At 49.5% G+C, this 70,393-nt stretch overlaps 4 protein-coding genes and 1 long non-coding RNA gene across 14 annotated transcripts; 2 read left to right on the top strand and 3 right to left on the bottom strand.

Annotated features, from left to right (window-relative positions):
• Positions 1-24,945: 24,945 nt before the first annotated feature.
• On the bottom strand, positions 24,946-26,334 carry LOC120680501. The gene is made up of 2 exons (XR_005677690.1): positions 25,903-26,334; positions 24,946-25,229 (listed from the first exon to the last, which is right to left on the bottom strand). It is a non-coding gene; the product is annotated as an uncharacterized LOC120680501 (long non-coding RNA).
• Positions 26,335-32,783: 6,449 nt separating this feature from the next.
• Positions 32,784-35,504, top strand: LOC120683534 (phenylalanine ammonia-lyase-like). Its single transcript, XM_039965615.1, has 2 exons — positions 32,784-33,265; positions 33,470-35,504. The coding sequence occupies exons 1-2, from the start codon at positions 32,901-32,903 to the stop codon at positions 35,214-35,216; spliced, it is 2,112 nt and encodes a 703-aa protein (XP_039821549.1). The 5' UTR covers positions 32,784-32,900; the 3' UTR covers positions 35,217-35,504.
• Positions 35,505-39,216: 3,712 nt separating this feature from the next.
• On the bottom strand, positions 39,217-42,131 carry LOC120683265. Of its 10 annotated transcripts, none has more exons than XR_005678743.1 (5): positions 41,445-42,130; positions 41,207-41,280; positions 40,827-41,040; positions 39,653-39,853; positions 39,217-39,550 (listed from the first exon to the last, which is right to left on the bottom strand). XR_005678743.1 is itself a non-coding variant. In XM_039965321.1 (3 exons), exons 1-3 carry the CDS (start codon positions 41,659-41,661, stop codon positions 40,917-40,919), a joined length of 411 nt encoding a protein of 136 aa, XP_039821255.1. In that variant the 5' UTR covers positions 41,662-42,128; the 3' UTR covers positions 40,677-40,916. The 10 variants fall into 10 exon arrangements, 2 of the variants coding, with proteins under 2 accessions (XP_039821255.1, XP_039821254.1); XR_005678740.1 differs by having other exon boundaries at positions 41,207-41,285; positions 41,445-42,127; XR_005678739.1 differs by having other exon boundaries at positions 40,827-41,285; positions 41,445-42,128.
• A 6,021-nt stretch (positions 42,132-48,152) lies between these two features.
• Positions 48,153-53,509, top strand: LOC120683236 (adenosine kinase 2). Its single transcript, XM_039965290.1, has 13 exons — positions 48,153-48,396; positions 48,946-48,999; positions 49,340-49,386; positions 49,490-49,521; positions 49,637-49,738; positions 49,848-49,915; positions 51,514-51,590; positions 51,892-51,989; positions 52,059-52,129; positions 52,302-52,368; positions 52,443-52,565; positions 52,814-52,874; positions 53,091-53,509. Exons 1-13 carry the CDS (start codon positions 48,305-48,307, stop codon positions 53,231-53,233), a joined length of 1,035 nt encoding a protein of 344 aa, XP_039821224.1. The 5' UTR covers positions 48,153-48,304; the 3' UTR covers positions 53,234-53,509.
• A 314-nt stretch (positions 53,510-53,823) lies between these two features.
• LOC120681214 (auxin-responsive protein SAUR36-like) lies at positions 53,824-54,249 on the bottom strand. The gene has a single exon (XM_039962735.1). It carries the CDS (start codon positions 54,232-54,234, stop codon positions 53,824-53,826), a length of 411 nt encoding a protein of 136 aa, XP_039818669.1. The 5' UTR covers positions 54,235-54,249.
• Positions 54,250-70,393: the final 16,144 nt, after the last annotated feature.

Raw genomic sequence — 70,393 nt, 5'->3', positions numbered from 1 at the left:
AGGGTTGGGGGCGTCGCGGCGTGGTGGCAGCAGCGGGCGGTGTGGCATTGAAGGCCGGCCGCGGTGTGCGCCCTGGCGTGCGCGGTTGTCGCCACGGCGGCGTCGCGGAGCATCAGCGGAGCCGAGCAGAGGCGCAGCGAGCTCGGTCCGGGGTGTGCGCACTTGAGCGCGTGTTGATGGCGCGCCCTCGGCAAGGCAGCAGCACGGTGGCAGCAGGCGCAGCGAAGGGGCGGCAGCGGTGCAGCGAGCGCGCGCGTGCACGCTCGAGTGCCCAGCACGCTCCGGGAGGAACAGGGAGAGCGAGGGAGAGAGAGAGAGGGGAGAGAGAAAGAGAGTAGAGAGAGAAAGAGAGAGTCAACGTTTTGACTTGATCCAAACTCAAAATTTTCCATGGGAACTCGAAAAAGTTTGAACACGAAAGTTATTCAAAATTCAAATTCCTACAACTTTCCTTTCAGACAAAACTTCGTTTGAGCAACGATTTGAAAGTTTAAAATTTGAATTCAAGTTTAATGAACCCATTGTTTTTCGGGGTTATCTCCAAATTTAATGTTATAACTTGAAAAACTTTGAATACGAAAGTTGTTTATCTTGTCAAACTCTACAACTTTCATTTTGGGCAAAAGTTCATTTGAGCCAAGGTGTGAGGTTGACTTTTTGGTTCATTTAAACGGATTTCGGGCTTTTAAGTAACTGAAAATTTTGGGGGTTTAACGTGTCATTTTATGTTAATTGCATGTTTTAAATAGTGCTAAACACCGGAGGTGTTACAGTGGCTGGGGTGGCTGTGTTGCGCTGGCAGAGCACCTCCACGCAGTGGCATGGCCATCCAAGTTCCACCCTGTAGGGTCGAGATGGCGGACTAGAGGGGGGGTGAATAGTCCTTTCTAAAATTAATTACGCCGGCTAACCGAAACTTATGCGGAATTGAAACTATTCGCTTAGCCAAGACTTCACCCCTCTAACTATGACTCTAAGGCACCTCCAAAAAGGATCCTACACAAAGCAAATGGAGTGCCAAGCTAGTAAGAGCTCTCCTAACAATTCTAATGCCAAGTCACACAAGCTTAAGCACTAGTACTTCACAAACCGGGGGAGCTCCTAAACAAATCTAATGAGCAAAAGCACAAAGCGAAACCTAAGCTCACTAGATGCTCAAGGACAAGGATACACAATCCAAATCCAAGTGCTCAACTTGCTTAGCTACACAATCTAAGCAAGAGCAACTAATTAAGCTACACAAGCTAACTAGTTACACTAGGATCTCTACTTCTAGCTACACAAGCAAGAAGTTGATTAGCAAGCTACACAAGCTAACTAATCACTAGAGAGCAACTACACAAGCACAAGATATAGAAGAATGTAAATACAATGCTTGTGATTTGGAGAAAGCAAACCACCGAGAAGAGTAGACAAAGTTGACACGGTGATTTTTATCCCGAGGTTCACTTGGTTGCCACCAAGCTAATCCCCGTTGAGACAAGCTCCAAGGTTGCCGCCGATCCTCTTGCTAGTGGTGACTCTCAAGTCACACTCTCCCACGTGGAGTGCTCACACCGAGCTCTAGCACATGATCCGGCCGAACCACTTGTTGCTCTTCAAGTCTCGCTCAACTAGAGTTGCTCTTCGCGGCTCCCGCGGGGTGAGCACAATACCCCTCACAATCTCTTCTCCGGAGCACCGCACAATCTTCTTGCGGGCTTCAACGGAGCCTCTTGCCACCAAGCCGTCTAGGAGGTGGCAACCTCCAAGAGTAACAAGCACACCGGCTTGCAACACGATCACCTAGTGCCACTCGATGCAATCTCTCAAAGCAATCGCACTAGAATCGCTCTCTCACTCGATCGGATGATTACTATCAAGTTAGAGTGAGTAGAGGGCTCTCAAGCACTCTCACACATGGACACTAAGTCCCCAAGGTGCTAAGCCATCTCAAATGGCCGGCCACACCCTCTATTTATAGAGGGAGGCCCCAAACTAGCCGTTACACTCAAATCCCGTGAAAACTGAGTTTTCGCGGACTGTCCGCCTCACAAAAACCAGACCGTCCGCCATTTAAAACCAACGGCTAGAACTGCAATGATTATGTGTCAGAGTCGACCGTTAGAGCCCCGGGCGGACTGTCCGCGCCCCTGGGGCGGACTGTCCGCGGTTCAAAACTTCGAACCAACCGATTTGCAAACGTCTCTGACTAAATCTGGAAGTTACCGGCGGACTGTCCGCTCCCCAGGGGCGGACTGTCCGCAGTTCAAAACATGAGCACACACAGAAACCGCAGTGTTTCTGTCCTAGAAATTTCAGTAGGAGGCGGACCGTCCGCCCCCAAGGACCGGACGGTCCGCAGGTCATTTTGGGCACCCAAGACAGAACAACCAAGTTTCTGCGCCCGTTTCAGCTTTTAAAGGCGGACCGTCCGCCCCCATGGACCGGACGGTCCGCAGGTCATTTTGGACCACCCACAGAGCCAAAAACGGTTCTGTTTGAGCTCAACCGAGATAACGGCGGACCGTCCGCCACTCAAGGGCGGACCGTCCGCAGGTCTAGCGGACCGTCCGCAGGTCTATTTCCAGCAGAAATGTACCTCGGTAAAACGGCCATAACTCTTAGCTCCGAAGTCCAAATTAGGTGATCTTGGACTCTATGGAAAGCTAATTCAGAGGGCTACACAGCCCAACTGAATACTTGATCCAAAACACAATGGATCAAAGCAGTATTCCACTCCAAGGGACAACCTAATTTCCGGAGAAAACCGAAAAACCTTTCTTGCTTCCCAAAGTTGATCAACATCAACTCCAACTCTTTCTCCTTTGCACATGTGCCAACACCACCACGTGAACAACACCATGTGCATGTGTGTTAGCATTTCACAATCATTTTCAAAGGATTTTCACTTGATCTCACCACGCCACTCGATCCTAGCTACATTACAATGTTAGATCGCTCAAGTGGCACTAGATGACCGATATGCAAACAAGTTTGCCCCTCTTGATAGAACGGCCATCTATCCTAAATCCGGTCATGCACTTCTCTACACAACCTTTGACCGGTGAAATGAAATGCCCTACAAGTCATACCTTTGCCTTGCGCATTCCATTTCATCTTTCAAATATTGATGCCACACAAGCACCAAACTCCATCAAGCCTTTTGATCATCTTCATGAGTCAACACTTGGCTTGATCTTCCTTGAATGATATGATCCACTCCATATCATCACATGACCTCTTTGGTCCATCGATCTTGACCTTGCTCGCTCTTCACCGTTGCCTCGGTCCATTGGCGCCAAATCTTGCCCAAGCTTCACCGCCTCGCGGTCCATCGCTTCAAAGCCTTGACTTGCCCTTCTCCATTGCAACCGGTCCATCAAGCCAAGCATTGTCTTGATCTTCTCCACTTTGGTCACATGACTCCATGTCATGTCTCATATGCAATGAGCTCCTCGATCACACTATATGAGCATAGCATCAATCCCTTAGCCATTTCTCCACCATGGCACATGTTGCTCATACTAGTGTCTTTGTGTGGACTAATTTCCTGTGTATCTCAATCATAAACACTTATTAGTCCACCTAAATTGTCACTCAATTACCAAAACCAAACAAGGGCCTTTCAATCTCCCCCTTTTTGGTAATTGATGACAACTCTACAAAGATATGAAAATTAAACATATTCCAAGCTAGCACTTCACACATGTGTAAATAGCTAACTTGGTTTGGATTTTATGTTTCTTATCCACTATTGAGACCACTTGTAAAAGATTGGATAAGCACCATAAAAAAATCCAACTTGGTAGTGATAACTCCCCCTACATGTGTGCTCAAGAGATTTGGTTTTAAACTCACACACATGCATAAATATGAAATTTGTGGGATTGTTATCACTACTAAGTGATGCTAAGGTATATAGGATAAACCTTTGAAGCGTGATACCAACTTGATTTGCATCCTTGAAGTTCATTCCTTAGCATCAATGAGTAACTAGACATTCATCAAAAACTCAAGATGCTTCATGAGATCAACAATATTAGCAAGGCTCTTGATCCATTTGTAAAAAAAATGTCTAGCTACAATCTATGCATGCTAGTTATCAAATCATCAATTAAGTTCTATGACTAGCATACATCACACACAAGCAATGCATATAAAAATTTTAAAACTTATGCAAATGCAAGCAAGCACATGAATATGCACATATCAAATGCAAACAACTAAGTTCATGAGCTTGCTCCGCCTACTTGTGTGCTCCTCTTGTCCAAGAATATTGATCCTCCTCAATATTGCCCCTCTTGATCCATGTTCATGATCGCACTCTCATCTCATCTCTCCCTTTGTCATCCAAGGATAATTCATATCTTTGTTCATTTCTCTCCCCCTTTGTCATCAATGACCATAAAAAGGGCCGAAGCCACATGAAATTGGCCATGTGAAGATCAATGGCTACCACTTGAGGTTGTACCTCTTGTACTTATAGGGTTACCACTTGAATACCCCTTGTAGGCAATCATATGAAGCGTTTGTGGTTTGATACAAAGAGTTGAACTTGGGTAGATGGTTGAGTCTTGAATCTTCATTTTTGATGGACACTTTCAATTTGATTGGAATTGACACCACTTGTAACAACATGTGGAAGCATGAAGATCACCTTGAAATGCCACATGTAGGATACTAGTAGGATCCTTGACCTTGATACTTTGTAGTGGGGCTCCTCCCCCTATGTCAAAGAGTTTTGTCAATCTACTTGAATCTTGAGCTCTTCTTGATGAGGATAGCTTTCTTGATTTGAATTGATCACTTAAAGTTGAGGATCACTTGTGGAACCACCATTGTTGTACTAGATCTACTTGAATGAGTACCACTTGTATGACCATGTATATCACTTGTAGAGATACAATGATATACCTTTTGTTGAATCTAGTATCATTTGTAAAATTATGATGGATCACCTTGTGGAATTTGACATTGATAACCAATTCTTGAACTAGATTGTTTCCATGAGCTTCTTTCTTTTTGACTTGATCTAGACTACTTGCCCAAATAATTCAACTCGGTTTGAACCAATGACAAGCTTCTTCACACCTCATTCTAAGGGTTATCTTGACAATGTTGAGTTAAACACTTGAAAGCTCATTTTCTAGATCAACTACTTGGGTTTACTAGCTCATGAACATGTCATATGTTACCACTAGATCATATCAAGCATAGAAGCAATAGTGGCATCATAAAACATTTAAATTTATTTTATTTTTCATGAATGATCACTATATATGACTATATGCATTAATCATGTCCTTAGCATAGTATGAATGCATATGTCAAGCAATTTCACCTTGCTATGTTGGAGTAGAGGATAGTCATTAGATTCCAATTTAGCTCTCCAACTAGTATCATGAAGTCCAATTATAATAGCTTGGTGAAGACAATGAATGTCAATATGAAAACCATTCTTCACCCATATGAAATAAATATCCCTTATCATCAAATGCACTATCTTGTTGTGGTTGGCTTGCTTCATCTCTTTGATCCTTGCTTGCATGAGAGAATACCATTTGAATATCACTTGAATTTTCATGAATCTCTCTACTTTGGGTGTTGCTTGTTTTTTTTTTGATCAACTCATTTGATATTTTCAACTAAGAATCTCCAATGACTCTAGATCACCACTTCCATATTGGCCTTCCAAGCACCTTGCTTGTCAATCCCATTGTTGGGCGGCTTAGTCCCTCTCTAGGGAGAAGTGATCTATCCAAGAACCATTCTTGACACTCATTTGAGATGAATTTAGTTGATTGATCAGACAATGGACTTGTTATGATGAGTAATTTTGGAGTCTGCTCTAAGTCCTTTTCTTTCTACTTGAGGTTGGTCTTGATTCTCAACTTGAGTACTAAAAGTGTGCCAAAAATACTTCACAATCAAATGGCCTTGTACCCAATACTCGTCATGCTTCTAGATTATTTCAAAACCAAACCTAGGTTCCTCAACCACTTGTAAAGATGATCAACTTGAGGACCTTTCAATTTAAGTGACTCAAGATTAATCCAATATTTGTCACTTTTCTGGGCAGATTCAACTTGTCTCAGGCGGACCGTCCGCGGTATACTTGGCGGACCGTCCGCGCTTGCATAGTGGGCATATCATCGGTGTAACCGAAGCTTACCGGTGCATCTGGCGGACCGTCCGCGATTCATGGGCGGACTGTCTGCGCTTTAATTTTCTGCTGATCAGAGCCTCTGGTAAACAAGTCTCATTAACGGCGGACCGTCCGCCTCTTACCCGCGGACTGTCCGCACTACCAAATTTCAGACAGCCCAGAATTTTTCCAAATTTCACAATTTCAACTTTGAATTGGGATCATTGCTCAAATAAAATTCCAAAAATCTCAAAACTAGCATGAACACCATCCAAAGACTCATATGAGTGAGTAAGAACGAGAAATCAAAAATAAATCAAGTAAAATCAAGGAAACTCATAAATAGCCCATAAAAGCCTCAAAAATTCAGAATTTTGTACCAAGGAGTGCACAAAAGAACCAAATGTCATAAGAACTAGTTTTCAAGCCACATTTGAGAAGTAAATGACTTTTAACTCATTTTTCAATTTGCAAAAAGATTGTTCATCCAAAAGCAAGGTTTAACACAAATAAGTTAGCAAGCCAACAAATATTTCCAATGAATTTCTTACAACTAGAAAAAGAAACTTGTATGTTGTAGCACTTAGACTTCATTGTTTTGATTTGGCATTGGGTTGTATATATGCAAAGAAAATTTGAATTCCTTGATTCAATCATAAGATCAAGAATATGAATTTTATTTGAATCAAGCCTCCAATGCCTTTGGTACCTACACACATTCATCCACGTTTTGATGGTACCCAAACTAGGTTGGGTCCTCTCAAGTTAGGAGCAACATACTTTGGCAATGCCTTAGTATGAATAGCGGGATGTTTTGCAATAGTAACAAATGAGGTACCATTACCATCCTTTCTAAGCATAATATTTGCATCAATTGAAATAGGCTTAGAATTGTTACCTAAGGGACATGAATAAGCCATGTGTCCCCTTCCCCGGCATAAGTAGCATCTTCTCTTTTGTTGAGCCTTTTCTTCCTTACTCATTTGATACTTCTCATTGCCTTGCTTCTCATTGTTTGCTTGAGCCTTCTTCTCAAACTTGTTTGGGCAACCCGAAGCTAGGTGACCCAATATTGCACAACTATAGCACTTGATGTGAGCATGTGGATTCTTGTCTTGAATCTTGTTCTTGCTTAACATCTTGGCATCTTGAATATGAGTTGGATGCCTTGCTCTTGCCTTGCCACCCCTTCTTGTTCTCTTTTTCATCATCTTCAAGTCATCAACTTGATCATCATGGTTGATCTTGACTTGAGGTTGGGGTGCCTTCTCTTGCTCAACTTGTGGCTTTGGTTGAGGTTCTTGTTGCTTCACCAATTGCTTGGTTGGGCACATTGAGGTGAGGTGACCCCAAGTGCGGCACTTGAAGCATTTGACATGTTTAAGCTTCTCTTCTTCCTTCTTCAACTTGAGCTTTTCTTTGTTGGGGCAACCATTTGCAAAGTGTCCCATCTCATGGCATTGAAAGCACATGAAATGAGATAGCTTCATTTCTTCTTGCTTCTTCATCTTCCTATTATATTTATCCTTGCCCCATTTCTTGTCTTTGGCTTTGCTCTTGTTGGAACCAATGCCACTCATGTCACCGAAGCTTCTTTGATTTTTGATTATGCTTTCAAGGGTGACTTTTGATTTTGTCCATCTCTCTATTTTGTTGCTCAAATACTTCACTTGACTTTGGAGCTCTTTATTTTCTTCTACAAGGTTAGTCTCATATTGCATAGTAGAAGAAGAACAAGCATCTATATGTGAAGTACATGGCATAGACAATAAATCATCACATGAGGTGGATACATGTTTTTTGCCTACATCACAAGGGTTAGCAACATTTTGCAATTGATACTTTGACCCATGTGATGAGCTCTCACTAGTTTTAATTTCTTTATTAGAAAGCTTGCTAGTGAGTAAAGCATGATCTAATACCAAATTTTCATGAGCAACACTAAGCTCCTCATGAGTCAATTTTAACTCCTCATGTGAACAACTCATGACATAAAGTAGATGCTTTTGTTGTTCACGTGTGTCTTTGAGAAAAGAGTTTTCTTTTTCAAATTTGATTGTTTTGGCTAACACTTCCTCAAATAATTTGTTCATGCTAGCATATCTATTCAAGAGCTCATCATATGAATTAGGATCAACCACATTGCAATTTGATACCTTTGTGTCACCTTGTGACATGAAGCAATGTGATGATGGAGATGAGCTTGAAGTATAAATATCATCCATACATGAACCAACTTTATTAACAAGTGTGCTTGGAGTAGGATTATCATTTGCAACACTTGAATCATCACCATCAATTATGTCAAGTGAGCTTGTTGTAGATTGATCATCATCATCATCATCACTTGACCATGAGGTGGAGCAATCTTCCACAACTACCATGTCGTGGACATGCTCACCATCCTCATGTATTTCCTCTAGGGCCTTAAAATCATCATGATCATCGGAGGCCGCCCCATATTTCTTATTGAGATAACTCCAAATCTCGTGGGCGGTTTTCATATCCATGATCTCACCAAGTATACAATTATGCAAAGATCTAAATAAAATGTTAGTAGCTTGGATGTCTAGATCTAGGTATTTCTCTTGTGTTGGAGTTAGATTTCCTTCTTCTAACACATGAGAAAAACCTACATCCACCATCCACCACATTTGAGGGCAAATACATTTGAGTTTGCATTTTTCTGATTTTTTTACGATTTTTAAACAAATTTACAATTTCGCTGTTTTTGAAAACAAAAAGAAAAGGAAACAAGATCTTGCATCTAGGCCCCTGGAAAGATTTGGGGGCTCGCACATAAGCCCCTGGCCGGAGCTGGAATAGAGGAGGCGGCGGCAGTGGTGTATCCCGGTGGGGGAGCTCGCCGGCGGCGAGGGGAAATGGGGGAAAGGGGGAAATGGGGGAAAGGCAAGAGGGAGGCGAGCGCTACTCGGAGGTGGTCTCGTCGAGGTCGGGGGCGGCCGGGAGCGGGGTCGGCGGTGTAGCTGCACGGCCGGCGGTGGTGGCCAGCTGCGGCAGCGGCGCTCCGGCGTGAAAGGGAGGGCAAGGGCAGGCCGGGGAGCTTCACGGCGCCATGAGGAAGCTATTTTGGGGGTTTATTTGGGTCGAGGAGGGGCAGAGCAGGGGCCTCCGTGGCGAGCTCGAGCGGCGGGCGGCAATGGCGGGGCGGCGGCGCCATTCTGGCTCTGGGGCGGCGCGGCTCGGCTTGGTGAGGGAAGGGGAGTGGAGCGGGAGGGTGGAACGCCCCTTGGCGAAGCAAATAGGGAGGGGGAGCTCGGCAGGAAGGGGGGGGGCGTAGTTGAAGAGCGAGCTCGGCGCGTGCGCGGCGTGCGGTGGCGTGTTCGTCGAGCGGCAGCACTGACCGGCTCAGGGGCGCAGAGAGGAGGGTTGGGGGCGTCGCGGCGTGGTGGCAGCAGCGGGCGGTGTGGCATTGAAGGCCGGCCGCGGTGTGCGCCCTGGCGTGCGCGGTTGTCGCCACGGCGGCGTCGCGGAGCATCAGCGGAGCCGAGCAGAGGCGCAGCGAGCTCGGTCCGGGGTGTGCGCACTTGAGCGCGTGTTGATGGCGCGCCCTCGGCAAGGCAGCAGCGCGGTGGCAGCAGGCGCAGCGAAGGGGCGGCAGCGGTGCAGCGAGCGCGCGCGTGCACGCTCGAGTGCCCAGCACGCTCCGGGAGGAACAGGGAGAGCGAGGGAGAGAGAGAGAGGGGAGAGAGAAAGAGAGTAGAGAGAGAAAGAGAGAGTCAACGTTTTGACTTGATCCAAACTCAAAATTTTCCATGGGAACTCGAAAAAGTTTGAACACGAAAGTTATTCAAAATTCAAATTCCTACAACTTTCCTTTCAGACAAAACTTCGTTTGAGCAACGATTTGAAAGTTTAAAATTTGAATTCAAGTTTAATGAACCCACTGTTTTTCGGGGTTATCTCCAAATTTAATGTTATAACTTGAAAAACTTTGAATACGAAAGTTGTTTATCTTGTCAAACTCTACAACTTTCATTTTGGGCAAAAGTTCATTTGAGCCAAGGTGTGAGGTTGACTTTTTGGTTCATTTAAACGGATTTCGGGCTTTTAAGTAACTGAAAATTTTGGGGGTTTAACGTGTCATTTTATGTTAATTGCATGTTTTAAACAGTGCTAAACACCGGAGGTGTTACAGTGGCTGGGGTGGCTGTGTTGCGCTGGCAGAGCACCTCCACGCAGTGGCATGGCCATCCAAGTTCCACCCTGTAGGGTCGAGATGGCGGACTAGAGGGGGGTGAATAGTCCTTTCTAAAATTAATTACGCCGGCTAACCGAAACTTATGCGGAATTGAAACTATTCGCTTAGCCAAGACTTCACCCCTCTAACTATGACTCTAAGGCACCTCCAAAAAGGATCCTACACAAAGCAAATGGAGTGCCAAGCTAGTAAGAGCTCTCCTAACAATTCTAATGCCAAGTCACACAAGCTTAAGCACTAGTACTTCACAAACCGGGGGAGCTCCTAAACAAATCTAATGAGCAAAAGCACAAAGCGAAACCTAAGCTCACTAGATGCTCAAGGACAAGGATACACAATCCAAATCCAAGTGCTCAACTTGCTTAGCTACACAATCTAAGCAAGAGCAACTAATTAAGCTACACAAGCTAACTAGTTACACTAGGATCTCTACTTCTAGCTACACAAGCAAGAAGTTGATTAGCAAGCTACACAAGCTAACTAATCACTAGAGAGCAACTACACAAGCACAAGATATAGAAGAATGTAAATACAATGCTTGTGATTTGGAGAAAGCAAACCACCGAGAAGAGTAGACAAAGTTGACACGGTGATTTTTATCCCGAGGTTCACTTGGTTGCCACCAAGCTAATCCCCGTTGAGACAAGCTCCAAGGTTGCCGCCGATCCTCTTGCTAGTGGTGACTCTCAAGTCACACTCTCCCACGTGGAGTGCTCACACCGAGCTCTAGCACATGATCCGGCCGAACCACTTGTTGCTCTTCAAGTCTCGCTCAACTAGAGTTGCTCTTCGCGGCTCCCGCGGGGTGAGCACAATACCCCTCACAATCTCTTCTCCGGAGCACCGCACAATCTTCTTGCGGGCTTCAACGGAGCCTCTTGCCACCAAGCCGTCTAGGAGGTGGCAACCTCCAAGAGTAACAAGCACACCAGCTTGCAACACGATCACCTAGTGCCACTCGATGCAATCTCTCAAAGCAATCGCACTAGAATCGCTCTCTCACTCGATCGGATGATTACTATCAAGTTAGAGTGAGTAGAGGGCTCTCAAGCACTCTCACACATGGACACTAAGTCCCCAAGGTGCTAAGCCATCTCAAATGGCCGGCCACACCCTCTATTTATAGAGGGAGGCCCCAAACTAGCCGTTACACTCAAATCCCGTGAAAACTGAGTTTTCGCGGACTGTCCGCCTCACAAAAACCGGACCGTCCGCCATTTAAAACCAACGGCTAGAACTGCAATGATTATGTGTCAGAGTCGACCGTTAGAGCCCCGGGCGGACTGTCCGCGCCCCTGGGGCGGACTGTCCGCGGTTCAAAACTTCGAACCAACCGATTTGCAAACGTCTCTGACTAAATCTGGAAGTTACCGGCGGACTGTCCGCTCCCCAGGGGCGGACTGTCCGCTCCCCAGGGGCGGACTGTCCGCAGTTCAAAACATGAGCACACACAGAAACCGCAGTGTTTCTGTCCTAGAAATTTCAGTAGGAGGCGGACCGTCCGCCCCCAAGGACCGGACGGTCCGCAGGTCATTTTGGGCACCCAAGACAGAACAACCAAGTTTCTGCGCCCGTTTCAGCTTTTAAAGGCGGACCGTCCGCCCCCATGGACCGGACGGTCCGCAGGTCATTTTGGACCACCCACAGAGCCAAAAACGGTTCTGTTTGAGCTCAACCGAGATAACGGCGGACCGTCCGCCACTCAAGGGCGGACCGTCCGCAGGTCTAGCGGACCGTCCGCAGGTCTATTTCCAGCAGAAATGTACCTCGGTAAAACGGCCATAACTCTTAGCTCCGAAGTCCAAATTAGGTGATCTTGGACTCTATGGAAAGCTAATTCAGAGGGCTACACAACCCAACTGAATACTTGATCCAAAACACAATGGATCAAAGCAGTATTCCACTCCAAGGGACAACCTAATTTCCGGAGAAAACCGAAAAACCTTTCTTGCTTCCCAAAGTTGATCAACATCAACTCCAACTCTTTCTCCTTTGCACATGTGCCAACACCACCACGTGAACAACACCATGTGCATGTGTGTTAGCATTTCACAATCATTTTCAAAGGATTTTCACTTGATCTCACCACGCCACTCGATCCTAGCTACATTACAATGTTAGATCGCTCAAGTGGCACTAGATGACCGATATGCAAACAAGTTTGCCCCTCTTGATAGAACGGCCATCTATCCTAAATCCGGTCATGCACTTCTCTACACAACCTTTGACCGGTGAAATGAAATGCCCTACAAGTCATACCTTTGCCTTGCGCATTCCATTTCATCTTTCCAAATATTGATGCCACACAAGCACCAAACTCCATCAAGCCTTTTGATCATCTTCATGAGTCAACACTTGGCTTGATCTTCCTTGAATGATATGATCCACTCCATATCATCACATGACCTCTTTGGTCCATCGATCTTGACCTTGCTCGCTCTTCACCGTTGCCTCGGTCCATTGGCGCCAAATCTTGCCCAAGCTTCACCGCCTCGCGGTCCATCGCTTCAAAGCCTTGACTTGCCCTTCTCCATTGCAACCGGTCCATCAAGCCAAGCATTGTCTTGATCTTCTCCACTTTGGTCACATGACTCCATGTCATGTCTCATATGCAATGAGCTCCTCGATCACACTATATGAGCATAGCATCAATCCCTTAGCCATTTCTCCACCATGGCACATGTTGCTCATACTAGTGTCTTTGTGTGGACTAATTTCCTGTGTATCTCAATCATAAACACTTATTAGTCCACCTAAATTGTCACTCAATTACCAAAACCAAACAAGGGCCTTCACACCCGCACCTGCCGGAGAAGTACAACGGTACCACTAACTCGTCGGAATTCCTGCAGGTATACGTTACCGCCATCACAGCAGCTGGTGGTAACGACGCCGTTATGGTGAGCTACTTTCATGTAACCTTGACCAGGCGCCTGGACTTGGCTCATGAACCTCACTCCTGGGACGATTCAGTCCTAGGAGGAGCTCTGTGCATGGTTCACAGCGAACTTCGCCAGTGCATACCAGCAGTATGGTGTGGAGGCACACCTCCACGCCGTGAGGCAAAAACCCGGAGAGACACTCCGGGCATTCATCTCGCGCTTCACCAAGGTACGGGGTACCATTCCTCGTATCTCCGATGCCTCTATTATCACTGCTCTCCGTCAGGAGGTACGTGACGAGAAGATGCTCGAGAAGCTGACGACGCATGAGGTGGAAAGCGATACCACGCTTTTCTCCCTGGCAGACAAGTGTGTCAGGGCCGCTGAGAGCCGCGCATGGCACTCAGTCCCCCAAGATGGAGAGGCCAAAGCTGGTGGCTCCGGAGCTACCACTCAGGGCGGTGGCAAGAAGAAGAAGAAGAACAAGAACCAGAGTCGCGGGGAGCCGCAACCCGGCGGTCCAACCGTTGCAGCAGCGGCACCAGCAGCTGCGGCAGCGGCTGGGGGCCAGAACGCGCATGGCAAACGTCCGCGCCCGCAGGGTGGCAGCGGAGGTTCATGCCCAGTGCATCCCACCGCTCGCCACAGCACCGCTGACTGCCGCGAGATCCAGAAGCTCGTGAAGCGGGTCAGTGGGTGGCGTGAGCAGTCCTCCAAGAACGGCTCACCCCCTCCTCGATAGCGGCCTGGCAAGGAGAAGGCCTCCGACAGCGGGACCGCTGCCGGGGAGAAGGAGCTGGGGTACCAATCCCCCGCTCGGGAGCTGAAGGGCGTGTACCACGATGACAACTCCGACTCCGACAATGACGACCGCCGCAAGAAGCTATACGTAATGTACGGTGGAAGCTGGGAGCTTGTCTCCCGGCGGGACGTGAAGACCCTTCGCTGAGAGGTCCTTTCGGTGAAGCCAGGGGTCCCGAAGGCGGCGCCGCACCAAAGGTGGATGAACACCACCATCTCTTTCGGGCCATCCGACTGCCCGGAGAATATGGCTGGGGCTGGTGTACTACCTCTAGTCACCGCCCCTGTCATATCCAACGTCAGACTCTATCACGTGCTGATCGATGGTGGGGCCGCCCTCAACGTCATCAGCAATGCAACATTCAATCAGCTGCAGATCCCGGAGTCCAAGCTGACTCCATCTCGCCCATTCTCCGGAGTGGGCCCACATCCGGTGTTCCCTCTGGGGAGCATCACACTGCCGGTCACATTCGGGACCGAGGAGAACTTTCGCACAGAGAGCGTTCAGTTCGATGTTGTGGAGGTGAATCTCCCGTTCAACACCATTATTGGCCAGCCGGCTCTCTACCGCTTCATGGCCATTGGCCATTACGGGTATTTGGTCTTGAAGATGCCTTCCCCTGCCGGTGTCCTCACCGTGCGGGGTGACCACACCGCTGCCGTCGCTGCAGTTGAGAAACTGCATGCTCTGGCGGCAGAGGCTGCAAGTTCCGAGGAGGACCCATCCACCTCGCAACCCAGGGCGCCTGCAAAGGCACCTAAGGTTCAGCCGTCTGATCCGGACGATGTTCCCATGAAGACGGTGCAGATCGGAGCGAACTCCTCCAGAACCACACGCATCGCGGGAAACATGGAGGAGAAATAGGAAGACGCGCTCATCGCTTTCCTCCGGGCAAATGTGGACGTGTTCGCCTGGGAACCGTCACAGATGCTCGGGATCCCCAGGAAAGTGATCGAGCACAATCTGAGGATCTACCCTGACGCCACGCCGGTGCGCCAGAAGCCTCAGAAGCAGTCCGTGGAGTGGCAGAACTTCATCCGTGAAGAAGTCCGCAAGTTCCTACACGCTGGCTTCATCGAGGAGGTCCACCACCCCGAGTGGTTGTCCAATCCGGTTGTCGTCCGAAAGGCCAACGGGAAGCTTCGGATGTGCATCGACTACACCAGCCTCAACAAGGCATGTCCTAGAGACCCCTATCCTCTTCCACGTATCGATCAGATCGTGGACTCCACCTCCGGGTGCGACCTTTTGTCTTTCCTAGATGCATACTCTGGCTTCCACCAGATTCAGATGTCTAGAGAGGATAGGAAGCATATTGCTTTTGTAACGGTAGATGGGATTTATTGCTATATTGTCATGGCACATGGTCTGAGGAATGCCTTACCCACGTTTGTATGAGCTATGAACAAAACCTTCTGTAATCTAATTAGAGATATTGTTGAGGTGTATGTTGATGATATTTTGGTCAAGACTAAGGTAGGGTCAACACTAGTTGAGGACCTGTCCCTCGTCTTCGACCAACTGCGCGCCACGCGTATGAAGCTGAATCCCGAGAAGTGCATCTTCGGTATCTCGGCAGGGAAGCTACTGGGTTTCCTGGTCTCACATCGAGGCATTGAGGCAAACCCAGCCAAAATCAAGGCGATCGAAGCGATGAGGCCTCCTGGCCGCACCAAGGACGTCCAGAAGCTTACTGAATCTCTCGCCGCTCTTAGCCGCTTCATATCCAGGCTGGCTGAGAGGGCCCTCCCCTTCTTCAAGCTATTGAGGAGGTCCGGTCCATTCTCTTGGACCAAAGAGGCTGAGCAAGCCTTCCAGGAGCTGAAGCAACATCTCACCACACTGCCAGTATTGGTGGCTCCAGAGCCCGGTGAGACATTGTTTCTGTATCTTACTGCGTCTGCAGAGGCTGTCAGCATGGTGCTGGTCGCCGAGAGGACGGAGCAAGCTTGCCAGGGGGACACCAGGGTCTCCCCGCCCAAAGATGGTGAGCCGGACCCCAGACATGGGGGCCCGTTAGCCTCACCTCTGTCTAAAAGTCCGAACCCCAGACAAGGGGGTCCGGAGGAGCCTCGTCCCAGTGGGAACCCAGAACCGTTGGGGGCCCAAGGACCTGATGTGGTGGATAAGGGCGAGCCGGACCCGGTCACCATGGTCCGGATCATCCAAAAGCCAGTCTACTACATCAGCGAAGTCCTCCACGAGGCAAAGGCTAGGTATCTTGAGACGCATAAACTTATCTATGCCATACTTATTGCGTCCAAGAAACTGCGCCACTACTTTCAGGCACACCGAGTTGTCGTAGTGACCTCTTACCCGCTAAGAGCGATCCTGCACAACTCCAACGTCACGGGCAACATCGCCAAGTGGGCAGCAGATTTGGCTGAGTTCCAACTGGACTTACAGCCTCGCCATGCAGTCAAGAGCCAGATCCTGGTCGATTTTATAGCGGAATGGACTACTTCCCCAAGCAATTCTGGGGGTCCGGACTTCAACGCCGGACCGCCGGAGCCGGAAATCAGGACACCAGTCTTCATCGAGCCCCACTGGACACTCTTCTTTGACGAGTCCGTCCGCAAGAAGTGGGCTGGAGCTGGTGTGGTCCTCATCGGCCCAAACGGAGATCAGCTGAAGTATATGGTGCACCTTGAGTTCAAGGCTACCAACAACATGGTGGAGTACGAAGCTCTGATCTTTGGCCTGGCCCAAGCCATGTCTCTGGGAGTCTGGCAGCTTCTGGTGAAGGGGGACTCTCAGCTAATCATCAAGCAGGTCCGAGGGGATTGCAGTTGTAACAATCCCCAGCTCGCGGCATACCTCATCCACGTGAGGAAGCTCGAGAAGGACTTCGACGCCTTGGAACTGCAACATGTTCCCCGCGAACTCAACTCAGCAGCAGATGATCTCTCCACGAGAGCATCTACCTGGGCATCCGTGCCCGAGGGCGTCTTCAAAAGACGGTTGCTGAGACCTACCGCCCAGCCTCCCGCGCTGGGTGAAGGGGATCAAACTAGCACCTCGAAGCTAGCGGTCCCGGCGGCATTCCACCTGTGGTGCCCGCCCTGGGTTGTGAGCTCTGTTGAGGATCCTAGAGACCTCATAGAGCCACCCCCACCTGCTCATGGAGCTCCCGATGCATGGATCTTCGAGATCCGGGACTACCTGAAAGACAATATCCTTCCTGATGACAATGTGTCCGCTGACCGCATAGTACGATTGGCTAAACGCTACGCGGTGGTAGAAGGGGATCTCTACTGCCGTGGCGCCAATGGTATCCTCATGCGGTGCATTTCCCAGGGAGAGGGCCGCGAGTTGCTCGCAGAGATCCATGGAGGCGAGTGTGGAATACTTCCTCATCTCGCACGCTTGTTGGCAAGGCCTTTCGGCATGGCTTCTACTGGCCGACAGCACTCCAGGATGCGGCTGAGCTGGTAAAGTCCTACAAAGCGTGCCAGTTCCATGCAAAGCAAATACACACACCGGCTCAAGCTCTACAAATAATCCCACCCTCATGGCCATTCGCTGTGTGGGGCGTGGATATCCTGGGGCCATTCCCCCGGGCCGTCGTCTGGTACCGGTTCCTCTACGTCGCCATCAACAAGTTCACAAAGTGGCCGGAGGTTACCCCTGTGGTGAATATCACTAAGAAATCAGCAGTCGCATTCCTCAAGTCCATAGTGTGCAGATTTGGCGTCCCAAACCGCAACATCGCGGACAACGGGACCCAATTCAAAAGCAGACTCTTCTAAGAGTACTGCGAGGACATCGGCATCCAGCTATGCTTTGCGTCCGTGGCACATCCCCGCAGCAATGGACAGATTGAGAGGGCGAATGCAGAGATCCTCAGGGGACTCAAGACCCGCACCTACAACTGCTTGAAGAAGCACGGTGCCAAATGGGTTGATGAGCTTCCGTGCGTACTATGGGGGAACCGGACTACACCCAGCCGAGCCACCAGAGAGACTCCTTTCTTCCTGGTCTATGGGGCTGAAGCATGCCTTCCCCCAGAAATTCACCTGGGCTCACCACGGGTCCAGACCTTTGACGAATCCATGCAGGAACAACTGCGGCGCGACGATGTGGACTTCGTTGACGAACGAAGGTGGCGAGTAGCAATCCGAAATACATGCTACAACCAGGCGCTCAGGCGCTATCATCAACGGTTCGTGCACAGTAGGGAGCTCCGGACTGTCGACCTCATCCTGAGGCGGATCCTGAACCGAGCAGGGCTCCACAAACTCCCCCCCAGCTGGGAGGGGCCCTTCAAGGTTACAGAAGTATGCCGGCCCGAATGCGTTCGCCTTGCCACAGAAGATGGAGTGCCGCTGCCCAACCCATGGAACATAGACCATCTGCGTAAGTTTTACACTTAGGCAGAGCAGGGAAATGAATTTTTCCTTTGTAATAAGATAGAATTAGCGTGCGCCCAGAGCGGTTGGGGTCCGCCCTTGTAAACCCGACCTCTGGCATCCATCGCACCGTCGGCTAGCATTAACGCGCGGCCCAGAGCGGTAGAGGTCCGCCCTCGTAAACCCGGCCTCTGGCATCCATCGCGCAAGCCATGTACATCAAGTTACAAAGGAAATATTTGCCCAGTTCTGTCTTTCTGTCAAAATTTTATATCGCATTTCGATTCTCAAAATTTTGCCTTTCTAACCCCCACGCGGACTTCCACCCTTGTTGCTACAGCTAAGATCTGTATTGAGTTGCTGGACTGCTGTACAGGTCTGGACCCTCTTGCTGCTGGGAGAGGGGTCCGGACCCCTAGGGACCTGCTCTGGAGAGGGGGTGCTTGTTTCCTGGGGTGATCCGGAATCCTGTGTAGCCGCTTAGCCGGTTCCGTAACCAAAGCCTACACACTCCACCACCCTGTCACGAGTGCTCTAGTACCTGGAGCTGGGAAATTAGGGGTCCGGACCCCGTTCCAGCTCAAGGGTTGGCTTCCTAAGTCCTACACAGCATGTCCAGCTCCATATCTCAAAGGATCAAGTATGACAGAATGACCTCACCCTCTGCTAAGAAGGGTCTAGAGCGTCGGAGCCAGGTCCGGTAAAGTCGTGTTGTCTCCTGGAGTGGTCCGGAGCCCTGTGTAGCGCCTTAGCCTGGTTCCGCACCCTAAGGCTACACACTCCACCACTCTGTGACAAGCATTGAACTATCTGGACCTGTGCATCCGGAGCTCCGGACCTCGTACTAGCCTGGGGGACGGTCCAGAATAGGTCCCGCGGGCCTGCTACTAAGCTGTAACTTTGAGTGGTATACAGGTGAAGCCTTGACTGGTGGTAGCTAGTCTCAAATCATTGAGCCTACCTACCAGGGGGTCCCAGCATCTGCTTTAAGGCTTTATGCAGATCGAGGTCCAGTCTCTATGGTAGACAGGCTCAAAACAGCTGAGCCTATCTCCCAGGGGGCCCGGGGCGTTTGCTTTGAGCCAGACACCAAGGATCGATCCTGCATGCGTCAAACAGCTAAGTTATAATATCATTACTGCCATACAAGTGAGTTGATTCTCCTCTCTGTAGTTCTTTCTACTACACAGGGAATAAGACCCTCGCTCGGCTTGCAATCTATGCTACACCTACGCCCAAGAACGCTTGCTCAACCTCTTACGGGGGTCCGGAGTGTCTTCTGCGGCTCCGATGGCAGATAGGTCCTCACAACTGAACCTATCTGCCAGGGGGCCAGGGCGCCAGGGTGCTGCATACCGCAACCACAGTAACTGACAAACAGCTAAGTTGAAATTTTCCTTTATTAAAATTTCAACTAGTACAATGTTTGTTACAAAACGCAAAAAAAAGGCGTAATGTCCAGCTCAGGAGTCTGCAGGATCCCGCTTGAAGTAGGCGGCTACGAAGTCGACGACCTTCCGCACACTGTCCCGAGCGGCGGCCTCCGTCTCCACCACTGGACCATTGACCACGGGGGCTAACGAGATGGCCGGGTCGTGGCTCCGAAGGCAGGTCAGGATGTGCTCCGCCACCATCTGGATCAGCTCGCGGCCCTCGGCTTCCAGCTGGCCAGCAAGAGCCGGCTCCAGACGCCGGAGCCTATCCGAAGCGGAGTTCAACACTGGGAGGGCGTCAGCAATCGAAGCTGGCGGCTCCGCCACTTGGATTGGGCTCATTCCAAGTGGCACCAGTGCTAAGCTCGCTTCGGTCGTCCAGTCAGCGATTCGCTGGGCCCCCACGCGCTGGACCTCGTGCAGCTTCTGGACCGCCTCCTGGACCGCCTCCTGCACCCGGGTGTCCATTGCTGCCTTGGCCACCTCCACCTCGCGGGACCTCTCCTCGAGCTGGGCCGCCTTCTACGCCGCCCACTCCTTTAGCTTCTTGAGGGAGTCGCGCTGACGCTCAAGCTGCTTCTCCGTGTTGGCGGCGTGGGATTCCCACCTATCGAAGGACTTCCTATCCCCCTCCAGCTCTGACTCGGCAGCAGCCAGCTTGCTGGCCCTCTCCTGCAGCTGCTCGCGCCATCCTTGCAGAGTGGCAGAGAGATTGTCGAGCTCCTACTTCCGGACCTCGAGACCCTGGCTGCGAGTCTCAAGCCCTGGCCCGCGAGGGCCGCGTCCTCAGTGGTCCTCTGACACTTCGCGGCGGACTCTGTGACTGGGGTCTCGTCGCCCCTGTGTAACCTGCGCCGGCCTGCTTCTCCCGACGACGCGCCGGAGCTGCTCCGGGCCTGGCTGGGACCGCTCGTGGCGGCGCTGCCGGCCACAGCCTGCTTGCCCTTGGCAGTGGGGCCGGACCCTACGGCGCTCAGCATGGTTTCTTCCCCGGACGCACCAGGGATCCGGAGCCCACGGTCCGGGTCACCTCCAGTCTGGCGCGCTGCCAGCCCACCGTTGTCGAGGGTCGGCTGGGTAGCCAGCACCGCGGTCCTCAGGCGTGAGTCCTCGCAGAGGGGGACGACACCATGAGGGAGGATCAGGTGCTCCGGGATGAAGATTTCCCCCGTCACCGCCCGTACTAGGACCTCCAGGGCTTCCTGGGTCAGGTCGCTCCCCTCTTCGCGGTGGGTCCTGCTGTAGTCATTGAGGCCGGTGAAGCTACAAGCAGGGCGCGGCCGCTGCTTCAGGGGAGCGATCCGGCGCTTCAAGAAGTCCCCGAGCACGTGCAGCGAGGTGAGGCCGCTCTCCTGCAGCGACTGCATCTTACCCAGCACGGGGTCGAAATCTGGCGGTAGGGACGGCTTGGCCCTCCAGGACAGGTGGTCGGAGGCGGGCCCCCCGGTCGGCATGACCAGGCGCTCGTTGGCTTCGGTGGTGGCGATCACCCACTCCCTACGCCACTCCACCCACTTCCCGCCGACGAGTCCGGGGATGTACGGCGTCCGCAGGTCGCTTTTCGACTAGAAGTAGTACGCCCCCACTTCGTCTTTGCCCTTCCTGGACTTCACTAGGACGAAGAAGTGGCGGAAGAGGATGACGCAGGGCCGTACCCCCACGAATATCTCGCACAGGTGCACGAAGATGGCCGTCAGGAGGATGGAGTGCGGCGTGAGGTGTTGAAGCTGGAGGCCGAAGTCTTCCAGCAGCAGCAGGAAGAATGAGGAGATCGGCAGCCCCAAGCCAGTGGAGATGTGCGAGATGAACAGCACAAACTCCCCGGCGCGCAGGTTGCCGAGGGGAAGCGAGCCTGCTCGAATCCCCCAAGCAGTCTCATGTGCACTCCACCCAAGCAGGCGGCGCACAGTGTTCAGCTCCTCCTCAGTCTGGAAACGGCGGGGACGACCAAGGGATGCCATTTCGCTACGGAGGCAGGGAGCAATCTACGCAGGAAAGCAAGGTGTGAGGAGGCTCGAAGGCAAAGGGGCGCAAAGGTTGGGAGGAAGAAGGCGAATGCGGGAAAGTAACTGCGGTATATGGTTCGTCCCTTTATGAAGCCTAACCCAACCGGCGCGCCCCGGAATCGTCGCTGGAACCCAAGTGACGCCCGCACCTGGTGTTAACCGCCCAGTCCATGACAAGGGGGCCCAGGCCCGCCTGTCAGGGAGGGCGGGTAACAAGCAAAGGTGCGAAAAGGCGGGATCTGAACCGTCGCCCGCGCGCGAAGCGAGGCGGAAGCTGAGCTGACGTGCGCGCATTAAGCGCTGGCATGACCAAGCTTTTCGGGAACTACGCCGGTGGTAAATATCCTGTTAACTCCGGCCGCAACAATGCCGAGCATCGCGCGCGTGACTAGGTGAACCACTGTGCGTGGGGGCCATGAGTCAGTAAGCCATTGCGATGTGATGAGGCAGCAACGACCCGATGGATGGTCAAAACTGGTCAAGACCCCTGCAGTAAGAGGCTTCAAGTTATGCAGATCCAAGTCGCAGTAGTGGCCCCACCTACGGGTTCGTACCTCCCCAAGGTGGGCCCGGGGGCCACTGTCGGTACTCTGTAATAGGGATACCCACTTCTACTGCAGCAAGACAAGGTTCGCATAGTCATCCGTAACTACGCGGTAAAGGGCGGAGCAGCCGGGCCCCATGGGTCAGGCCCTTATCTCATCGGGCCAACGGCCCCGGACCCGCTCCCTGCTCAGGGACGGGTCCGGAGACGCCACGTGTTCCTGAGGAGGGGAAGCTCCGAGCCGATAGCCGAGGCCCGGACCCCCATAGGGGTCCGGGACCTCCCGCGTCCGTCCGGGCCTCCCACGCGCGTAGAACCAACATACCGCCGGGGGGGTCCGGGGCCGCCACGCGTCCCGCAGGCATGGGCGCGGGCGCGAGCACGAGTCTTCCACTGGAAGACTCGCCCACCCACCGCATTCAATGTGGGTGATTGAGGCATGCTCTACTGCCGCGGCACGCGGGGCAGACTTTGTCAGTCCTCACTGTAGACCGCGTATTACCGAGGTACACAGTGAGGTCGCCTGCGCCTCACCCGCGCAGAGCCCGTCTGCCGCATTAATTGGATACGACGGCACGACGCTTTTCCATCATGCCACCTACGCCGCAAGCTACACGGCCCGTTCAGCTACGTGGCAAGCTACGCCAGGCGCCGTTTCGACAAGACAGCGCCTGGACATGATGAACGGGGGATTCCAGGAGCAGGCAAGGAAATCCAGGAGTGGGATCTCCTCCGCCTGCAAAGCCATAATATATGGACAGTACGTTATCTTGTACTACATTGTTAGGCCCACCTGTTGGGAACCAACGGCCATGTACGCGCCTCCCTTGAGATATAAAAGGGAGACGCTCGCTGTACAGAGAAAGCTCTCCAGAGCACACACAGACGCACGCTGGACTCAGCACCAAGCTCTCGTAGACTCTCTCGAGGCAAGGCAATACAACACACAGTGGATGTAGGGTATTACGCTCCGGCGGCCCGAACCACTCTAACCCTTCTGTGTTCATCGTGTTCTTGGGCGAGATCGAACTAATCCTAGCTAACCCCTGAGTACTCACCCTCTGGACTTAGGCGGGTGCATTTCGCCACCCGGCTGTGTTTTGCCACACCACGACATGCATGAACGTATGATTGCTTCAGCGGAGTTACCTCTTATTAGTATCGTCATCTTCATTTCACTGTTTCTTAGGAAAATAACTGCAGGCCGCCAAATTAATGTTGGCCAACAACAATGCTAAAGCCTAAGGTAGCTGGTAAGACGAGACTACTGCTAATCTGTTTTATTTAGAGTTTCAGTAGAGGTTTGGTGCAACGACATGATCCAGTGGTTGGTTGGAACTAAACTCGCGCGGTGAAAACAAAAACACACACGGCTACAAATTTGTAGGTAAACCGCAGGCGTTTCCGAACAAACCCCACGCCAAAAGGTTTAAGTCCCAGGCGTTTCCATCTTCTCATCTGCCTACGCGCGTGCTCCGTGAACTTGATTTGTTGCATTCACCCAGTTCACTGTGCTGTGGCTGATGCTGATTTGTTGTGAGAGAAAAATATTGCTGGCAGACTGGTGGCTGGTGCTGATTTGGTGTGAGAGAAAACTACTCTTGGCTGGTTGCAACTGGTTGCAGCGAATAGAGAACAGGTGATTGCTGCTGTTATGCTTCCGGCTTGGTGGTTGCTTTGCACATTCGGACACAGATTAGTTATAATTCATAGTACTAGTAGCTGCAAATTTGACAGAGGACGGAGATGACCCCATAATAAACCAAAAGGCTGCAGGATCTAGATTTATGTTCAAACTAGAAAGAACACGCGGCAAATGCCGCGTAAGACCATTGTTGGACATGGATGAAGAGGGCTCTAGGCATACAAATTGACTACTTACTATTAACCTGTTTATTCTCGAATGTATTCACGTGGTATAATTGTGATTTGGTTAATCAACAAACAAAAATATATTTCTATGAAGTAGAAATATATAGATATCTGATTAAGCAAAATACTTCTATCAAGTAGAGAAATGACGTGAGCAGTTTGTTTGCCGCTCGGTAACAGGGAAATGGGGCTGAGGCTGTTATTGTTACATTACTCAGACACTAAAAATCCCCTGCAATGCTTGGGGGATGATTAGTATGAAAGAAAACAGAAAGAAGTTCCCAAATGAGGCATCCAAACCATTAAATGATCCAAAAATATGTATCAATATTTACATGTAGGAAGCAGCTAGGGAATACGGAGAATCCAAGGAAATATCAGTGCCAAGTTATTGCATGGTGAAACACCTGAGAATGTCCACAGATTTAGCAGCACATAATTTTGTCCATTTCCTTTTACAAACGGGTGCCACGTCATGCACATTTACCAGTAAGGAGAAAAAGCAACAACCAAAGGTATGGATATCTCTGTACCACTATACCTGCATATGGCCTGTGTACAACAGTACAGGCCTACATGGCAACCATTGGAATGCACCTGGTGAGTATCGCAATGAATACATTGCATATTTAAGGCTTTATACCAACCATGATCCAAGCTCTCACCTACTAATTACCTACTAAATATCCTCTTGACATGAATTTCATCTTGCACAAAAGGGAACAAACAATTTTGTACTCCCATTTATTTTCAGTACATGTTTTTTTTCTTTCCCTAGGAACGCTCGGAAAGGACACTAAATAGTACGGAAAATTTATACGTGGAACTGCCAAACATTATCTGAAACTACCAATCATATGAGTGAATTTGTAATTCAACTGTTGCAAATGACAGAAGTGTATACAAGTCATAGGTTCATAGTCTGACGGATCATTTGCAAGAACTTTGGCTTCTTAAGCATAGTTCATCTTGAGAAGATCTGGTCTTGTATCCTGCTAAGTGAGAAACAGAGATTATTCAACAAACTTAAATGGAGAAATAATTTTTCATGTAAACCAAATAGTCGTATATAAATAAGTATTACACTGGGTATATGTCTTAGAGAAGGAAAAAGGTGCCTCGGCAAAGATAAGTACTTTATTTTCTTTCTTTCTTTCTTTTATGGTTAGCCTTGAGCACATTTTTCTTTCTATTTTTGCATCAGCTACTTCTTAGCTAGCCCCCTGAGTTCCTGTTGAGCTATGCTTATGCCAATAGGACATGAGACTGCTACGCCACAACAGCTTGGCACTCAAATCAGTCTTGTCGATGGAGCGCACATATTACAATGATGCGATCAGATTGTTTTCATAAATCTTGAGATATAGTATGTTTAACTATCCTGATATTTCATTGACATTGCTACTGTTAACCTCATCTAAATATAAATTTACCTTGTAACGAATAGAAATTACAAAAACGGCTTCTTTCATCTAAATAGACTAATTGAATAAGGATTCATAATGTTGATAATTTTCTTTGCAAGAGCAGAACAATATCTTATATTGACAGAATATTTGAAAGAAATGGGCTAGGGTGACGGGATTATTGGCACACCTTGATACCTATACTGTATGCATCCAATTTTTAACTCAATAATGAGAATTGGAGAATAGAGAAACTTACAATTTTGAATATGGTAGAATAAATGTGACTCCTGCTTCATGGTATCTCTTCATTTTGCATTCCTACATAGAATTCTCAGGGCCAAAGGTGGACGATTCAATAGACTCAATCTTGCCAATTCTTAATCTGACAAATCCAAAAACATATAGAATGTCAGCTTTGAGCTGTTGCAGCTAATAATGGTTTGGAAGCCACTTCCCTTCCTGTCCACCTGCTGGTGGTGCTGCAGGACTTTCTAGCTCTTGGATGGCCATATCTTTGTCATCATGTTGTCCTTCAAGTCCTAATCATAGTCCATTTGCAGATGTGGTGCCACAGTTAAAAGGGAGAGAAGCCTTCATCAGCAGTAGCTGTAAGAATACCACTGGATAAATTGTCACTTGTGCAATTCATCGAATATCTATGGAACATATTAGCTATTCAGCTTCAATTAGCTGCTGCAGTGCACTCAAAAAAAATTAGCTGCTGCAGTGGATGGACAATAAAGAAAGTCTTGCTATGTGTGTGCTGCCTCCAAGGCTCCAAGCTGGTGCGCCCTGCTGGGAGGGGTGAGGAAGGCGACGGATGGCGGGCAAGGGTGGGTAGAGGCGACGGGGAAGGGCGGCAGAAAAGTTACGGGGGTGAGGTCTTGAGCGGTGGTCCCACACCCGCGCCATGATGGCTGCCGCTCCCGCAGCGCCGCCATGTCTGCGCCTACTGCAAAATCTGGGTTGGCCGGAGCCCGCCATGCCCACACCGCCGGCCGTGCCGGGGTCCTAGGGGCTGCTGCGCCCGTACCCCGCTGGGGACGCTGGCCCCAACTGCGGCGGGATGGCCGTGAACGCCGCGCTGGGGCCGCTGGCATCTCGCCCTGCGCTGGGCGGTGGCGGCAGGCAGCGGGAGGACTGGAGGAGAAAAAGTGCCACAGAGAGACCCGAGTCACCTGCGAGCGGGTTCGCGAGGATTCGCGAGCACGCGGGTCGATGGCTAACGGGTGAGAGACCCGCTACGACCCGATCGAACGGTTCCTATCTTGTTTCGGCCGGATCCGACGGTTAGCGAGTTAGCGGGCGACGTGGACGAATCCACCGCCCGATTCTTAAGATAAGATTTGGAACAAAATCCTTCAATTTTTTTTAGAGTAGATCAAGGAGGAGGTTATTAGTAATAGGCCCATTTAGCTTCTTCGGGACCAACTAGGCCATTTGAGCCAAGTAGCCCATTTTCACGTGCTACTCAGTTGCCCTGTCCTCCTTAGCATGTCTTTAATATGCTCTTTACCATGTAAACCTAAAAAAAAGATCTTTAGCATTTTTTTTCACGTTATTCCGACTCGTTCCTTTCACATGTCCGTACAGAGCATCTTTCCATGCTCGAAAACGCTGGTAACAAACAACCAGCCTACACCGATGCGGCCCCGCGCAGCTTGTCAGGCCGCTACTGCTGCAACCAAAACTCTGACGAGTAACCAGCAGTCACCTCGACCATCTGTGCTGGTCGAATACAAAGCATATGGCCACACGGGGGTCTCGACTCGCTAGTGCTAGTGCCGGCACATTTGAACTTGAACAGCCGTAGCCTTGATTCGGAGCCGCAGAGCTGCAGAAGTTGGTCCAAATTCGAGATTAAATCAATCCTATAAAGGTTTCTAGAGAGCTGTTTTATAGGAGAAAAGGGTTAATTTAGCGCTCTGCTTCACTCACCAGCTCTCGAAGCTCGGAGCTTAGGCCTCCTCCAAAAAGGCAGCTTAAAGCTAGCAAAAATAATTTTTTATTTTGTAAACAGTAGCAAAAGTGAATAGCAAGCGAAAAGTTAGTAGTCAGTCTATAACATGGGTACTTTAGAAAATTTTTTGGAAACTAAACAGGGCATAACATGGGTTCTTGATTTTTTTTCCCATTCCTTTTCCATTCCACAGCACAGCAATACCCACACGTTCCGTTCTCGCTGTGTCTGCTTACATACATACACACTACGATTCCCCAAGAAAGAAACGTACACTACGACGCCGTAGCGTTTTCCACGTTCTTGCGCGCGGCACGCTGTGGTTCCGGAGATACTACGTGCCGTGTGCAGCAGGGTATCGGGCACTCATATACTGGGTCATCAGTAAATACTAGCCCAAGGTTAAAGGTACGTAGTAACAGACAACCGGCCCGGCCGGCACGCGGGCAGCGCGTCAGTCTGCCACGACGCGAAAGCCCGTGATTACCAAACAACCAGCGGCGCCAGCGCCACACAGTACACATGTGATGTACGGCACAACGGGTGGTCTGCACGGCGGTGCCTTGGCCCTGGCCGTGGCACACGCGCTGACAAGCACGCACCAGCGTCGACGACGCGTACGAGGAGGACACGAAACAGGCCGGGACAGAATAAAAAGGCCAAGGAAACAGGGTCTCCGATTGGTTGTTGTTGAGCGGGTACAATTATTTTGGAGTAAATTCCCTGTATGCCATTGAAAAATGTAACCCATCCCTTCTATGCCATTGAAAATTACCTCATCCCTTCTATGCCATCATTTATAATTTTTCATCCCTTCCATGCCATTGCCGTTAATTTCTCTAACAGATCCGTTAAAAGGTACAGGGAAAAAGACAATAATACCCCTCCGTTTCCTCACCGCAATTTTTTTCCCCGAGCGCCCCGCCCCTCGACGCAGTTCACCCGGCCGCCATCCCGCCACGCCTCGACGCGCTCCCCCCGCCGCCTTCCGCCGCGCACGCACGCGGGCCGCCTTCCGCTCGCCGCTCGTGCACGCCCACGGCTGCGCCCGCGCGTGCTCGCCGCCTCGATTCACTGCGCATGAGGTCGCCGCCGGCCGCAGGGGAGGTAGCGGCCATCGAGCTCCGCCGCCGCGCGGATCTGCGGCCATGGCGAGGCGCGCGCAGGCTCAAGGAGCTCGGCGGAGCTCGCCGCCGCCGGGGTCCCCCGCGGCGAGGGAGGAAGACAAGGAGGGGCGGCGGCGCGAGCTCGCCCAACGGCGAGGGAGGAGGGGCGCTCCTCCCTCCCCTCCGCCTCTTCTCTCCCTCTCCGTCCTCCCTCTCCTCTCCTTCCCTGCTCCCTCGCCGGCGAGCGTGAGGCGGGGCGAAGGTGGCTGGCGAGCGCCTCCTCCTTCCTTCCTCCCACACGCACGGCGCCGCTCCTCCTCCTTCCTTCCTTCCACCCGCGCGGCACGGCCCTCTCCTCCTCCCCCCTCGATTCGGCCCTCGACGGCGCGGTGGCCCCCTCCCAAGCCGGGCCTCGTCGCCGCGCCCTCCCCTGCCTGGCCTCGTCGCCGCCCCCCCCCCCCCCCCCCCCCCCGCGTGCCGCCCCCTCCCCTGCTCGGGGACGGAGCCGCGCGTGGCCATGGCGAGCTGCAGGGATGGCGGCGGCGGCCAGAGCCACGCGTGGCCATGGCTGGTCCGGCCACGCCTCCCGCCGGCGCGCGGCCGTCCTCCTCGGAGCGCTGCCGGCCTGCGCGAGCACGCCTGCCCCTCGGCTATTCGCCTCCCCTCCCCCGGCCGCGGCATGGGGTCCGCTGTGACGGCGGTTAGCGGGACGGCGGCGGACGGCCTCCCCTTCTTTGCTCCCTCCCGCTGGCCGGCCGCGCGCGCCCCCTCCTCCCTCCCTCCCTCCGCTCGCGCCGGCCATGGCGAGCTACGGCGGGCTCGCACGGCGGCTGCGGTCCCTGCTTCCTCTGCCGGCGGCCGGAAGATTAATCTGACGTGTGGGTCCCACACGTCAGTGGTAGTAGAGAGAGGGCAAGGAATAGGAGCCAGGGGTATTATTGTCCTTTTGTCTTTCAGTTTAACTGCTCCGTTAGTATTTTTGACACCAATGGCATAGAGGGAATAGAAAATTAAAAACAATGGCATTGAAGGGATGAGGTAATTTTCAATGGCATAGAAGGGATGGGTTACATTTTTCAATGGCATACAGGGAATTTACTCATTATTTTGGGTCCGGGGCCTCCCCACCCAAGCCCCCAACAACCCTGTTTCGCAGCAGCGAGGAAAAGCCGGGGGGGCGATCCATTCCATCGGGCCCGGCAGAGCGGAGCGGCGGCGAGCCGGGCAACAACACTGGCTGCTCTCGTTTCAGGGTCGATCGAGCAATCCTGCCGGGATCCGCTGCGCCGCAAGCCTGACGAAGGGTTGTTTGGTTCGAGGGGTTAAATTTTAGTCTATATCTCATTAATTTTTTTTTAAGTATTTAGGGCTAAACTGCGTGACGAATCTAATGAGGTATATTAATTCATGATTAGAGAATGGTTACTGTAGCATTATTGTAGCAAATTATAGATTAATTAGGCTCATTAGATTCGTCTCGCGAATTAGCACTCAGCTGTCAAAAAAATTTTATAAATAGATTTTATTTGATGCTCCAAAATAGTAAAATTCTTTTTGATGTGACAAAAATTTAAAAAAAATCTCAAAAATCAAACAGTACCGAAAAGGAAAGCGATCAGTTTTGGCTTCGGCGAGACGTGACCGCCGGTTAGGATCGCTCGGTGGCGGCCAATCCCAATAAACGGTGTTACACCGGAGTGTAGGGGTATAAATTGGTGACTTTATGTGCACCGCCAACCTTCTATAGTCTAATATTTTGGATCACCAATTTGAGAGTGCAATTAAGGATTACCGATTCGCACCTCTACCGGCCGGCATCCGCTGCGGCGGAAACCAAGAGCTCCGTCGTCCCGCCGCCGTGGAAACCTGGTCATCTGTTAGGGAATTGCTAGCTCTGGCCGGTTCTCTCTCTCTCTTCCTGTCACGCTCACGCACACCTGGCCGTTGCTGAGAGCTAGATGGAGGGGCGGTTGGTAAGAATGCGAGTGCAACTTTAAATGTAACGGGGGTTGGTCAGGGAAGCGGCGGATTGTGGTTGGTGGTGGTTGGCACTAGTTTTTCCAATAGTTTGTGTTTCCAAATAATCCTTATGCTGACGTAGTTGTTGCATATAAGGCTTGTCAGTGATTTGGCTTTGCCTTAATTGGCAAGATTTTCAGAGAGTTTTATGCATGCGAGCTTGGTGAATTCATCATCGAGAGTAATATTTTACTTGAGTTTGGTACCATCACTTTTCCTGCATGATTCTTTTGTTGGAAGAGTTTTGGTATAATTATTCATGAATAAATTCATCTCTGGTACATTCTTATTATAGTATACAGGGTGAGTTGTGCGATGATAGAACTGGCCAATCATTTTGTAACGTGGTATATATAACTATTTGTCTCTAACTCGACAAAAGCATCTCTTAATTAGTAACCAACGTACGGGGCTACGGGTGATCGACATGAACTTTTTCTTTTTCTTGTACAAGCTCTTGCACAATTCGTAGAGAAAAAAATTGTTCCGTTTTTTTTTGGCTTATGCTACTATTCCCTCCATTCCAAATTGTATATCGTTTTAGATTTAATATCATTTTAGCAAATCTAGATACATAATTTTTACCATGCACCTCAATAAACATTATGTCTATATACATAGTAAAAATTAATTTTTACCATGCACCTCAATAAACATTATGTCTATATACATAGTAAAAATTATGTATCTAAATTTGCCAAAACGACCTACAATTTGAAACGAAGGGAGTACATGATCTGATTTTTCATAAGTTAACACTTCTCTGGTATTTTTCCAAGTGCGTTAAGACCAGCAGGTTCTGGCTCTCTTGGTTCCAACCGATCAATGATGGCACTCAGATGTGCTTCTAATGATTTGAAATCAATCCCAAAGAATTGGTAAAATCTTCAAGATTAGAAGAATGAAAAGTTCAACCAAAACGCTTTCTTTGAATTCTCATTGAGCTGCAACATACCGCTGCTAGAACCTTCCCTTTTTTCAAAGATGAAATCTGGCATAAAAGGATTACTTATGGAGCCCCTCCAATGTCAAAAGTTTCTAGATTAACTCCTAACAAAATTCCACCTGATCCACCATGGGGAGCTAGCAATGCCAGAAAAGGTCTTTGTTGCACATAAATTACCAAGACGATTCTTTTATGAAGTTTGTTTTAAATTCCCCTTCTTCCAGAAGACCAATGAGATCTATTATGATACTAGATAAGTGTCATTAGAATCATCATGAAAACTATTTTCATGATATACATATTTTATGTCATAAATATTGATACTTTTCTCTAAAAATTTGATGGAACCTAAAGAAAATTCAACTTAGCACAAAACTAGAATGTCTTGTTTTCTAGTATGGAGTTTTTTCTAAAGTATATACATATTATCAATTCCTTTGGTTTAAGAAATGGAATAAATTAGTCATGATCAAGCACAAACTCATCCCTTACAAATGGCACATGGTTACATAAACACCGATAAATGGTCTCTCCCGTCACACTTATGGGATGACTAGAATGAGGAACCACACTCTTACATATAACTCAATTCGTTATCCCAAACACTATAAAAGTTTATAAGTAAAATTCACGAGAAAGGAGTTTTAATTCTCACATAGGAAATTAAGGAAGGACAAAAGGCATATAAACTTCTGAAAGGATCAGGTGGGCGCCCGCGGATTAATCAAGATGGTCAATGAGTTGAGTCCTCTCCTACGGCGCCTAGAGACAACGACTAGAGTCCGCGCTGTTGTTGGGCTATCTCCATTGCAGAGGCCTCCATCCCAACCTCCCAAACCTGTTCTTCAATCCCAAGCCCAACCAACGCACACTGGACTGGATCACTGGAGCTCAGCTCAGCAATGTCAACATGCAGCCACCTGCACGCACATACTCTGGCCTGTCAAGAGAAAACGAAGAAAAAGAAAATAATCTCACTCTTCTCTGAGTGAGATCCACCACACCACACACCAACCAGGTCGCCAACTAACCCACCAACACCCGGCTTCACCTGCTCCCTGCTCCCTGCCCCCGGCCAGTTGCTATATAACTGCAGCCTCCGCGCTCCGTTTCCCTCCAGGAAGAGCTTCGCAGTCCTCCACACAACCTCCCGAGCTCTTCTTCTTACCACCACCACCACACCCAAACCCCAGCTCCTCCTCCTTTTCTCCTCCGTAGTCGAAATGGCGAGCAACACGGCCATCTGCGAGAGCGACCCGCTCAACTGGGGCAAGGCGGCCGCGGAAATGGCGGGGAGCCACCTCGACGAGGTGAAGCGCATGGTGGCGCAGTTCCGCGAGCCCCTCGTCAAGATCGAGGGCTCCAGCCTCCGCGTCGGCCAGGTGGCGGCCGTGGCCGCCGCCAAGGACGCGTCCGGCGTGGCCGTCGAGCTCGACGAGGAGGCGCGCCCCCGCGTCAAGGCCAGCAGCGAGTGGATCCTCGACTGCATCGCCCACGGCGGCGACATCTACGGCGTCACCACCGGCTTCGGCGGCACGTCGCACCGACGCACCAAGGACGGGCCCGCGCTCCAGGTCGAGCTGCTCAGGTACTCATCACGTACGAAACCACATGTCTTTGTTTGCTTCTTTGTTCCGGTACAGTACGCAGCTCCAAGTGATCATGTGCCTGCCCACTGGCAACGACCTGTCGGTGGTTGCAAGTTGCAATTGGTGTCTACTAGATTGATGTCTGTCAGCGGCTCATCTCTGACAACAGGCGCTCGATATGTTTTGTTCTCTCGAACCTGCAGGCATCTCAACGCCGGAATCTTCGGCAATGGTTCCGACGGCCACACGCTCCCGTCCGAGGTGTCACGCGCGGCCATGCTCGTCCGCATCAACACCCTGCTCCAGGGCTACTCCGGCATCCGCTTCGAGATCCTCGAGGCCCTCACCAAGCTCATCAACACCGGCGTCAGCCCGTGCCTGCCGCTCCGGGGCACCATCACCGCGTCCGGCGACCTCGTCCCGCTGTCCTACATTGCCGGCCTCATCACCGGCCGCCCCAACGCGCAGGCCGTCACCGCCGACGGCAGGAAGGTGGACGCCGCCGAGGCGTTCAAGGTCGCCGGCATCGAGGGGGGCTTCTTCAAGCTCAACCCCAAGGAGGGTCTCGCCATCGTCAATGGCACGTCCGTCGGCTCGGCCCTCGCCGCCATGGTCTGCTTCGACGCCAACGTCCTCGCCGTCCTGTCCGAGGTGCTGTCCGCCGTCTTCTGCGAGGTCATGAACGGCAAGCCCGAGTACACCGACCACCTCACCCACAAGCTCAAGCACCACCCGGGCTCCATCGAGGCCGCCGCCATCATGGAGCACATCCTGGACGGCAGCTCCTTCATGAAGCACGCCAAGGAGGTGAACGCCATGGACCCGCTCCTCAAGCCCAAGCAGGACCGGTACGCGCTCCGCACGTCGCCGCAGTGGCTGGGCCCCCAGATCGAGGTCATCCGCGCCGCCACCAAGTCCATCGAGCGCGAGGTCAACTCGGTCAACGACAACCCCGTCATCGACGTCCACCGCGGCAAGGCGCTCCACGGCGGCAACTTCCAGGGCACCCCCATCGGCGTGTCCATGGACAACGCCCGCCTCGCCATCGCCAACATCGGCAAGCTCATGTTCGCCCAGTTCTCCGAGCTGGTCAACGAGTTCTACAACAACGGGCTAACCTCCAACCTGGCCGGCAGCCGCAACCCCAGCCTGGACTACGGCTTCAAGGGCACCGAGATCGCCATGGCGTCCTACTGCTCCGAGCTCCAGTACCTGGCCAACCCGATCACCAACCACGTGCAGAGCGCGGAGCAGCACAACCAGGACGTCAACTCCCTCGGCCTCGTCTCCTCCAGGAAGACCGCCGAGGCTGTGGACATCCTCAAGCTCATGTCGTCCACCTACATGGTCGCTCTGTGCCAGGCCGTGGACCTGCGCCACCTCGAGGAGAACCTCAAGAGCGCCGTCAAGAGCTGCGTCACGGCGGTGGCCCGGAAGGTGCTGACCACCAGCCCCGACGGCGACCTCCACAACGCCCGCTTCAGCGAGAAGTCCCTGCTCACGGCCATCGACCGCGAGGCGGTGTACGGCTACTACGACGACCCCTGCAGCGCCAACTCGCCGCTGATGAAGAAGATCCGCGCCGTGCTGGTGGACCACGCCCTCGCGAACGGAGAGGCCGAGAAGGACGCCAGCGCGTCAGTCTTCTCCAAGATCAACAAGCTGGAGGAGGAGCTCCGCGAGGCTCTGCCCAGGGAGATGGAGGCCGCCCGCGTGGCCTTCGAGACCGGCACGGCGCCAATCGCCAACAGGATCGAGGAGAGCCGGTCGTACCCACTGTACCGCTTCATCCGCCAGGACCTCGGCGCCGTCTACCTGACCGGCGAGAAGCTCAAGTCCCCCGGCGAGGAGTGCAACAAGGTGTTCCTGGCCCTCAGCGAGGGCAAGCTCATCGACCCCATGCTCGAGTGCCTCAAGGAATGGGACGGCAAGCCCCTGCCCATTTGCTAAGCTGAGCACCGGCGCCGCGCCGCCAAGAGGAGGAGGAGATCACACTCACCGTACGCGAGGAATAAAGATGGGAGGGTTTCAGTATTCTGAAGGCTTCTTATTATTGTTTGTGACTTTGCAGATTATTATATGTTGCTTGTCTGTTCGTCCTTTTTTAGCTTGTTACTGTGATCCCTGTAATCGTGTATTCTGTCTCTTGTTTCTTACCCTCGATCGCTGCAATACCTTTTTTTTTTGAAGGAAAAACTGTGGGAGAGATCCCACAGTATCAAAAAAACCTTTAAATAAGGAAGCGTCTATTCGGTACTCGAGTGATTTGGAGCTTTGGCTCACACGTGTGATTTAGGCACCAGAATCACTCAAAAATACAATAGTAGAAAATCGAGTGAAACAAAGGCTGCTGTCACCCAAAAATTGTATCCTCAGAAAAAGTTAAAAAAATAATCAGAAAAGGTAAAAAAATAATGGAGAATATAAACAAATTTAAAGACAAAGTAATAACTCAGAAAACAAATTTCATGACAAACTAATAGCCCAAAAAAATTTACAGAAAACAAATAAAGCATAGAAAACTAATAATCCAGAAAACAAATTTTATGACAAACCAATAACCAAAAAAATTATAGAAAACAAATAAAGCATAATTACAGAAAACAGACAAACTAATAACCCAAAAAACAAATTTCATAACAAACTAATAACCCAGAAAACAAATTTCTTGATAACACTGGAACATTATAAATGATCCTATTCTAAATGAACATCAAGGAAAAATTCCTCTCCACTCTCAGCAAAGCTAGAAGAAGCGCAGCTTCGGCAGCAGCAAAAGCTAGCCTCACTGAGAGAGAGAGAGAGAGAGGCAGCAGCCGTGCGGATGCAGCAAGACACAGGGGCATCATGCGGCAGCAAAATCAGAGAGAGAGAGATGGCAGGGGCATCATGCGGAGGCAGCAAGCTCAGAGAGATGACTGCGGCCGGGCGGACGCAGCAATTAGCTCGATCTGAGAGAGAGAGAGCGCAGCGGGCCGCGCCGCCGCAGCAAAAAAAAGGACAGGGGCTGCCTGGTCTGATTCCTACTCCGACGCAGCGCATGATCAAAATAAGTCCAGAAAGTATCGGACGGCCACAAATTCGAGTGAGAAAGAGCTGCCGATCACACAAGTGAGGTATAGCTTTTCCTTTAAATAAAGAAAGTCCAGCAAAAAAGTACTTACAACGATCGCTGCAATGCCATTGCCCATGGCCCGGCACTCAGCTTTCTGATCTGTACTCTATTTTGGAAGTAAATGTACCACTGTATTTGAGTACATGTGCTCCTCTTATCTCTCTGTTGGAATGTTTGTTTCGTTACGTGAGAATTGAACTCAACGCACTTTAACTTGTAAATGGTCTGTAATTAACTCTTTTTTTTCTCAAATACGTATGAGAGCTGCGCATCATTTCATTAGGTCCGCATACATGCCGAATCCACGGCTTGGGTTAACTTGTACATGATCTGTAATTAACTTCATACTTGTTTCTCCAAAATCGGTGAATCTTCCATTTGCCAGGAGGATCTATCATCAGCAGGACATCACGTCAGCATACTAATGGCGCCCGTGAATGCATCGCACGTGGTTATTTGGCAAGTCCCGAACTGCTGAGAGTGGCAGAAGTCCTTTCTCGCGTGATATTGCCGGGCTTGCCGAAAGACTGTTGGATATGCTTCGTCAGCTGTCGTCCATCGTCCATCTGGCTTGGGGTCGGCTACGATGGCGATGCCGACTCCAACCTACCACTTGAGTTCTCGGCATAAGTATTTCATAATTTGCCTCAGAAATTTGCCTCAGAAATGTACCGAGGACTGAGGCAAATTTCAGAGAGCATAAGTATTTTCCAAAATCTGTACTGCGATTGCAGGTACCAGAAACTAAAGATTGCAAAATTGTACGAGACATATTCTATAAATCCGTAATTCTATTGCAAATATCAGAGAGCCATAAGTTGTTCCAAATCTGTAATGCCATCGTGATTACTGTAATAGTTGATTAAGGTTTTTTCGCGGGAGCCCAAAGGACAAAGGCACTTATTAACCAGAAACCAAAGATGCATGGTGCTCACCTAACGTTCGGCAATTTGGCCGTTATCTGATATCTGTACACCAACCATGATAGCTACGTACTACCAATTTATTACCAAACCACTGCTCTATCACCATGATTGAAAACAAGCACGGATCGGAAGCACCTGACTTTAGTCTACTACTTACTGCTAAACAAGAAATAAGCCATGATGCTCTATCCAAATGGAAAAGAAAAAGGTATGTACAGACCGGACTGATCTCTGTGGCTCTGCGGCAGTTCTTTTGACAAATCCTTGGCCAGAAGAATTTAGATCACCACATTTCTTAACACACTTTCCTACTGACAAAGGCCAGGAACAATGGGCTAAGCATGAAAATCAGCGAGTAACCACAGCGTAAAAAGATTGCTGAGGTAGCATATATACCAGGATTTTTCTCACAGGTTTGAATCAAGGCAGCAGCTTCAAAGAAGAGATGATGTTGAGCAGGTTAGAAGACCTCGATAGATATCGTATAAAAGACAATTCTAGCTGACTAGAACAACTTGTGAGTAGACTGTCAGAGCACAGCTCGACGACGGACCTGCAAGTCGTGATATAGTTTTATCCATTACTACTTGATTAGTGCATGCATTAAACTTACTAACTAGTGTTTGGTCAAGAACCATGTGCTTCTTTCTATAACCCTCCTGACCACGTCTGATCCTGAAGACCTAAGAACAATCCTGCTTTTCTTTGGCTTGACGAACAGGCCAGAGAATATATATAATGATTCATTTTCAGTTTTTCACGGTACATGTCAATCAAGATGGCAGTAACAATGTAATATGTCCGGGGAAAAAAAAGCTTCGATAGCGAAGATACATGGCATCCGATGAGGGAGCACGTACTGGCCATTCCGTTTGAATCCGTAGGTAGCACATCTGATCCGTGAATGCACATGACCACACTCGCGCTGAACATTTCGTCACCAAATTACGAAAATGCAAGCAGGCGAGATTCTCCTCCCCTCTCTCGTCAAACGATTGGCGAGATCTGAGCCTGCGAAGGATGGTTGGTTACTTTACTTGGTTCCAACCACCACCGGTCCACTAGCTTGTTGGTCAGATCGAGTGGTGGTATTGTTGAACCCAACTCTTGTTTTAAAAATTAGCCGGCAAACGGAAAAAAAGATCGCTCAACCAAACTTGTACTGCCACTTACTGACGGCTGATGAATCAGGCCACATGTGAGTTTGTGGGGTTAAAGGTGAATGTATGGGCCAGACAATCATCGCCTACAACAACAGCTGGAACTGCTGCTGGGCCGGTCTTTGCCTGCACCATCACCGGCCTTCACGATACGCAGCCTATTGGGCCTCACTGTGCCCTTGCTTGGGTGGGTGACAAGAAAAATGGTCCGGACTTTTCGATCTTTGGGCTTATTAAGCTTTAGCCCGCTCACTAACCAAGTAACATTGCGCGCCGTCCTTTCCGCTTTCCTCCATTCTTACCCCTCGAGTCGTGTCGCAGCCGTTGCTCCACCCATAACAAATATTTTTAAAGTTCAAAATCTACTCTAATATATATATATATATATATATAGGACACCGCTATTCAGTACCCTGGCTATGGAATAATACCCGAGCCATCCGCACTTCCGTAGCGTCCCGCGCCGCGTTCGGTTTTTCTCGTCCATCGCCAACTTCCACGCCTGTGGGCCGGTGGACCGAGCGGCAGTTTTCGTCTCCTGCGCACGTCTCCGTCAATTCGTCTCACCCCCATGGAATTCGCTGTTCCTACCAAGTGGCCATCATTATGAATTAGAATACGAGTATTTATGATCAAAAGCAAATGATTTCCGTTTGTACTCCATGTTCTGCCTTCACGTGGCTCATTGATTTACTTTTGGAAAAATGGCTGTTTATAATTAGCCAACAAAGATTTTGTGTACAGAACACTTTGGTGTCATAATAAAATGCAAGTCTCTTATTAAAAACCTTAGGATTCATGATTTCACCATAGGCCTCCACATAAAACAAAATACAGCATTTATTTATGATCCAGAGCCTACAGTTTTCATTCGTATATGATTGACAAATTGATATTTGGTGTACGAAGTACACCCGCTCTATGCCTCTAATCTAAATTTAACCATCCACCCGCCATCTCCGGCAAGCAAGGAACTCCTCCAGTTACAGCACTCCTGTGCGTGAGATTTTTGGCAAGCAAACATCTCCAGGCCCCGATCTCCGGCAAAGCAACTCCAGCAAAGCAGTCCTTGCAGCCGGCCTTCTGCATAATATACAAGCATAACTGATGAGCTGACAGCTACTGATTGCTCGGCTACTAGCCCACGGCTCTGATAGTGCACACAATTTAGATAGAGATACTTACTGCAACTATGCAGCAGATTTGCGATATGTGAGGGGCCGGACTAAGCACATCAAACTATAGAAGTTCCCGGACACATTCAAATAAAAAATGTTTTCAAGAGCTGATGATATGAAATAAAAGAAACATGTAAGTTGTGTCGTTGCAATTATTGATGGTAGCCTCCCTGGTGGCCTTCCACATCCATCTCCTTCCTCTGCACATCTGCAGAAACAAAGATCCTCAGCTATAGTGTTAGTACAGAACAAAGGTGTGTTTGTTTACCATTTACATGATTAGTTAATTAGTAACTATTAAATAGTGCATTGCGTATAAATTTGTCAGTATACTATTGTTAAATTAGGCAGAGCTATGATTGTTCAGTTAAATGTGTGCTGCATGGGCTAGTGTGACGGTATCAAAAATGATTAATCTCCATTATAGAATCAATAACATTGGCCTGAAGCCACTAAACAGGTACTCAACAGCCAACACTCTACAGGAAAAGTGGAAAACCATGATTGGTAATAAATTGCTTGGTTCAGGAATCAGGAGTCAAACAGCAGCAAATTGTGTGTAATTACATCATAAAGCAATATATAGACCAACCAGATCTCAAATGGTGTGCTTAGAATTTTTTTCAGTGGAGTCAAATCAAGTAGAGGTGCAGGTAAATTAGAAAGGTGATGCAGAATTTCAGACTGAGCGAGTGTGCTGCCAGCTGAAAAGCAACCGTTCAAGGTCAGGCTAGCAACACAGACAGTCGATTCATGTAAATTTAATCAAAAAATTGAGTAGATTTTGCTAAAGGTTGGTACATGATTGCGTTCATAAAGAGAGCACAAGTTTATTTTTCATTGACTCTATTTATACAATCTTCTATAGTTATTTTTCTCACAGCCTCTTCTCTCATGGCATGGTTCATTAGGATAAAGATTCACAAGTAGATGCTGTCGACAATGGGTAAATCAATGATCTAACATTGGTATACACATGATTTGATAGTATGCCAACATTGGTAAACCCTAATCAGTGTCAGTTGAACAGGTTGCCTCATGAAAATTTTAGTATTAGCTAAAACATCAGTTGGCACGATTAGAGAAGAGACAGGCGCATGATGTCCTCCCATTAACTAGTTGAGCTCGTGGCCATCGTCTCCAGCTAAAGCAGGAGCAGCAACACTGAAATACATGGGTACCTGTGACCGCATCCTTGTCTACTGGCTGCAGGCGCGCATTCAGCATCCTTGTCTACGTCTCGAAGCATGTAAAGCCCCCAATACCGAACCTCATCCATGCATTGCGCAGCTCAAGGGAGGGTGCCCCTGCATTGGTACCCAGGAGTGATATGACTGAAAATCATGGAAGCATGCGGGTGCGGCGTCACCCCCAGTGCTCGGTTGAGAACCAACCCTGCGGATCGACATTTTGTTAGGATACACTGACAAGAACAGGGAAGGGGAAGTTGGATAAGAATCACACAGATACCGTTTACAACAACCTAATTTGAACTACAACCTGGACAAAGCATCGGCACCTATGATAGAAATTGTCCAATAAGGGTGAGGGTAGATGGCACCTTGCACTATGCGGGGGAATCAGCAGCGATTCATCCGAAAAATCTGAAACTCTTCTGAGCTGCTCCACGTCGGTCTGATCTGGCAAAATGAAGGACATATCTGAGCTGCTATAAGATGGTGATGTGATGATGGAACTGAACATTCGGCCACCTAAAACGAGCTCATCCTGGTACATACCTATACTAGAAATCGAGAAAAAAATTTGGGGGATCAAATACGACAGCGGTGGAGGCGCACCTTGTGTACCTGGGCCGGTGGATCTCCAAAGCGTTCCACTGCTCGAGGTGAGGAGGAAGCCGCCGGCGCCGGGCGTGAGGAAACTCGCAATCGACGCCTTGCTGCCACACGGGTCCAGCGCAAGGGCACGGAGATGGAAGCTCCCGCGTGTGCTGAGGGAGCTCATGCGGAGTGGAAGGCAGGCCGAGCGGATCAGGTGGCAGGACTCCGGCGCCATCGGAAGGAGCTCTCCTAGGGGTCGACGGCGGCTGGAAAAAACAGATCGAACTCGCAGAGCACGGAACCGTCGATGGCGACGGGAGGAGCGGAGCGGAATGATCGATCTAATTGGAAACCGACAACTGTGGGGGAAAAATCAGGGTATGCAAAATCGGAAACGAGCTGGCGGCGTGGGATGGGGCGGGGGTGCGTGTCGGTCGGTGAGGGGTGCAGCTCGCCGGGGCGGCACGGTCGCCGGCGGCGCAGGGCAGGACGGGAGAGCAGGCGACGCCGGGCAAGACGGGAGAGCAAGCGGCGCAAGAAGACGAGATCGTGGCCACGATCTGTTACGAGCTGGGGGTGACCATCCAGGAACCGGCGAGGAGAAAAACCGGACGGGTGGGGGGAGCTCGGCGCGGGGTCGGCTCGGGCTCGAGTTAGGTCGGGTATGGAATAGCTTATTCCATACCCAGATTATTCAATAGAGCTACTATATATATACACACACAATAAGACAAACTAATTTTAGCTATCATTTTTTATTTTCTTTTCTCTCGAGGTATAACGATTATATACCTCCCATTTTTTATTTTATTTTCTCTCGAGTCGTGTCGCAGCCATTGCTCCATCCCAACAGCACTCTCACCTCCCGCATCCGCTCAACCTCCGACCACGTCCCCCTCCTTGTCACCCTCTCCACTACCATCCCTCGCTCCACTATCTTCCGTTTCGAGAATGCCTGGCTCAAGCATCCCCTCTTCCTTGACATTACCCTGCCTGCTTGGTCGGCCGCTCAGCAGCTCGACGATGCTGCCCGGACTCTGGTGGCCCATGTCAAAGCTTATCGGCAGGTAACAAAGGTTTGGAAAAAGGACACGGCTAATTTACGGCCGGCCGTAAATCAGAGTGGCTGTACGGCCGTTCGGACAGTGAGTGTTGCATGCATGTGAGGGATAATGACAGAACCACCAGCGTATGCATGCACATAATTTTGAAGATAAAAATGCTATAATTTCAACACCGAGCGTCGAAATCAAAATCCGATTGCACAGTTGTATTCGTTTCAATAAAAACTTCAAAACAAGATCTCACACCACTATGTTTTAACGATATAATTTTTTTGAGAGAAAATACTTTTTCGCATATTCTAATTTGCTTATGATGTTTGCAAAAAATGCTCATGGGTTTACATAATGTTGCTTTTGCATGTCCAAGTTCAGTTAAGTGGATATTGATGTTCATATTGTGAAGATAGAATATTTAGTGTCAATAGTGGATAGTGGTAAACAATTTTATTAGGTAGTGAATATTGATCGCATGATCAATAATAGGCAATTTTAACAGATCGATTGAGTATTTTGACTAATTGATTTTGGCATTTTTTTCACAGTACATAAAGCAACTTATGTGTTTTGAAAAGTATCGTCGAAATATATTCAAGTGGGGTCTTGTTTTGAAGATCTCCTCGAAAGAGATACAGTTGCACAATCGGAATTTGAATTTGATGTATTGTTTAAGAACTACAATTTTTTTAAGTTTTGGGGTCGTTTGCACGTGTCATGCCCTGCACGGTGGAGGGCTAACTTAGACTGTCGTGCAGTAGTGTAAATGTGATTTCGGTGGGATAGCTCACGGACATGGCCCCTGATAAATATTGCGTGTCCGATCGAAGATGTACAACAAATTTTAGACGCCGTGCAGTCGAGCAAATTTACGGCCGGCCGCGACAAAGTCTTTACCTTGGAAAAAACAACACAACCCCCCCCCCTATGTACCATAACTGTCGTTTCCTAATCGTGCTACATGATCTTCTCGAAGAACATCGCTCCCTGTGTGCAGGCGAGTACCTACTCCGTTCTCTCTGCCAGGAACGCCTGGCCCTATATGTGCAACAACGAGCGGCCTACTGGAAACAACGCGGCAAGTTCAAGCAGATTTGCGAGGGAGACGCGAACACCAAGTTCTTCCACACCCGTGCCTCTCAACGCCTGCGCAGGAACGGCATCCGCGCCATTGAAGCTGATGGGCAAATCCATGTCTCCCATGCTGCAAAAGTTGCTGCCCTCTCGGCTCACTTCAGGAACATTCTCGGGTCTCCGGAGCTGCCTTCTGGGGGTATCGACCTCGACCATCTCTACAACCAGCACCAGCGCGCTGACGCCGCCGCTCTGACCGCCGCGTTCACCGCCGCCGAAGCCCGCCGTGCAGTGTTCGCCATGAACCCCTGCAGCGCTCCTGGCCCGGATGGCCTGGGGCCGGGTTTCTACAGAGCGGCGTGGTCTACCGTGGAACGCGACGTGATGCACTTTCTTCATGATTTCCACTCCGGATCAATGCAACTGGATTGTCTGAACAGAGCCTTCATCGTGCTGCTCCCGAAGAAACCTGGCGCCACCTCCCCAGCTGACTACCACCCAATTTCCTTGCAGAACTGCCCGGTAAAGATCCTCTCCAAGATCCTGACATCTAGACTGCAAATGCAAATACAGAACCTGGTGGACAGATCAGACGGGATTCATCCGTGGGCGCTCCATCTCAGAAAACTTCGTCTACGCCACGGAGCTCGTTCAATGCTGCCACCGTCGCAAGCAGCCTACGCTGGTTGTCAAGCTCGACTTCGCCAAGGCATTCGACTCTGTAAGCTGGGATAGTCTGCTTCGCATCCTGCAGTCGAGAGGTTTCCCACCCCTGTGGATCAACTGGATGTCCCAGATCCTTGCAACATTCCGCTCGGCTGTCCTTGTCAATGGTTGCCCGGGGCCCTGGATTGCTTGTATGCGTGGTCTCCGGCAAGGCGACGCTCTGTCGCCATACCTCTTCATTCTGGTGGCAGATGTGCTCCAGCGCATGATCAAAGACTGCCCCTCCATCCACCACCCCCTGATCGACGCTCCCTGCCCGGTTTTGCAATACGCCGACGACACCTTGATCCTGGTTCGGGCTGCCAGTGACGATGTCATCGCCCTCAAGCGCATCCTGGATGCGTTCTCGGCGGCCACTGGTCTGAAGATCAACTTCCACAAAAGCACCGTCGTCCCGATGCATGTCCCTAAATCAAAGCTCCGTCATCTGCTCAAGGTACTTCAATGTCAACGGGCAGACTTCCCGCAAACCTACTTGGGTCTCCCTCTCTCAAATGTGAAGCTCAACTGAAAGTGATCGGGTGCTCTAGCCTAAGAGGGGGAGGGGGTGAATTAGGCACTAATAAAAACTTAGACCTATGGCTCCAACTAGTTTGCACAAAGCTTAAACTAAAACAAGCTATCTAGATGTGCAACTAGGTTGTTCTAGTGTAAAACCCCTATCCCAAAAGAGTTTAGCAACCTATAGCCTTTCCTATCAAGAAACTATTATATGAAAGTAAAGGCATACAAATTATTAGAATGAAATGCGGAAGCTTAAAGAGCGGGATAGGAGATAGCAAACTCTTGACGCGGGTGTTTATCCCGTGGTTCGGTTAGCCACAAAGGCACACCTACAACCACGTTGTTGTAGCACTCACTAAGAGTATTGCTACTCGGCCACCAAGTCTCTTCCGTGAACACAATCACGGTCACCTTGGCCCCGGGTTCCACTAAGGAGCTTCTCCACAAAGGATGGGGGTCTCCACGTCCCCCGCACAAAGGTGTCGTCGCCGCTCCACACCAAGTCGGAGGGTCGATGAAGTTGCCGGCGAGCTTCACGCTCCAAGGTGCCGGCGCACCAAGCTCTTGTTTTGGTTCGCTAAAGAACCACAGCACAAAGGCTTAAGGCCTTGCAATCTCACTCACTAAGAGCTAATCCTTTACACAACACTCTCAAAGTGTGCTAAGGGCTAAGGATATGATCTTGATGCTTTTGTATGGCTTGGAGATGTTCTTGGGTGTGTGTGGGATGTCCAGCAACTCCAGCAATCTTCAAATGGCCGGGGTGAGGCGTATATATAGGCCACCAAGTCTTGTAGCCGTTGCTCCAACGGTCAGCTGAAAATCTGCTACCACCGGAAGAACCGATGCCTCTTGGCAGGGTAGCGTCGGTTCATCCGGTCACTCACAACATGAAGTAGCCGTTGAAGTCCTGACAGCTGACGCAGAGACCACCGGTTGAACCGATGCTTTGCACTGATGCCTCACCGGTTCAACCGGTGCTGAAGGAATCTTCTCCTGGACGCTGACGTCATTACACCGGTGGTATGCACCGATGCCCCATCGGTTGAACCGGTGCTGAAGACACTTCTCCTGGGCACCTGACATCGTCTCTGGTACAAAGGACGGCCAATGCACCGATGCCCCTTTTTGACCCGTCGGTTCAACCGGTGCCTATAGGCTGACTTGGCTTCGACTCCCTTCTGCACCAAAGTACCATGGCGTCGGTTCTTCCGACTACCATCGGATGCTCCGATGCCCATGGCGTCGGTTCTTCCGGTGCTACTGACCGAAGAGCTTTCAGGGCGCTGCCCTGAGACCCGCGAGGGGCGGCTCCCCCTCGACCCCCGTCCGCTAACCGGGTAGCGGAACCCCCGTAGGGGCTGCCCTTCGGGCCTTGCTACGCCTATTTTCTCTTTCTCTTTGTCATCACTTGAACCTAAAAGCCTGAGAATGATCATCTTAACAATCATATTAGTCCAAGTGTTGTGTTGTCATTCGATCACCAAAATCACTCGAAATGACATAAATGGTGCCATGTTCGTTACATCAACCTCTCGGCTTTTGCTCCGCTCATCGCTAAGGTTGACAAGCAGCTCTCTGGCTGGAAAGCCATCCTCCTCAACCATGCCGGGCGCCTGGTTCTCATCAACTCCGTTCTCGACGGCATGCCTGCTCACCTGATGTCTGCACTGCTTCTTCCCGCCGGCACGGTCGACGCCCTTGACAAGCGCCGCAGAGCCTTCTTATGGTCAGGTGAAGACACCGTTCACGGATCGCAGTGCTTGGTCGCCTGGGAAAAAGTCTGCACATCCAAATGTGCGGGGGGGTCTTGGAGTGAAGCAGATCAGTGTCCAGAATGCCTGCTTGTTGCTAAAGCTCCTCCACCGCCTCCACCACCCCCTGGGGTCCTCCTGGGCTACCTGGGTGCGCCAGCGCGTCGACATCCATACCCTGGAGGGTGACATGGACGGCGCGCACTGGGATGGCCTCCGATCGCTGCTTCCCGCCTACCGGCAAATCACAAATGTTGCAGTCAAGGACGGTGCCACCACTGCCTTCTGGGAAGACAATTGGACTGGGGACGCCCCCCTCTGCACCACTTTCCCCGTGCTCTACAGCCATGTGGCGAAGCGCGGTGCATCAGTCCAGGCAGTGGCAAAACATGGCTTGGCTAGCTCCCTTGTGCCTCGCCTCAGTACCCAAGCTCGAACCGAACTGCTCTCTGCCCAGAACATGCTCTCCGCCTGGTCACCGACCGTCGGCGCGGGTCAGTAGTCCGCTGGAAGCTGCTGGCCATCGCCTGGTGACTAGCATGATCTACAGGCTAGCAACTCTGTCGGGTGACAAATGTGCACTTTCCGGCTTCATCTGGAAGAACCATGCCCCCCCGAAGGTCAAATTCTTCGCCTGGTTGCTCCTCCAAAACAGCATACAGTGCAAGGCCAACCTGAAGAAGAAGAACATCCTGGACTCTGATGTGTGCGAGCTGTGCAAGTGCTCCGCTGAGACGGTGTCTCATCTGATTTCTGGCTGCTCCATCGCTCAAAGTTTCTGGCGCCACATAGGATGGGATCCGCTCCGTATTCCCCCTGCTGCCGATCTCTGGCAGATTGAAGCTCAAGCCGACGCCCCGTCACGGTCTCCACCCACCATGATCCTCCTTTGCTGCTGGAACTTGTGGCTGCATCGTCACGACGTGGTGTTTCGTCGACGAGACCCAAGCCTACGACAACTCTTCTCCTGCCGTGAAGCTGCCGAGCTCTGGCGTTGGCGCCTGCCTCCAGCTCAGCGTAGTGATGTTGAATATTGGAGAACTCGTTTTGTCATGTAAACTCCCCCCCTCCTAGCTTGTGCTAATTTCTTCCTGCAGTCATGCACTCGTTTGTCATGTACTGCGCTTGTAACGGCTCCACGCCAAACTTTTCCATCACCGGTTAATCTGGCATCTATAGAAGTCTAATTCAGGTGGGGACTCATCGTCCCCCCCGGTGTTTACGTAAAACACGATTATATATATACATATATAATTTCGTACTGACATTATATTTTCATTTAAATTTTATAAGTGTAAGTATTTTGGAATGGAAGAAGTAGACGTGTGCAGCCGCCGAGCGCAACGCCGACGGGCCAGACGACACACGACCTGACGATCAGGTTTTAAATCGCCGGCTAAGATGTTTAGCGGCAGAGCTGCCGCTACGGCGTTTAGCGGGCTATAGCCGGCTTTAGCAGGCTAAATGCCATAGTGTTTGGCCTTCCTAGAAGCTATAGCCGTTTATAGCGGAAGCTATAGCCGGCTATTTAAAACCTTGCTGACGATTCGTGGGCTGGCGCCCGCAACGTGTTTGGCTGCCGACACGTGGGCCTCTGCCGTGAAAAAGCGGGTTCTCCAACTTCTTCCTGCCGACGACGATTTTCTCAATTCCTCTCCGAAAGATTCCAAAGGCCTCTACCGTGCTTTCGCAATTCCGAATTCCGCCACCCGATTTCTCGCGCCGCCGCCGCCGTGCGCTCGGCTCAGTCGGAGGAGAGGAAATGGCGAGCGGCAGCTACGAGGGCATCCTGCTGGGGATGGGGAACCCGCTCCTCGACATCTCTGCTGTCGTCGACGAGGCCTTCCTCGCGAAGTACTCCCGTTCCCACTCAATCACTCTCTGTTCTCTCCTCATCTTACGCTCTCTGAACTGTGCCCGCCTGTTATACTGGCTGATACTTCAGCATGTTGTTCTTTTGGTGGTGGCGTGATGTGGGCCTGAGCATCACCGATTCACCATCTCTTTCGTATTAGCCTGCAATCGTGTGCGCGGGTTGTGGATGTGGGCGGTACCTCTGAAACTCTGACTAACGTGTCAACTATAGTAATCAGGAATAGTGCAGAGTGCCTTCGCGAAGCGACTGAGAAACCGATCTATTAGAAGTACCATGTTCATCAGCCTACTTGGGCTCACTTCGTTAATTCGTTTGACGGCGACGTTTTGCTGATTCTTCTTTATTCCCTATCCAATACTAGGTCCCCGGAAATTTTACCTTGAATTATGTTGGTCAATCAAAACTATCTCCGTTGGATTGACCATGCTTTGTCCCTTGCTTGTTAGGAATAGTTTAGTGGCACCTGCAGTTTATACTGCCAGCTAATTGCCTAATTGAGACTTTCTCTCTCTGCACCTGTGTTCTAGGTATGATGTCAAGCCGGGCAATGCCATTCTAGCCGAGGACAAGCATTTGCCTATGTAAGTTCCTTTGCCATTTAGCTTTCCATGAATTATCCAGTAGTGTTGGCTTGCTGCTAGTTTGTTGTGAATCGAGAAAGGTAAATAAGCTCTATATATTGTGTTGCGTTAAGTGCACGTGGATAGAAAAAAATGGAATGGTTTATAATTTTTTGTATCCTGATATCTACACTGGCTTTAAGTTATCAGTTTAGTAACTTAATATCCGAGCTGTCCAGAGTCCAGATTCCAGAAGCCATATTTGGAGAATCTGTTCACATAACTGTAAACTGGCAGTCAAACATGAAAAACAGTGTGGATGTGTGCTGAGTTGCCGACCTGGATTTCTTTGCGATTCCAGGTATGACGAATTGGCTGGCAAGGGCAATGTTGAATACATCGCTGGAGGTAGTATTACGACATTCTATGTTAATTTATTAAGTAAATGCTTGAAGTATGATTATTGTTCATTCTCTCACTTTTGCACATTTGCTGTGCTTGATTCTTTCAGGAGCCACGCAAAACTCCATCAGGGTTGCCCAAGTAAGCTCTGAAGATACTAATTCATAAATATCTAAATCTGTTAACCTTGAACAGTCCTTGTTGTTTGCATGTGCTCATAAGAAACGAAATCATAGTGATCTTGATTGCTTCTCAGTGGATGCTTCAAATTCCCGGTGCAACAAGTTACATAGGTTGCATTGGAAAGGACAAGTTTGGTGAGGAGATGAAGAAAAATGCACAAGCTGCTGGTATTAATGTAAGTTACAAGTTAGCTTCTGTTAACTTTCTTCTTCTTCTTCTTCAGGTGATGATTGTTCAACCCTATTGCACTACTAGTTACCATAATGTTGCTATTGATGCAACAAGCCCATTATTATGAGGATGAGAATGCTCCTACAGGCACATGTGCGGTTTGTGTTGTTGGTGGTGAAAGGTATGGTTCCTGAAACGAACATGGCACCATTTATGCCATTTCGAGTGATTTTGGTGATCGAATGACAACGCAATCAATGAGACTAATATGATTGTTAAGATGACCATTCTCAGACTTTTAGGTTCAAGTGATGACAAAGAGAAAGAGAAGATAGGCGTAGCAAGGCCCGAAGGGCCGCCCCTACGGGGGTTCCGCTACCCGGTTAGCGGACGGGGGTCGAGGGGGAGCCGCCACTCGCGGGTCTCAGGGCAGCGCCTTGAAAGCTCTTCGGTCAGTAGCACCGGAAGAACCGACGCATGAGCATCGGTGCATCCGATGGTTGTCGGAAGAACCGACGCCATGATATTTTGGTACAGAAGGGAATCGAAGCTAAGTCAGCTTATAGGCACCAGATGAACCGATGGGTCAAAAAGGGGCATCGGTGCATTGGGCGTACTGTGTTCCAGAGACGTTGCAAGTTGCGCAAAAACCAAGTCTTCAGCACCGGTTGAACCAGTGAAGCATCGATGCATACCATCGGTGTAATGACGTCAGCGCCCAGGAGAAGATCCTTGAGCACCGGATGAACCGGTGATGCATCGGTACAAAGCATCGGTTCAACCGATGATCACTGCGTCAGCTGTCAGGAGTTCAACGGCTACTTCGTGTTATGAGTGACCGGATGAACCGACGCTACCCCTGCCAGAGGCATCGGTTCATCCCATGGTACGCAGAATTTTGCTGACCGTTGGAGCAACGGCTACAAGACTTGGTGGCCTATATATGCGCCTCACCCCGGCCATTTGAAGATTGCTGGAGTTGCTGGACATCCCACACACACCCAAGAACATCTCCAAGTCATACTAGAACATCAAGATCATATCCTTAGCACTTAACACACTTTGAGAGTGTTGTGTAAAGGATTATCTCTTAGTGAGTGAGATTGCAAGGTTTCGAGCCTTTGTGCTGTGGTTCATTAGCGAACCAAAACAAGAGCTTGGTGCGCCGGCACCTTGGAGCGTGAAGCTCGCCGGCAACGTCATCGACCCTCCGACTTGGTGTGGAGCGGCGACGACATCTTTGTGCGGGGGACGTGGAGACCCCCATCCTTTGTGAAGAAGCTCCTTAGTGGAAACCGGGACCAAGGTGACCGTGATTGTGTTCACGGAAAAGACTTGGTGGCCGAGTAGCAATACTCTTAGTGAGTGCTACAACAACGTGGATGTAGGTGTGCCTTTGTGGCTAACCGAACCACGGGATAAACACTCGCGTCAAGAGTTTGCTATCTCCTATCCCGCTCTTTAAGCTTCCGCATTTCATACTAGCAATTTGTGTGCTTTTATTTTCATAGAATAGTTTCTTGATAGGAAAGGCTATAGGTTGCTAAACTCTTTTGGGATAGGGGTTTCACACTAGAATAACCTAGTTGCACATCTAGATAGCATGTTTTAGTTTAAGCTTTGTGCAAACTAGTTGGAGCCATAGGTTTAAGTTTTTATTAGTGCCTAATTCACCCCTCCCCCTCTTAGACTAGAGCACCCGATCACTTTCAGTTCCTACATTGGCTTCACTAACAAATGTGATTTAATTTTAATGAATTTCCATCTATCTATAACCAGGTCACTTATTGCAAACTTGTCAGCGGCAAACTGCTACAAGTCGGAACATTTGAAGAAACCAGAGAATTGGGCTCTTGGTAATGAAAATGGATCGATAGAGTTGCTTTAATAATTTCTTGCTACAAAGAAGGTTCATCATGTTGCTTTAATATTGATAGAGTTGTGGAACTTGGCCATTAGTATAAGGGCATAAATATTTTCTGAATGTTGTCTACATCATTTTTTTATATTTCAGTTAACAACATAGCACCTTATGGTACCTAGCCCGTCAAGTCATTTCTGCCATTTTCTTACAAAGCATCCCTCGCTAATTGTTTGCTCTTGGTGCATTTATTTTGATGCATCATGTTTCATAACAATGATATTCCTTAATTGTAGTTGAGAAAGCCAAATATATTTATATTGCTGGCTTTTTTCTTACTGTGTCACCGGATTCTATTCAACTTGTTGCTGAGCATGCTGCTGCGAATAACAAGGTAAAATGTTGAAAACAAAAGAAGACTGTTTTCTATTGGTGCCATTTCCATTGATAAGAACGTTTGCAGGTGTTTTTGATGAACCTTTCCGCTCCCTTTATCTGTGAGTTTTTCCGTGATGCCCAAGAGAAAGCTCTTCCGTAAGTTCTGGATGCATAATGATTTTTTTATATGACTTTTATGTGAGATCAGTATATAAAAGGTTGAGGTTGTGGTGCAAAGGTTTATTTCAACTATCTTGCATGTTAGTATTTCTCATACTTTGGTGTGCTGTATAAAATTTATGTAAGATTTTACTGTTACCAAACATAGGTACGTGGACTACATCTTTGGGAATGAAACCGAGGCAAGGACCTTTGCTAAAGTTCATGGTTGGGAGGTAACCTTTGGTCTTATCTTGTAATTTTCACCAGGTTAGTAAAGTTCTAATAAATAGCTCCTCAAAAATTGTAGACTGAGAATGTTGAGGAGATTGCTCTGAAGATCTCACAATTGCCCAAGGCTTCAGGGACACACAAGAGGATCACTGTAATCACTCAAGGCCGTGATCCAGTAGTTGTGGCTGATGATGGAAAGGTAAACCTCCTGCTTTCCATGGCCCTATCAGTTTCACCGATAGGCTTTGTTGCTTTGTGATTATTGTGAATATTACATTCAGTTCAGAACGAATAGATTATTTGTGGCACGCTGTATATCAGTCTTAGACAAAGTTAACATATCACCAGGTCTGCATATCACATGATTTTAGTGTATTGAACCTTTGCCCACTCGAGGTAAATGTTTATCCTGGTTCCTGATAATCTTAAATACTATGGTTCTTGCAGGTAAAAACTTTCCCCGTGATCCTTTTGCCTAAGGAGAAGCTTGTGGATACCAATGGTGCAGGTACATAACAGTTTTCAGTAGTAATGGCAGATTATGAGTTGCAGCTTACTTTTCTTGAGCAGTTGATCCATCCTCTATTTCACCATAAACTTCAGAGATATGCACGACTCTATTGAAATAATGCAATTGGCCGTTATAGTAAATGAATCTGGCATATGCTTTTGATATTTATGTTTGTTCTGCATTAGTTCCTGAATTCGAAGCATTTGCTTGCAGGTGATGCCTTTGTCGGAGGCTTTCTATCTCAGTTGGTTCAAGAGAAGAGCATCGATGAGTGCGTCAGAGCTGCTTGCTACGCCGCGAATGTTGTCATCCAGCGTTCAGGCTGCACTTACCCTGAAAAGCCTGACTTCAACTAGAGCGATTTCTACTTTCTAGCATACTGCAACTGCGAGAGGAATACCTATAGTCCCCACAGTTTATGACACTTCATCTGCATGATTCTCCATCTCAGCAGATCTGGCCTCACTATCCATATCGGTGTTTAATTTGCGGCACATTTCTGGTGCCACCTTATGCAATGGACAGGTCAAATGCGGACTAATACATCATCTGTTAGTACTTCCTCATGCGTGCCTCAACTCTTGTGAGAACTGAACAACTTCTGGCTGAAATATTAATACCTATTACCCCTTCTACAGTCTACACTTGACTGCGTGCAGGTATGTCCCCGTTGCAGCCAAGAAATGTTCAAACGAAGCACTTATCGTGGTGCATTCTTGAAGAATCGAACACAGAATCTGGAACATCCCAACTAGTAACTGCTAACATGCCCTACACCCTATGCAAACTGACAGCATGCAAACAATGCTCGGAGCAACATTTTCTGGACTGCTCCGAGCAGAGAAATCGCAGGAACAGGCGGGGAATGCAGAGCAGGTTCAGGCGTTCAGCTACGCCGCCACACCATAACCGGCCGTGCGCTGCCGGCACTGTGTTGGCCGTTCAGTCAGCTGCACAATGCCATCCTCGACTCCCGGTCGGCGTCGACGTGGCAGAGGACGGCGAGGAAGACGTCCTCGTCGCAGGGGATGCAGAGCCTGGCGTCCGCGGCGGCGAAGCCGTACTCGTCCCGCGCCCGGTCCAGCAGCTCCCGGAACAGCGGGTGGTCGAGGGAGGACACCCTCACGACGTGCCGCCGCAGCTCCCCCCCGACGTACACCACCGTGTGGCCCCTCGGCACGTCCCTCGGGATGGCCTTGCCGCCGCCGTCGAGGTGGGACCACTCGCCGGCCGCCGCCGCCGCCTGGGCGGTGGCGAGCTTCCTCCACGCGTGGAGGAAGGCCCTGAGGTTGAGGAATCTCCTCCTCCTCCTGGACGATGACCCGGCCTTCATGCTTGTCTGCATCCAATCCTCCATCCAATTATCCAAGCGTGTGCTTCTGTACTTGGCGAGGGGTTTATATATATACATCGGGGGCCGGGGCTTGTGCGGTCGTCGTGCCGTGTCTGAGCATCGTTAAATGCTGACGGTTTGGCCTCAAGGTCCGTGCTATGCTGTGCGCAGGTCGCTAGGGTGAGCTGGAAAGCTTCACTGATGACATGAGCCATGTCTCTGATCTGAGAAGAGAGGGGTTTGGATAAAAGCTTGGGAACAGAGCGTCGTTTTTGCTCTGTTTTCGAAGGTACTCCACGGCATGTGCACACGTAGGTCTAGGTCGCAGGTAGGCTCACAGCCATGGCAAGTTGCGAGTGGTTCTCAACAACCATGGGGATGGGGGATTGGGGATCCCTCCTGTCGCACGCATCGTTCGTTGTGTGTGTGGGCAGCTCCTCTTGCATGACGGCGTCATTTCAGAGCAGCTGTTGGTGTATGTTCTGTTCCATTGTTGGTAGGCTTTGAAGAAGAGAAAACCACGTTCAGCACCGTACCAGATGAAGACATCTCCACTAGTAGACCACTAATGGGTGTACATGTGACAAACTGAAGGTCGGAAATGGGGACACATGTAGCAGGCCAATGTCATCATCAACTCATCAAGCAAGCAAGGCGCAAGGAAGGCAACACTTTGTGTGATGGCGAGGTGTACCCAACACAAGCCATTAGGGTCAGCAACATGACGCGAATTTAGGAGTAGCCGGCGTGTGTTGACCACGCAAGGGCAAGACTTCTATCGCCTTCCGGAACGAGAACATTTGCACACAATTGTTCAGAAAAGGTAATGGCTGCAGTGGTGGTACATGATCGCCCAGTCCTTCCGTCCTCCCGGGCAAGCGCAGCCCTTTCGCTAGCCTTTTTATCTGCTTGCTTTTGCTTTTGCTTGGGGGAGGGGATGGAATGGAAGTACGGGCTACGGGCAAAGGATTCATCCAAGTACAGAGAAGAATCTGGGTCCTCGTCTCAGTCCCGCCGCCTCTCTCTCCAATAATGGAAGGAGGAAGGGGAATGAAATAACGAACTCCGCCTCGAAGTTGGCAACGGATCGAGTTAGTAGCACACATTGCCATGGTGGTCCGGTCGCGGTCGGCCTGGCTCTGGCTCTTGAGAGGCGGATAATAAGGCCGGCCGTCCGAGCGTGCATGGGTGGCTGCCGCGAGGCCGGAGCCGTAGGAGAGGTGATCGTACCGGATACGGGTCTCTCCGAGGCGGCAGCGCGGCCTCATTGGAGCGGGTGACGCCCGCATTCATGGCGTTGGGAAGGAGGGAGCTCTGGCGGCCTCTGGGTCTGCTCCTCACTCTCTGGAGTAGCCGCCGTCGAACGGTCGGCCAGTTTGGACTGCGGCTGCGGCGCCGTTGCCACTTTTGCCGGTAGCCAGTAGCCAGTATATAGCCAGTCGCCAGTCGCCGCTTGCCGGCGGAAGATTTGCCGGTGAGGTATGTGTGCGTCATGGCGTTGTTAGATGATATGGGCCTTCTGGCCTGGAAAGGAAAGGGCCCAAATCATCAGACATCTGTTTTCCTCTTGGGGGAGTAAAATCAGGAATGGACCTTCTTCGCGCGCCGGCCCATGCGAATCCACATTCGTTGACTAACAAGGCGAGGCATGACCTAAACTTAACCGTCACAACTCACATGCACTGAGGTGGTCGCTGCGCTGCCGTGCAGGAGCTCACCGTGGACTTTTCGGGTGCTGCATACATGAGGGGCACTGGCCACTTGGCCAGTGGACACCATGGTTCAACTTTTCGGTCGAATTTCGCCGAAATTTCGGTGTTTTTTTCGTTTTCGCTAGTTACCGGGAAGAGAAATTTCGGTATTTTTCGCTATTTTTCGTTTTTAAATTTAAAAATTCAAAAATATTTATAAAAAATTCGAAAAAAATATGATAAAAAACTAGGTGTTCTTTTGAGCAAATAGGACTAGAACACACTCAAATCTAAGATCATTTGCTAGGCTAAAATTAACATTTGAAACCGTAATTTGAATGACTCGTCATTTCATGTGCAAAAATTTGTTTTCTCCCCTCGACTTCAACTAGACTTTGGTTTATCATGATGTTGGTGAGGTACCTATTCAATTTCATACGCACATAAACACTTCTTCTTTATTTGTCAGGAATTTGCTTGTGGTTTGGACATGACATGGGCAGGTGTGCAATACACACGCACGTTTACTCTTTAATTATGTCGCTTCTGCTAGCTATACGCAGAAACCATGAGAAGTTGTAGTAATGTAGAATTAACTCTGACGATGAATCCGTACGTATCATGCATGTGAATTGTTTTTTTCCTGTAATAATATCTATATGCATGCTTTTCCTTAAAGTTAGCGACAAAATTTGTGAGAGACCGTAATTATTTTAGGATGGCAAGTAGTAGGAGTAAAACATATTGGAGTATTTGAGAACTTGAAAATTTTAACCAGCTATTAATATGTTTTTCATGACCGAACTCACACTTTAAAATAAAAATTTGTCTGGAGATTTGACTGCTAGGCTTGTACTATATAGGTTGCTTGCCTTGTACGCACGAATAAAATATCTTTGTCCTATCAAGGATGGTAAACTACCGAGACAGATTAGATTCGTTTTCTTATTTTACAATGTATGCGCAGTCAACAGAATAATTTCTAACATTGTTACACAAATTAAGCTTCCTTGTCAGATGATGAATATATATAACAATTGGTGTACTCTATTGTATTTAAATACAGAGAATATGCTACATGGACTTAATATGGACTATGCCTTTGCCTATGTTGTATCTTTGGATTGTAATAATTCTAATATACTTTGGATGTATTATGTTGTAATAATTTATAGGCATATCCGCAATAACAAGAATAATAAAAGTCCAGTTGAGGCCTAAGAGAGAAAATGGAAGTTGTCACATGAAATGAAAGACTTTTAATTGGTAGTTTTTGAAATAATTAAATAACTTTCAAACAATTGTTCAAATGAAAAAGTTCGTAAAACAAAAGTTGTAGATCTCGAAAAACTGAACAAAGTTGGTATTCAAAAGTTTTTCATTTGACCTCGGGAACAGTAGGAAAAACACAAATTACATAATTTTCCGGTTGAAAATCACCGAATTTCGGTCGAAATCACCGAAATTTCGGTCGGAATTCAGCGAAATTTCGTTTTTTTGAATTTGAGGTCCCTTTCCGTTCGGAATTAGCGAATTTCGGCGAAATTTCGGCCGAAATTTCGTTTCCGGCAAATGGCGGGATTCGGAAAAAAAAACGAAAAGATAAACCCTGGTGGACACCTGCTCGTGCTAGGGGTGGAGACCTGGACAGCAGGGAGCCCGAGACGCTCCATCATTAGAGCAACTCCAGTTGGATTTTTATTTGGGTGACTAAACACATATTTTAGTCATTTTGCTCAAATTTTCATCTTTAGTAGGGCTTCTACTTGAGTGACTAAAATGAGGGGGTGACTAAATTTCCTCTCCAACCTTCTCAATTTGATCACCCTCTACTTAGAGCATCTCCAGCCGGGCCCTTATATGGGCCTCTATCTCTTGTTTTAGTCTCCTAAGTGAAAAAAACACCTCCAGCCGGACCCCTAAACAGGCTACTATTTTGTGGAGGCCACCAAATTTTGGTCCAGAGCCCCTAGAATTGAAGTCCCTCTATTTTCAGCCGGGGTGGAGCTCCCCGCGCCGCCCCTGCTCGTCGCGCCGCCGCGGCAGGCCAGGCTCGCCGCACGTGGAGCCACCGGCTCCTCCGCGCCGCCGCGGCAGGCCCGGCTCCCCGCGCCGCCCCGGCTCCCCGCGCCGCCGCGGCAGGCCAGGCTCGCCGCACGTGGAGCCACCGGCTCCTCCACGCCGCCAGAGGGGCTGTCGCCGCCCGTGCTGCAGCTCCTTCTTCCTTCCGCGTGCGCTCCGTCTCCCACCGGCGCGGCTACTCCTCCCTCCCGCACCACTAGACCAGCGCCACCGCCGGACCAGCCCTTCCGCCGGTAGCTGAATCCGCCACCGAACCAGCGCCACCGCCGGACCTGTCCCGCCACCGGACCAGTGCCGTCAAGCAGAATCTGCCGGCCGCGGGGGGAACTCGAGTGCTGCTGCCTAGATCCGCTTCGAACTTGATTCGCTGTGCCCCGAGCTCGATTGGCAGCTCAGTTTCTCTCTCACACCTCACCGGAGCGTGCATGCGGTTCTTGGTTCCACTGGATCCACTTCTTGATTCGCTCCGTCCCCAAGCTCGCAGGCAAGCAGTTAAGCTTAGCTGTGCCTCGATTTCGATTCGCCGCGGCGCGAGCTCGATTCACCGCGCCGCCTCACTCCTCCGCCCCGGCGCTCGAGCTTTTGCCGCCATGGAGGCATGCTGTGCGAGCCCCTCCCATCAATCCCCGACCTCCCCTTTCCCCGATGCGCATGCGCATGGCGCAAACTAGGCTAGTAGCGGCCTTGCCTAGCCAAGTAGCTAGCCACGGAGCTTGGCTGCAGGGGACCGGCGTGCCGAGCACACCGCCGTGCACAGGGAGATTTTTTTTTTATCGTGAGAGCTTTGGTGGCAAAGAGAGAACGGTGCAGGAGAAAGAAGAGAGAGAGAATGGCGTGGCGGGCGACGACGATGGCGACGGGCGAGCGCGCAGAGGTGGCTTGGTGTGGCGGGCGACGGCGGGCGAGCGGAGGCGGCTGGGCAGGCGGCCGTGGCTGACAACTAGGTCCATAAGGAATAGGGGTTTATTTCCAGGCCCGGCTGGAGTTGGGCCTCAATTTGGGTCTCTATTTTATAGAGGCCGGCCTGCAAATGCAATTTTAAGGGCCAAAATTTGAATGGCCGGCTGGAGATGCTCTTAGGCTACCAAAAGTAGGACTCACAATTTTTTCTCCTTTTAGTTTATTTAGAAGTCTATTTAGTCGGTGTTGCTGGAGTAGAGACTATATTTTGAATGACTAAATTTGGCAAGTGGGTGACTACTCCACTGAAGTTGCTTTACAGCCTTAAAAAAATGGCCTGGCGGGGCATTTTTCTGTTCTACTGGGAAACTTTGGGCCCGATAACAAGTCGATCCGAGCCGAATCAAGCCGAGCGAGCCGGACTGTTGGGCCGGCTCGGTTTCGTTATCTAACAGGCAGAAAAGCTTGCTCGCTCGGTCCAGCTCGCGAGGTGGCTCAGACACCTCACGAGCCAAGCACTGATATACTCTCCTTGGTGATATACATCCATACAGATCAAACAAAAATATTACGAGTTGGGTCTATTGGGCCAAAAATTTGGTTTCTCGGCCCATAGCATAGATGGAAATCATGTTATATTAGGCTCGCGAGCTGGCTCCGCTAACTCGAAAAGTTTGAGTTATACTAACAAGCACAAAGTTCTACTCGGCTCATTAGGAATTGAACCATCCGAGCCGCCGGGCCGGGTGCGAGTCGAGCGAGCTAACAAGCCACGATCAATTTTTCCAAAACTAGAAACTTTCGTCATTACATTACATGAGGGAAAACGGCGATGAAAATTCAACGCCCGTTACACTGTCGCCTACTCGCCTTGCATCATGCAGCTGCGACTGTTTCCAAGTTTCAGCAGCGCTGTCACTCTCAGATCGAAAAAGATTTCAATCTTGTCATTTATTTCAAGATTGCAACCTCTTCCCGAGGATTGTGAGAGCAAAATATCTTGACAGCAATTTGATTATTTAGTACAAGCAAGAGTGTAATGTGCCCTCAATATCCAAAGTGCTATTTATTATGTGTTCATAGAGGGCTGTGTGTATGTTAGCGAGTTTAGATGATCACAGAATTGAGAGGGTTTATATTATCCCGCAGCTGACTGACCCGCAAAATATCTTGACAGCAAAATGGATCATTTGTACAAGCAAGAGTCCGGCATAATAAGGGTAGAACAATACTACTCCCAAGCTCGTGAGTTTGAATCGTGAGTTCTTTCTTTAAAACTCATACATATAATGGAATATCTGTGTGAAACGAACATGGCACCATTTATGCCATTTTGAGTGATTTTGGTGATCAAATAACAACACAACACTTGGACTAATATGATTGTTAAGATGACCATTCTCAGACTTTTAGGTTCAAGTGATGACAAAGACATAGAGAAGATAGGCAAAGTTAGGCCCGAAGGGCCGCCCCTACGGGGGTTCCGCTACCCGGTTAGCGGACGGGGGTCGAGGGAGAGCCGCCCCTCGCGGGTCTCAGGGCAGCGCCCTGAAAGCTCTTCGGTCAGTAGCACCGGAAGAACCGACGCATGAGTATCGGTGCATCCGATGGTTGTCAGAAGAACCGACGCCATGGTATTTTGGTGCAGAAGGGAATCGAAGCCAAGTCAGCTTATAGGCACCGGATGAACCGATGGTTCAAAAAGGGGCATCGGTGCATTGGGCGTACTGTGTTCCAGAGACGATGCAAGTCGCGCAAGAGCCAAGTCTTCAGCACCGGTTGAACCGATGGTTCAAAAAGGGGCATTGGTGCAATGAGCGTACTGTGTTCCAGAGACGATGCAAGTCGCGCAAAAGCCAAGTCTTCAGCACCGGTTGAACCGGTGAAGCATCGGTGCATACCATCGGTGTAATGACGTCAGCTGTCAGGAGTTCAACAGCTACTTCGGGTTATGAGTGACCGGATGAACCGACGCTACCCCAGCCAGAGGCATCGGTTCATCCGATGATACGCAGATTTTCTGCTGACCGTTGGAGCAACGGCTACAAGACTTGGTGGCCTATATATATGGCATCCCCCGGCCATTTATAGATTGCTGGAGTTGCTGAACATCCCACACACACCCAAGAACATCTCCAAGCCATACAAGAGCATCAAGATCATATCCTTAGCCCTTAGCACACTTTAAGAGTGTTGTGTAAAGGATTAGCTCTTAGTGAGTGAGATTGCAAGGCTTCGAGCCTTTGTGCTGTGGTTCATTAGCGAACCAAAATAAGAGCTTGGTGCGCCGGCACCTTGGAGCGTGAAGCTCGCCGGCAACGTCATCGACCCTTTGACTTGGTGTGGAGCGGCTACGACATCTTTGTGCGGGGGACGTGGAGACCCCCATCCTTTGTGGAGAAGCTCCTTAGTGGAACCCGGGGCCAAGGTGACCGTGATTGTGTTCACGGAAAAGACTTGGTGGCCGAGTAGCAATACTCTTAGTGAGTGCTACAACAACGTGGATGTAGGTGTGACTTTGTGGCTAACCGAACCACGGGATAAACACCCGCGTCAAGAGTTTGCTATTTCCTATCCCGCTCTTTAAGTTTCCGCATTTCATACTAGCAATTTGTATGTCTTTACTTTCATAGAGTTGTTTCATGATAGGAAAGACTATAGGTTGCTAAACTCTTTTGGGATAGGGGTTTCACACTAAAACAACCATAGTTGCACATCTAGATAGCTTGTTTTAGTTTAAGTTTTGTGCAAACTAGTTGGAGACATATGTCTAAGTTTTTAAGAGTGCCTAATTCACCCCCTTCCCCTCTTAGGCTAGAGCACCCGATCCTTTCACTGTGCTCCGGATCTGGTTCTAAAGAGAACCTTGTAAGTATGAAAGCAGGTTGTTTTGATAGAATTCTACCTGTTCTGGTTTGAATCCTTAACTAAGGACGTGCACACGTACTTGTCTAAATTTATTCAAGTCAGCCTATAATGGTAGGTATAATGTACCCTCAATATCCAAGCGCATGCGGTGACTTCACGGTCTCTTGTAAGTATGAAAGATGGTTGTTGTGATAGAATTCTACCTATTCTGGTTTGAATCGTTAACTAAGCACGTGCGCACGTACTTTTCTAAATTTATCAAGTCAGCCTATAATGGTAGGTAATGTACCCTCAATATCCAAGCGCATGAGGTGACTTCACGGTCTCAAGATTATGTTGGGCCAGCGCGTGGGGTGTTACGAGCTAGCTTCTGAAGGACGGGTGTTAAATATGCTCTATGGATGGCGATAAAAAATGTATTTCACATCAAACTGATTGGGCGGTGATTGAGGAGCCACGTCGAATTTAAGGATGAAATTGGGCCGGTTAGGATAGTTGAGGGATGGAATTGGACATTTTCATAGTTCAAGAACCAAATTGAGCTGGGCACCATAGTTTAGGGACGAATTTGGCTATTTTGCCTTTCACCAAAGTGCTATATATGGGCTTATAGAGGTAAATGTGTGCATATGTTAGCAAGTTTAGATTATCACAAAATGAGAGGTTTATATTATCCCACAACTTTCCTCCTTGGAGGCTTTGTTGATGTGCTATTCTGCCTGTGGATCAATGGATGTTGGGTGATACCGGAAACTATCTGAGGAAATTCTTATCCGGCGCTGGCATTGGCATTGGTGACATCTCTCGGTGCCACTCCCTCCCTAGAAGTGATGTTGATATCACTTCACACGCATGCGCCAAATGGAGGTTTGTGTGAAAATGAAAAGCATAAGCAACAGACAATCTGGATATCAAGTTTCTAAGTAGGAGAGATGTGATGGATTGAGGCTACGTGAGAACATTGCAAGATTGAAGCGGGAACGAAGAAAAGATTGGAACTTGGTCTTCTAGTTTTCTTTATTGGCTTTATAGCTTTCTTTCTTGTATTTGTGAAGCCTCTTATTTGAGGTTTAGAGTCTAAGAACTCTTACAACGTTTTTAGATGTAGTGATTCATATGTGAATGATCAAAGTCGAAACTTTTCCATAATATAAAAAACTAGTAATAATGTCCGCGCTGCATGCACGTGCTATTTGTTGATTTCATAAAGGGGTATTATGGAAGGGAAGATAAAGTGCCATTTTCTAAGATGGGTTGCTTAAATGAGATTGGTCGCGAGCGCAAACAGTACTTAGAAGCTAATGATGCACAAACATTGTCTGAATATCTGAGAAATAAACAATTACAGGACCCTACATTCTTTTATGCGATTTAGGTGGACAAGAAAAATGGCCATATAGCAAATTTCTTTTGGGCAGATGGTCAGTCTATCATGAATTACAAGTGCTTTGGTGATGCTGTGTCATTTGACACCACATTTCAAAAATGCCTTTTGCTCCAATTCTTGGCACCAACCATCACAAGCAAACAATAATTTTTGGGTGCGCACCTTTATTTAATGAGACTATTGAATCATTTATTTAGCTTTTTGACACCTTTCTAAAAGCAATGTCAGGAAAGCATCCAAGCACAATTTTCACAGATCAAGACGCGGTAATGGCAGCAGCAATTGCTTTTGTATTCCCAAATACAATCCACCGTCTTTGTTTGTGGTATATTTACTTAAATGCTGCTAAGCATCTTGGCCATGTAATTCATGTGTCGGATGACAAGTTAGATAACAAGTCGGAGGACCAGTCAGATAACAAGTTCCTAGCAGATTTCAAAAGATGTATATATGAAGATAGAACAGAGGCTTACTTCATAGAGAAATGGGATGAATTGAATTGGCTAAATACAACATTGAGAATAACTCATGGATGGCAAACTTATATGCCTTCAGGGCAAAGTGGGATGCAATATACCGTGACTCTTTTACAGCAGAAGTGTAAGGATGTAACATCCGTAAAAATTCATCCAATTAAATCACTCGCTAAAAAATTATTTCAAAATCTTTTCGGCGCTGAGCTCAAATCATTCCAAATCCTTTTCTGTCCAAGATCCTGATTCACCGAAATCTTTCCCGGCGATCCGCCGTCCCGACACTGGAATCAATCGCCGTCCCCTCCTTGTTGCACCCTTCTTCGTTCTACGTGCGCGTTGCTTCCCGCCGAAGCCGCTCGCGACCGTCGCTAACCGGCCGAACCCCGCAGCTCACGCGCGTGGCCGACCGCCGCCGCGAATCGCGCCGACGCCTCCCTCTCTTCTCCTTTTCTTTCCCTCTCCCCTTTCTCTTTTTCTCCTCCTCCTTTCTTCCTTCCCCCTCCCTCTCTCCTTTCCCGCACGCGCAGCACGACGCCGAGCAGAGCTCGACGCTGGCCCCCCATCCCCACTTGCGCGGCCGCTCCCTGCTCACCCTGTCCCATCCTCTGCGCGCGCCGTGCCCCCTTGCCTGCCTCGACGCTCGCACTCGCTGTGATCGTGGTGGACAGAGCTCGCACGGCCGCCGCTCGTCGACCGGCCATTGGCCGCCGCCCGTCCCCTGCACAAGCGCCCCTCCTCCCCTAGCCGCGCCTCCCCCGCTACACGCTACCATCCACCCTTGCCACGCCATCACCTCAGCGCCACCGCACCGCTAGCAGACGCCCGCAAGTGGCCGGAGCCGCCCCCACGCCATTGAAGGCGAGCGGCAAGCTTGCCGGCCGCTGGCCACCGGCGCCCCCCTGCCCCGCGCCCCTCCCTGCTTATAAAAGGGCCCTCGACATCGCCCACCACCACCGCCACCACCCCCGCCACCGCTCGCCCCCTCCCCTCACCCACAGCGCCACTGCTGCGCAAGCTAGAGCCGGCCGCCGCCCGCCGCCGTCACACCACCCCCACAGGTCGCCTCCGCTCGAAATAACTAGGGGAATCGAACCCCCTGGCTCCCCTCTCCCTTTCCCCCCTCCTCCCCGCCGCCGCCGTGGCCCAAGGGCTGCCGGCCAGGCGCCACCTGTGCCGCCCCCTCCCCCACCCCTGTTTTGGTCACGGGAGAGAGGAAGAAGAAGGGTAGATTTGCCCAAAACCCCCTGCTCTTTCCTGTTTTCTTTAAAGAACCCCCCTCTCTTTAGTTCTTTTCGAAGGAAGCCCTTCCTATTTCCCCATTTGAGAAAAGATCCCTCCACTATATAAAATATTTATGAATAGGTCCCTGCCTAATTTCCAAGAGTAGCCCGAATATTTTCCAAAATTCTATTCAAGTCCTTTCACTCCTAGAAATAATTATAAATAGGCCCCCAGATCCTTATTTAGCCCCTAAACCCCTCTTTGACCTATCATTTCATGCGCCAAAAATCCTCCGTTTGCCCCGAAACTTTACCGCGCCATTTCTAATATAATTTCGGTTGTGTCATTTGAAAATCTCCTGAAAATATTCTTCCCATATCCATATCTTAATTTTCCCTGATTCGAGCACAACGATAAAACCTTTATTTCTTTTTCTTCATTGTGTGCTTGTTTGTGTGCCCCGTAGATCACGGTGTGAACGAGGGAGAACCCGTCGATGAGCAGTACCGCGAGCAAGTGTGCGAGGACCAGTACCACGACCCTGAACCCGAAGGACAGTACCTCGATCAGGACTTCCCGAAAGGCTTTGCATGTGGCAACGGCTTAGCATAAACCTCACCAGTTAGTCTGATAGCCATCAGGAGAGCTGACAGCAACAGGTGATCAAGGAGAAGGGATAAGATCGCGGTGACTTATGCCCCGGTTAAACCTCGGTGATAGGTCAATGACCCTTTGGTGGATCCCGTGGTGGCTAGTCAGGTCTAGCTAAGGTGGGTAATGGCTTTGTTGGGATCTGCACCGACACTAAGGTGATCGTGCTGTGGTACCCCATTTGTGGGTAAAGTTGCACACCTCTGCAGAGTAAAAAATTTATTCGAATAGCCGTGCCCACGGTACTGGGCGAGTTACGATTTGGTCACACAACTAGTACTTCTTCGGGGTATGGATGGGTTGGCGTGAGATGTTTTGGAAAAGTGTCCGGCAGCTGTGCCGTGTGCTACGACGGATGAGGAGTCCGGTAGCAATCTAAAACTTGAATCCTTGGTATAGGATCAACTCCACTCAGTTGTTAAAGATTCGCTTTAAGAAAAACACGTTTTCAAAATAAACCCCTGCATAAAAGTTAGCTTTCCGCAAATTAAACCCTAGCCTATTTCTTGATTTATCCTGTGCATATATTCTGTTTATACCCCCCTCCGCGGGTGTGGTTGGACTTGCTGAGTATGTTTGTACTCACCCTTGCTTAATTTTTACAGAGGAAGATCCAGTCTTTAATCCCGAGGATGTTGATTAGGGGTTTCATTCTGCACCCAACCTTGCCTGTGGTTAGCGTCACCCACAGGAAGCTTCGTATGGCGCAAGACTCTGATGACCTCTTCGTGGTTCACGTTCTTATTTGGGTTGTAGTTGTTGTCCTCGCGATAGTGGCGCTTCACTGCCCATTACCGCGTAGAGTTGTACAGTGATATACCATCTGATGTAATAAATGTGTATCAGCCTCCTGGGACTGATATTTGTATCACATTTGAGTCACCTCGTATGAGGGGACGCTTCAAAGGAAAATGGCCCCATTAGACCATTATTTGTGATTTTGGTGATTGTGTGACAATATAATCAATGGGACTAACAAGCTTGTGAGATCACATTTATAGGATTTTTAGGTTCCATGGATGATGTCCAAACTATCTCCAAGATGTCCAATTCACCGCAAAGATGTGTCCAATCCACCACTGATACGCCAAACCGCAGTGAAAAAGCAGCGATGATTTGGACAAGTGGATGCAGAAGTAGTAGCACCGGTTTAACCGATGCCAATGCACCGGTCTAATCGGTAGGCACCGGATAAACCGATGAAGGAACACCGGTGCATTGGACAGAGCACGTGGAGGCCAAGTCAACAAATCACAGTTGCACCGGATACACCGCTGGCATGAAAAATGAAGCACTGGTGCAATCACAGTGCTAATGACTAGAGAGCATGTCAAACGTGCAGAAGCTAACTCTTCAACACTGGTTGAACCGATGGTGCACCGGAGCAAGCACCGGTGCAAGCACCGGTGCAATGCCACTTCAGCTACAAGTGAGTGAAGGCAGATCTCTTCAGCACCGGTTGAACTGACGACAAGGCACCGGTCTAATCGGTGATAGCCACGTCAGCTGTCAGAAGGCCAATGGATAGTGCAGAAGCTGTGAGTGACCGGTTGCATCGGTGCCCCCTCACCGGTCTAACCGGTGCACTGCGCAGAAAAGCACCAACGGCTACAAACGGCTCTATGGACTTGGTGGCCTATATATATGGGTTCCCCCGAGCATTTCAAGGTTGCTGGAGTTCAGGAACATCACACCCACACCCAAAAACATCTCCAAGACATCCAAGAGTTTAGTGATCATATCTTTACTTCTTAGCACACATTTGAGAGTGTTAGTGCTAGGTTTGCTCTTTAGAGAGTGAGAGAGAGCAAGGCTTTGAGCCTTTGTGCTGTGGTTCTTTAGTGAACCAAGAAGATATTTTGGTGCGCCGGCCCCTTGGAGCTTTGAAGCTCGCCGGCAATGTCAACGACCCTCCGACTTGGTGTGGAGCGGCGCGGACGATCTTGTGCGGGGGATGTGGAGACCCCATCATTTGTATAGAAGCTCCATAGTGGAAATCGGGATCAAGGTGACCGTGGTTTTGATCACGGAAGAGACTTGATTGCCGAGAAGCGATACTATGAGTGCTTCAACAACATGGATGTAGGTGTGCCTTTGTGGCTAACCGAACCACGGGATAAACATCCGCGTCGAGAGTTTGCTTCCTCCTATCTGGCTCTTTACGTTTCTGCATTTCATACAAGTAATTCTTGTGTCTTTACTTTTGTAGAATAGTTTCTTGATAGGAAAGACTATAGGTTGCTAAACTCTTTTGGAATAGGGATTTCACACTAGAAGAATCGTAGTTGCACATATAGATAGCATATTTTAGTTTAATATTGCGCAATTAGTTGGAGTCATAGGTTAAGGTTTTAAGTTGCCTAATTCACCCCTCCCCCTCTTAGGCTAGAGCACACGATCCGATCACTTTCACGAAGGTATGAATATTGTCTTCAAGAAAAAATTTCATAGGAAACTTGGTCTTTTGTAACTTCTTGTAGAATGTGAGAAGGTTGCTACTAAACCATTAACATATACGTCCATGTTTTAGAACTTGGAGATTGCAATGGCTTTGGATCCAGGACGTCCCTTGTACCTTGCTGTCGTTTCGGGGATGTTGTCCCAAATTCACATGGGTCGCGATCCATGTCCAGACTAAATGTGCTGAAGATGTATACCCCTCTCGTTGCATGTTATTGAAAATCAGCGTACCGCATTCGTCGTCTGTTATCGCCATAAATTAATAGGATTAATTTATGGGCCGAAAGCAAGATGGGCTTGAAGCAGAAGATTAAGAAGACTTGTAAATCGGCTCCTGCGTGAGCATCTGGGCCACATGGGCCATGTATCCTTAGATTTAGTTCAAGATTAGAGATAGAGTCCGATCGGGACAAGATTAGCTTAGATTGTTTCCCAAGTCTCCGGACTATAAATATGTACCCTTTGTTATTCGTAAAGGAGAGCGTCATCACGTCTCGCAAACAACAATCTCGGCGCATCGCCACCCCTAATCCTAGGGTTTCATCCAAGTAAGCTCCATGCTGCCCTGATCGCTTCTCGCGATCAGGGCAGCGTTGTTCTTGCTTTTACCTTGGCATTACTCGTACTGAAGTGTTTTTGATGGCGAATAATGCTAGTTATCTTGATGTTCGTAGCATGGCTTTTAGTAAATCTATCGTGCCTTGTTGTTTATCATCTACGAATATCATGTTGTCTCTGTGCAGTCACGTTTCAATCTTATGCTAGTTCTTGTCATATAGGATTAGTTGCACAGAGACGACACCCTGCTTCTTTCATGTTTAGTAGATCTGATCTGTTACGGTTTGCTCTTGTTCTTAAGAGTTGGCGTAATATCTGCTAGGTTAGGCCTTGCAAACGGGTTGGACGATCCGGTGGCGTGTTAGATGCTTTGCTTTAGTCTTAACAGGGAATTGATCCGGGAATCGGCTTTTGCTAGTTCTTAGGCCTCTGTTTTGGTTATGGTTTAGTTATCTGTTACGTTTATTAGGCCCAGTCACGTGTAGGATGTTCCGATCTAGTAGTGAAGCCTTTACCATTGTGGATTAGATCAATTAGATTTAATTGAAGCAGCTTTACAGTTATTTGCTTTAATCATCAATATTCGGATGCAAACAGATCCCATCTGACACCGGGACTCGATCGGCTCTTTAAAGCCGATGCAAGAGTCGTCCCGGGAGCCGACCACGGCTCGGACTTATATTTCCACGTGTTTGTGTATGCAGGCAAATCATTGCAAGCACGTCTGCACCTTCCTGATCGGGTATAGGTCAGGTGGCACGCCCTGCGTCTTCACAAGCCGCGGCGCGTTGCTGGAATTGCGGGCCGTCGACGAGGGAGCAGTGCCTGCCAGCGCCCCGGTGACTTCCCGGCTCTTCGTGTTGCCTGTCGCTGCTCGCCGGTGGGTTTCGACTGACAACACATTCTGGCACGCTCGGTGGGACACTTCTCGGCAACAACGTCCACTGCAACAATGACTGGAGCTCAAGATCAAGAACCCGCTCCCAAGCCCGTCACGTATGAAGAGCTCTCTCCTGAACACAAGAAGAAGTATGATGAGATCAAAGCTCTGCTGGAAGCCGATCTCATCGGCTCTTTTGAGAGGACCCGCAACCATGGCATCAGGTGGAAGGGGTTCTCACCAGAAGGCACTCTCGACAATGTAGATCTGTCTGTGCCATTAGAAGAGCGCACCAGAGCCCTGCGTCAGGAGATGAACTACATGGTGGCACATGCGCTTCATCGGCACTCTCAAAGCCTGATGAACGAACTCGAGCGCATGACGCATCGCGTCATCCAGGAGATAATCAAGAACCAATACTCTCCATCGGGGCCAACCCTGGGGAGTCACACAGAGGAAGCTGCACTGCATTCTAGACCAGTATTGCCGTTCTCATTTGCGGCTCCAAAACCACAAAATTCGCCTATCTACGTCGTCCACAAGATCGGCGGCGATCCTGGAGAAGGCCAATTCCTCACCGAGCCACCCAAGGAGATTCCGCATGGCTACACGTGCGCCTACATCCCTGACAGCGTCAATCCAACACGCTCGGTGCAGATGGTAAACCTAGGAGCTTCTGGAGCAGACGCGGAGAAACAAGCGTGGCTGGCAAAGTACGCTACTGGGCCGAGTGCTGAGCCATCGGCCCCGGGAGGTCTTAGTGTGGAGTAGGTCAGTGCAATACTGAGAGACCAGTTCGGCATCCTGCCCAAGAGGAAAGCGATCGGCTATTCCAAGCCGTATCCAAGTGACTATGACTTGATCCCACTGCCACCCAAGTATCGGCTTCCTGAGTTCACCAAGTTCAATGGGTCAGAAGGAGCCAGCTCCATCGAGCACGTGAGCCGATACTTAACGTAGCTTGGGATGATCTCAGTGTCGGATCCGTTGAGGGTCCGGTTCTTCGGCC

The sequence above is a fragment of the Panicum virgatum genome, chromosome 7N (assembly GCF_016808335.1).
Source record: "Panicum virgatum strain AP13 chromosome 7N, P.virgatum_v5, whole genome shotgun sequence".
Taxonomy (NCBI): Eukaryota; Viridiplantae; Streptophyta; class Magnoliopsida; order Poales; family Poaceae; genus Panicum; species Panicum virgatum.
Note: the sequence above shows the minus strand (reverse complement) of the source record. Positions and strands in the feature narration are given on the sequence as shown.

Excerpts from the sequence above, each read along its gene's own strand:
- LOC120683534 (XM_039965615.1), top strand. The coding sequence starts at position 32,901 with ATGGCGAGCAACACGGCCATCTGCGAGAGCGACCCGCTCAACTGGGGC. Across the intron at positions 33,266-33,469 it reads CTCCAGGTCGAGCTGCTCAG|GCATCTCAACGCCGGAATCT; the intron begins GTACTCATCACG and ends TCGAACCTGCAG.
- LOC120683265 (XM_039965320.1), bottom strand. The coding sequence starts at position 41,661 with ATGGCGCCGGAGTCCTGCCACCTGATCCGCTCGGCCTGCCTTCCACTC. Across the intron at positions 41,286-41,444 it reads CACCGGCCCAGGTACACAAG|ATCAGACCGACGTGGAGCAG; the intron begins GTGCGCCTCCAC and ends TCATTTTGCCAG. Across the intron at positions 41,041-41,206 it reads ATTCCCCCGCATAGTGCAAG|GGTTGGTTCTCAACCGAGCA; the intron begins GTGCCATCTACC and ends GTCGATCCGCAG.
- LOC120683236 (XM_039965290.1), top strand. The coding sequence starts at position 48,305 with ATGGCGAGCGGCAGCTACGAGGGCATCCTGCTGGGGATGGGGAACCCG. Across the intron at positions 49,916-51,513 it reads TGTGTTGTTGGTGGTGAAAG|GTCACTTATTGCAAACTTGT; the intron begins GTATGGTTCCTG and ends ATCTATAACCAG. Across the intron at positions 52,566-52,813 it reads TTGTGGCTGATGATGGAAAG|GTAAAAACTTTCCCCGTGAT; the intron begins GTAAACCTCCTG and ends TGGTTCTTGCAG.
- LOC120681214 (XM_039962735.1), bottom strand. The coding sequence starts at position 54,234 with ATGGAGGATTGGATGCAGACAAGCATGAAGGCCGGGTCATCGTCCAGG.